We start from the raw sequence: 66,605 nt of genomic DNA, 5'->3' as shown, positions 1-66,605 counted from the left end.
GCATAGAGCCATTGACTGGCCTTCACGTTCCCATGACCTCAATCCATTGGAGAACCTCTGGGACGTTATGCATCTGTGCATCTGACGCAGCCAAGAGAGTAGTGCCACAGACGGTTCAGGAGCTCGTGATGCCCTGATCCAGGTCTGGGAGGAGACTCTGCATTGTCATGAGTGCATACATACACACTACTGAGTGAGTCACATTATGAGCTGTCGTGATGAAATTCAGGCCAATTTGATCAGCTGTGATTTAAATTTTTCCCTTTGATTTCAGGAAAATCTGAATTCTGACCATCGGCCTGGCATACTGGAACAACCCCGGTGTTCCATCGTTTGGGGTTCCCCTCGGGAGAATGTCACACATATCAGTGAACACGAAGGCGTCGCCCTCTAAATAGCATGGAATATGCCACTCTCAAGTTGTGGGTGGAAAATGGGCAAATGCTCCATCCCTCCACATACTGGAGTGTCTGGAGCTGGCCACTGTATGGAAAGTTTGTGTATGCCACTTTGTTTGAACTTGTAGTTGAAAGTCTCATCTTACCTTGATACAGTCACTGATTCCCAGTTGAACGCATCGAGCAGAAACTAGATAATGAGCAGATCAAGACAGCCTGTGTCAGAAGACCTGTACTCCTCTATGTATGATTGATCTGAGGAGTGGACCTCTCTATGTATGATTGATCTGAGGAGTGGACCTCTCTATGTATGATTCCTCTGAGGAGTGGACCTCTCTATGTATGATTGATCTGAGGAGTGGACCTCTCTATGTATGATTCCTCTGAGGAGTGGACCTCTCTATGTATGATTCCTCTGAGGAGTGGACCTCTCTATGTATGATTGATCTGAGGAGTGGACCTCTCTATGTATGATTGATCTGAGGAGTGGACCTCTCTATGTATGATTCCTCTGAGGAGTGGACCTCTCTTTGTATGATTGATCTGAGGAGTGGACCTCTCTATGTATGATTCCTCTGAGGAGTGGACCTCTCTATGTATGATTGATCTGAGGAGTGGACCTCTCTATGTATGATTCCTCTGAGGAGTGGACCTCTCTATGTATGATTGATCTGAGGAGTGGACCTCTCTATGTATGATTCCTCTGAGGAGTGGACCTCTCTATGTATGATTCCTCTGAGGAGTGGACCTCTCTATGTATGATTCCTCTGAGGAGTGGACCTCTCTATGTATGATTCCTCTGAGGAGTGGACCTCTCTTTGTATGATTGATCTGAGGAGTGGACCTCTCTTTGTATGATTCCTCTGAGGAGTGGACCTCTCTTTGTATGATTGATCTGAGGAGTGGACCTCTCTATGTATGATTCCTCTGAGGAGTGGACCTCTCTTTGTATGATTGATCTGAGGAGTGGACCTCTCTATGTATGATTCCTCTGAGGAGTGGACCTCTCTTTGTATGATTGATCTGAGGAGTGGACCTCTCTATGTATGATTCCTCTGAGGAGTGGACCTCTCTTTGTATGATTGATCTGAGGAGTGGACCTCTCTATGTATGATTCCTCTGAGGAGTGGACCTCTCTTTGTATGATTGATCTGAGGAGTGGACCTCTCTATGTATGATTCCTCTGAGGAGTGGACCTCTCTTTGTATGATTGATCTGAGGAGTGGACCTCTCTATGTATGATTCCTCTGAGGAGTGGACCTCTCTATGTATGATTGATCTGAGGAGTGGACCTCTCTATGTATGATTCCTCTGAGGAGTGGACCTCTCTATGTATGATTGATCTGAGGAGTGGACCTCTCTATGTATGATTCCTCTGAGGAGTGGACCTCTCTATGTATGATTCCTCTGAGGAGTGGACCTCTCTATGTATGATTCCTCTGAGGAGTGGACCTCTCTATGTATGATTCCTCTGAGGAGTGGACCTCTATGTATGACATGACGTTGAATCTTGTACTTAGTCGAAGCTTTGCCACAGTCTACTGAGTACGTAGCTGTGGTATTCTCTTCCCTCTTGCAAGCGAACAAACAGACAAAGACAACTTTGAATCTTCTGAAGACTTTATTATTGATTTGTGAACAAAACTCTCTTCCCCCGATTAACATAGAAATCTTCCATCACACCATTCTGTTGCTAACTCTGGTACAAGATGCCTCATGTATGTGTGACGCATGTGATTAGGGGAGGTACTAGAATCAGAGGAACATAAAAGAAGCAGGAAAACTGTGAGATTGGGCTTTTCCCCCATCTCTAGAGACTGGGATAGACTTCTTTAATAGACCCTTGGGGGTCTTACCCCCTCAGAGGTGGGGAGTAGAAGACCCTTTGTGCGTTATCAGAAGATCAGCGAGAGAGAGAGAGAGAGAGAGAGGAGAGTTCCAGGGTAGAAGCTGGATTATACTTCTTTAGCAAATCAGCGAAAGCTGAATAGAAATAAACCTACGTATTACAGTGAGAGTGCTAGAATTAGTTATTGTAGTACTGTGACTGTTTCATTGAATTTTAATTGTTGTATGTGACTGTTGTGTGAAAACCTTTAATAAAACAACGGCCTTACTATTTGTAAGTGTCTGAAACCAAACACTCTGGTTCTTTAGCACAGTTAACCGTGTGACCCAGACACCAGAAGCTACCAGAGGAGCTGAAGGTAAGTTCTCTGGGTGAAGACTTGGCAGTGTTAGTCATAAATGGTGAGATGTTCACAATAGGCAACAGTAAAGTATAGACGGTGTACATAACTATTCATACAGGGTGTTAGGGTTACATCCTACTGAGAGCGCTATAGGGCGTAGCCGTAAAAGACTTTCACAAAGACAATATTTCCGAAATCCTAACGACTCAGCTATGGGGTTAGCTAAAAGGCCGAAGGTATAGTTCTGACACCTCCAAGAGGAACCTAACCCTCGCAGGTGGGACAGCGGACGGAGTGCTAGGTGTAAGCTTGTGCTGCTTTCCCCGGGTCGGGATCCCTTCACGCTACAAAACCCGAGAAAAAGAAACCCATCTCCATCAAGATTTTTATATGTTTATATAATATATAATAGTCATTAGGAATCTGTAACAAAATTATGTCATTTATACCACATCAACTATCAAACAAACTACCCAATTAAATGAATCATTTCCTATTTTCTTTGGTATTTTTGTTATATACACTGTATATAACAAAAATACCCAATCAAATACCCAGCAACCATCATTGCACATCTGTATATGCAATGATGATTGCTGGGTATTTGATCATGTGACGAGTCAATATGAGAAACGGTAGCTAGTTTAGTCGCAAGACTGACAAGCTGAGCACAAACTGAGCAAGCAGTGATGCGGTTCAAACATAAAGGTGGCAGTAACAGGGTCCTTTAGAGCAGGTAACACCTAAACAGTGATGAGTAACTGACAAATACATCTTTCAATCTCTGACAAAAGTCAGCCACAACTGCAGTCACTCAAGTTTAGCCCTCCAACACATTCATATATTGCAAAATCCTGTCAAGGGTTATGATGAATAAAAATGAGGTGAACTTACAGACTTGTATTCTCGAAGGAGAAGGTCCTCTGGCTCCCACTGAAGAACATGTATTCTAAGTGCAGTTGTAAATGTAATTTATTGACAAGAAAAACTAGCATCATTATCACCAGTCTGTGCATCTTCTGTGTCTTCATTTTACAACATCGATATCATGCTGTGCTACACCCAGGTTTAAACCAACAGCATACAATGATAACTCCGATACAAACATACATACATAGAGTTTCTATACAGGATATATCGATATTGATGAGTCATGTACAGCAGATCCCCATGGTGTTAGAATCAGAAGAGTGGAATACAAAGAAGACACTTTCTGGTGGATCACAACAACTTCCTGTGGTGCACCTTGAATGGCTGCATGGAAATGAACGTGGTGGAAAGTACACTCAATGAGACTGAAACAGTTTGTCTTTCTTCCAGCTCGCCATTCATTTTCATTCACTTCAGTATGAAACTCAAACAACTGAGACTTGGAAGTGTGACATCTGTCATCCATCTTTGTAAAGTTCTTGTCCGCTTAGATTTGGGCAAATTTCTGATGCATTATTGAATTATTTGATCCCGTTCTGAAATGAATGATAGTTTGGGTGTTTTGAGGTGGGGTTGTATGTACTTATTCACAGTCAGCGTGTTACCGACAGAAGACAGGAGAAGCAGGGAGGACCACCAGCTCTGGAGCAAAGTAAAGTGTTGCAGTGGACGAGTGCAGCACCAGAAGCTTTTTAGCCAATCCACCTTTTAAGAGAGCGTAGGTAAGTTTCACTTTCAGGCTGTCTGCCGGCAAGATGAAGCAGTGAAAACCCTCCAAATATGGCGAACACTTCAATTGATATTGATTTGTGTAGGTGGGTCTTTCTTTTAGATGTCGACAGCAACTTATTGCTTTGCTCTTGTGTCGGTGTTCCTGCCTGTTTCTCCAAACTGGGGATGTGTTGACCGCCAACTACAGTCGGTAATACACTGACTTTGGATGAGGACCTCATACAACCCGGCTTCAAACACCCAAACCATTTCTTTAAGGCAATGGCAGGTAATGGCATATGTGAAATCAATGTTTGTCCTGTATGAAGGCTTCATTTGATACAGGTTTTGCAGACCAAATATAGATGTCAAGATGTTAGTTTCGCCTGCATTGTTTGTATTCTTCCTAGACTACAAAAGTAACAAGACCATGGGAGAAATACTTAGCTACTATTAATACTGCAAGTACTAACGCAAACTATAACAATACATTTGTGCAAACTCTCAGCAAAATGTTTCATTACATCATCTTAGATTAATGGCCTCCTGTAGAAAAGGTAATCAGTTCTACAGTAAATATGAAGTCAATCAAAGAGCATTGAACCACAATGACTGACTGAGGAACGACACCAGCCCGTGTTCAGATGCACCTTGGCCGAATATCTCTCTCGAGTCCCAGTAACATCATTTAACACGACTACTCATCTGGATGAGATTGACTGTATGGATCTAAATCGTATGATCAGAGACATCAGCAGTCAGCAGCTCAGCAGTCACCACTACACCAGAGCACACAGCACTATCCTCTGAAGACGAAACATTTCAGCCTTCATTTCCATTGACTTTACATTCTCTAATCTGTTTACCAACTTGTTCAACTGCTTGTACAGATGCATTCCGACTGGCTGGACATTCCAGTCCAAATTGTCACAACCTGGATCTTAAAGCTGCATTAATTGATTTTCAGGCTACTTGAGGCAGCAGGACAAGCTGAAAACACAACTTTGCCGTATAAAAGCTGTAATGTCTAGCTTGTTAGCAAATCTTTGTCTCTTTACATATCTGGCAGACACTGAGTAATATTATCGTTATTTTGAGTCAATGCTCAGATGGCCTGAGAAAAATAAATCCAATATTCACTTTCGTTTGGCTCTATTTTGGGCTCCATCAGCCCATGAGAAACGCTCTGTCTCTTTAGCTGCTGTGTGCTCCACTGTGTTCACCAGCTAGCTGCCAACTGTCAGTGCACAGTGGGTCCATCAGAGCCTTCAGCTCAAACAGCTTCCTGCTGCTCTCAGATGACAGGTTGGTCGGGGTGGAGCTGAAAGAGGCTCTTCATAAGAAGAAGAAGAAGAAATGATTCATAGAGCTGAGCGCCACTGCGTTGTTGGATAAAAAGTCTCTGGTTCATCACTGTGTGTGTCTCCTTTTACATTGCATATCGTCATTTGATCCAACATGTGACTGGTGCAGCTTTGAGCCTGGAGCTAGTCTGAGAAACAAGGAGGAGCTGCATGGACATCAACTCCCCTTGCTTAGATAACAAGTATTTCCTTTTAAATACATCCCATTCAAAATAAAACAGGAAACTAATTCTATGTCTGATGACAAATAAGTGTTTCCAAGCTGACTTGACCACAACTTGGTCCTAGATTTGAGCAGACAATGCAAAAGAAGTCTGAGCTGAAAGTAACACGGACAGACATGGACAGGAGTGCACAGTGATCCACTTCCTCACCAGCCACTTCTTTTGCACATGTAGTAAATTGCACAGCGTCATTTGGGCCTTGTTATTCCAAAGAGAGGACATTCGATTGCTCAAGCAGAGAAATGCTGCAGGTGTTTGTAGTCGAAACCACATTTGGTAAAAAAGAAACATCAAGCAGCAAAAAGAGAAATGAGGCACCTTAACATCTCCAAAGGTCTCCAGCAGTAGATTGTCTAGTCGGGGTTATAAGATACAGAATAAGTCTTATATAGTTCTGAAAACATTAGTTTGTCCTCATTGGTGCAGAGAAGCAAGCAGCTCCATTCGTTTTTGTATGTTCCTTCAAATTGTTGTATGAAGGAATGCAGTACTCTGACAAAGACATACGAGTGGTCCAGTCTGCTGTGTAAGACCAAGCTTACATGCACATAGTGAGTATTCAATACATGATGTGGATGGGGAGAGGTGTTACTCAATGAAGATGTCTTCAGTGGGACAGGAGTAGCCAACGTTCTCCTTGAAATACTGCTGGAACGCCCTCCTGTGGGACACCAAAGGAGAGAACACAAGGAAAGACAGAAGAGATGAGCACACATCTGTTGTGTTGTATCATCCAACACTCTCTGGGTACAGAGGAAGATAGAACTACTGGCCTGACTGACATTATAGATATCATTATAATGTATAATATCATTATAGATATTGTCAAAAAGAGTTGAGTTCCCAGGATCAGCCTTAAATGAGGAATACATGGTAGGCCTGTAAATTAGGTTAAAGGGACACAAAGCGTAAAATTAAGAGAGAAAAGATGAAATAGAATAATTATTTTAAAGCAAGCATGTATTACATAACAAATGTAAAGTGATTTTAACAAATGTCAACCTGATAATAATAATAATATGTGTATCTGAGAAAGAGTGCAGTTTGTGTGAGTGTTTAAATTCAGGAAGTAAGCAGAGTGAGGGGAATGTGAAATCCTGAAGGGATGTGGAAATATCGGCCGAAGAGAAGAAAAGAAAGAATAAGGAAAAAAAGCATAATAATGAGGAAGGATGAAATCAATGATTATTTTATAAGCAAGCGTGTGCTAAATAAAGCGATTAACAACTGTAACAGATGATAACAACTGTAACCGTGATGATGATAACCAATCTGAGTTAGAAATGAGTGTGTGTGAGAATAGAGGAAGTGAGCTGAGAGCAGGCCTGGATGTGGAAATAACTGCTGCAGAGAGAGAAGGAGAGGAAATCGAATAAGTATTTTAAAAGCAAGCGTGTGCTGAATAAAGCGATTAACAACTGTAACTGATTATAACAATTGTAACTGATTATAACAATTGTAACTGTGATTAAGATAACCAGCCTGAGTTAGAAATGTGGGTGTGTAGAAATGCAGAGACGTTGGGATTGCAAAATCAGGCCTAACGGAAGGCAAGGTGATTTCCACACGTCCACAGGTCAAGCGCACACATATTATGATGAGGAATGGATCAGGTGCCGAGTAAGAAAGGAGGGGGGTCAAGATAACCCAAAGGTGTTATAAAATAAGTGACACACTGACAGACGCGAGGATAACGTCGTAAGAGCCATTCGAGTGCTCCACCTGAGAGGACCCTGGACTTCGCTCTACAGACGCAGCGGTGGACTTCGTCTCTGCTCAAGAATGAAGAAAAGAAAGAAGAAAAGAAGGAAGAACAAAGACGACAGAAGCAAGACCGAAAACCAACCGAGAAGGACGATCCAACCAAAAAGGAAGAATCCAAGTGAGAAGGAAGAATCAATCCAAGTGAGAAGGAAGAATCAATCCAAGTGAGAAGGAAGAATCAATCCAAGTGAGAAGGAAGAAAGATGAGAAAAGAAGAAAGAAGAAAGACGACAGAAGCAAGACCGAAAACCAACCGAGAAGGACAATCCCACTGAGAAGGAAGAATCCAAAGTGAGAAGGACGATCCAATCAAGAATGACAAATCCAAGTGAGAAGGAAGAAAGACGAGAAAAGACGAAAGCAGAAGACGGCCCTTCTATGAGCAGAGATTGAAAGACGAAGAACCACCTATCCTCCCTGCTCAACTTTAACAAGATCAAAGATCGCTGAACAGACGTCGTTTGCCGAGCAGGCAGGAGTGAGGAGGGTCTGGCCAGACCTTCACCCCTGACAACTCCAAAAAATAACTTTTCACCGCACCCAAAGCCAGCTCCAACCTCTAACCATGAGTATAACCAAAGAATTGAAAGTAAGAAATCATGTGTAGTATTATTATTTTATGTGAGCTGAAGCTTTGCCCTTGCTAAATATATTTTGCAATAAATATCTAACCTGCATTTCAAGTAAAATTCTCAATTGCATTAATTTGCTTACGTAGTAAATGTTCCTCATGATAGTAAAAAGTTAAATCTATGTATGTCTAACAACTGAGTTCTGAATGGTTATCCTAATGACCAATCCACTTAGCAAACCCTTACGGCTTTATAAGTAATACAAGCCGTTAAAACCAAACCTGGCAATTTACCAAGAGCACGGATCCAAAAGGGGAAGCTACCATAACTGACGTGACAGGTAGGTGCGCCCGGGGTAGGGTGGACCCTCAGCCGAGTGCGTGGTTACCAGAGGAAGCAGGGGAGACGTCAGGAGTAACGGTAGTAAGCAGAGCCAGGCGAGTTCCTCGAAAAAACACCAGCTTGCCAATCTTTTAATCGAGAGCTGAGTCAATAAGTAGCCACGTATCGGGCCAAGGAAAACCCCCGGATCTAACAATATGATTAGAATGTATAATGTCATTATAGATATGATTGTATCGATAATGAATGTAACTATTTTTGTCATTAAAAGTATTTAGATCCTTCACTTAAAGTTACAACAAGGAACTTTCATTGAGTCACGATTTGGTCGGTCCCTGTGGGAGGAAGTGGTGGTGTTCCCGAGCACCAGATTCCCTTCAGAAAACCTCTTATCTAACTGCAGCAGCCTGCTCGGGCCTGGTTCTCCAGCAGCGTGCTCGGGCCTGGTTCTCCAGCAGCCTGCTCGGGCCTGGTTCTCCAGCAGCCTGCTCGGGCCTGGTTCTCCAGCAGCCTGCTCGGGCCTGGTTCTCCAGCAGCGTGCTCGGGCCTGGTTCTCCAGCAGCCTGCTCGGGCCTGGTTCTCCAGCAGCTGTTGAAGAAAATCAGCATTATAACTGAACTGAACTGGACTTGAACTAAAAACAAGTTACGTAACGTGTTATTGTGAATTCGAAGGAGATATCGCGAAATGGTTCTGTCTCTGTTAGTTATCAGGAAATGCTTCCCTCTGACAGACAAAGTGTGATTAATCTCTCAAAAGGACCAAAACAACCCCTTACATAGAGTTGTTTTCTGCGAGAACGAAATAGAACCCACCCAGATTAGAAGTCCAGATGTGTCCTGTCTGGATTGAACAGACAGGTTTGACTGATGAACCACAGCTGAAAGAAGGCGTGTATTTGGTCTATAAAAGTGTTCCTCGGACAGTTAGATGTGGAATCTGTTTCCATATGCCATGTCGCATGTTCGAATGTGCATTAAACAATTCCCGCTGGATTGCAAACTCCGATTCGTCCTGTCTCCATCCTCATTTACGCTTCAACACAGCGTGCTCGGGCCTGGTTCTCCAGCAGCGTGCTCGGGCCTGGTTCTCCAGCAGCGTGCTCGGGCCTGGTTCTCCAGCAGCGTGCTCGGGCCTGGTTCTCCAGCAGCCTGGTGTCGGACCGTCAGTCAGCCCAGTATCATGGCAGGTGAAATAGTCGCGAACACAGGACTGTCATCTTGGAGTCCGGTGTTCGACGCCGCGTTGTGGAGTTATGGTTGTGGAGTTATGGTTGTGGAGTTATGGTTGTGGAGTTATGGTTGTGGAGTTATGGTTGTGGAGTCATGGTTTTGGTTTTGTTGCCTCAACCTAACCTCTGTTTTTAACGTAATTTTGTTCAGAAAAACAAGTCGTTCCAAAGAGTCTCCAGCAGCGTGGTGGCATTGTTGTTTGCTACCAGTAGGAACCAACTGTTGCATAACCGGTTGTCACAGTTCAGCTCCACCCTCCTCTCCCTCCTCACCCTCCTCATCAGTCCAACTCCCTTCACCTTCAAGCCGCTCTATAGACTCCTGCCTCCCAGACACACATTTGCCAGATTGTTCTTCGGTTTCCGATGCCAGACTCTGCAGCACACTCTCAGGACTGATCTCCTGTTACTGACCCTGCCTGCCCCTGTTCTACCCGCCTTGCCTGACTCCCGGTAAACCCACCAGCCTTCTGATCCTGACCCTGTTTAGAGTCTGCCTGCTGTTTCTGGAAGTTTGTAATAAAAGGCCAAAGATCCCTGGAATCTTGTGTTGCATTTGGGTCCATATACAACCGGTTACACCAGTAAAAAGTTCCTCACAATAACTTTAAGTAAAAGAAGCAAAAGCCCAATGTAACAATATCCCTTTATATACCTGCATTTTACTTTTTAGTAGCAAAGTAGTACTTATTATGCAGAGTTGTACGTTGTTAAACCATTATATTATCTGCTCATTGTTATAATATCTTAATAAGCGAAGTAACTAGTAACTGTTGCTTTTCAATAAATATAACCTAGCGGAGTCAAGTATGATGGAGCCAGTACAACATTTCCCTGTGTAATGAAGTAGAAGTATAAAGTAGCATAAACTAGAGGTACTCAAATGAAGGACCAGTACTTTATGTACCTTTCGGAGTACTTTCCAATGCTGGCCCTGAGCAGATATGTATATCCAACAGTCAAAGTCAGAAACTATGTATCCAACAGGATAAAAGCGAATAGAGTACACAACAGGTCTTACCCTACAGACTCGGCCAGAGGGTGTGATGTTGTCTCTGACATCATCACGTGACAGGCAAAGCGCTGTTGGTCAGGGTGTTTGGTGATGATGCCAAAATACCTGCAGTGGAATGATCAGCATTACTGTTCACAGGTTGACTTCCACATATTTGTTGAGGCAAATCTGCTCATGCAAGTGTAGGAATCGATACGATCGAGTGGTCCGACTCACTTGCTGTGTTTTGGATGACAGCCACAGAATGAGATGTTTTTCAACTGGAAGAAGTGGAAGCACTGGTCCCCCTGAGAGCCGGACACACACACTGAGATGTCAACCTTTCAATGTTTTCAGTTCCAAGCGTTCTATCTGAGATATTTATCCAAATTGTCAGAGTAGAAATCAATATTACCTTTTTTGTAGCAGTTGTAGTTACTGCTGATTGCCACAATAGAGTGCTACAGCTAACTACAGCAAAGTAACTTATTGCCAACATCATAACTACCTGCAGCAGGTGACTGGATATAAAAAGGTATTAAGCTGAAGAAGGTAGGTAGGTAGTGCACGTACCCTGTGTGCAGAGTGACACTGGTCATGGACACTGATCTTCACACCCTTCACACTGACCTCCAGCACACAGGCCGAGGGACGCTGACCTGCTGACCGCCTGTTACACGCCACCTGTAAACACAAATAATCAATCAATCCGTCAATAAAGATACCCGAGGAGCGTTGACTCTCAGCAGCACGGTCTGGTGTATTCTAGATGGATCAGTAGTGTTGGGCCAGTCTTTGGGTCATTATCATGTGACCATGATGTTTGTGTTTGTGGTTGTGGCGGCCGCACTCAAAGGCAGATTGAGATGCTGGCTCATAGGGAGAGATAAGACTGAAATACGCAGGGAGGTCAACATTCTCAGACACTTTCTCCAGAAAGACATTCAAAGGGTTCACAGGAAGCGTCAGAAATATATTTGTGACCTCCGCACAGCTGAACAATCACGGCGTGACTAACCCTGACCCACATAAACTCCCCTGAGCCCACCAGCAGCAGCACTGAGCCCACCAGCAGTACTGAGTCCAGCAGCAATACTGAGTCCAGCACCAGCAGCACTGAGTCCAGCAGCAGTACTGAGTCCAGCACCAGCAGTACTGAGTCCAGCAGCAGTACTGAGTCCAGCAGCAGTACTGAGTCCAGCAGCAGCACTGAGTCCAGCACCAGCAGTACTGAGTCCAGCAGCAATACTGAGTCCAGCACCAGCAGCACTGAGTCCAGCAGCAGTACTGAGTCCAGCACCAGCAGTACTGAGTCCAGCAGCAGTACTGAGTCCAGCAGCAGTACTGAGTCCAGCAGCAGCACTGAGCCCACCAGCAGTACTGAGTCCAGCAGCAATACTGAGTCCAGCACCAGCAGCACTGAGTCCAGCAGCAGTACTGAGTCCAGCACCAGCAGTACTGAGTCCAGCAGCAGCACTGAGTCCAGCAGCAGTACTGAGTCCAGCAGCAGCACTGAGTCCAGCAGCAGCAGCACTGAGTCCAGCAGCAGTACTGAGTCCAGCAGCAGCACTGAGCCCAGCAGCAACACTGAGTCCAGCACCAGCAGCACTGAGCCCACCAGCAGTACTGAGCCCAGCAGCAGCACTGAGTCCAGCAGCAGCACTGAGTCCAGCACCAGCAGTACTGAGTCCAGCAGCAGTACTGAGTCCAGCAGCAGCACTGAGTCCAGCAGCAGCACTGAGTCCAGCATCAGCAGTACTGAGTCCAGCAGCAGCACTGAGTCCAGCAGCAGCACTGAGTCCAGCAGCAGCACTGAGTCCAGCAGCAGTACTGAGTCCAGCAGCAGCACTGAGTCCAGCAGCAGCACTGAGTCCAGCACCAGCAGTACTGAGTCCAGCAGCAGCACTGAGTCCAGCAGCAGCAGTACTGAGTCCAGCAGCAGTACTGAGTCCAGCAGCAGCACTGAGTCCAGCACCAGCAGCACTGAGTCCAGCAGCAGTACTGAGTCCAGCAGCAGCAGTACTGAGTCCAGCAGCAGTACTGAGTCCAGCAGCAGCAGTACTGAGTCCAGCAGCAGTACTGAGTCCAGCAGCAGCAGTACTGAGTCCAGCAGCAGCACTGAGTCCAGCACCAGCAGTACTGAGTCCAGCAGCAGTACTGAGTCCAGCAGCAGTACTGAGTCCAGCACCAGCAGCACTGAGTCCAGCAGCAGCACTGAGTCCAGCAGCAGTACTGAGTCCAGCACCAGCAGCACTGAGTCCAGCAGCAGCACTGAGTCCAGCACCAGCAGCACTGAGTGCAGCAGCAGTACTGAGTCCAGCAGCAGTACTGAGTCCAGCACCAGCAGCACTGAGTCCAGCAGCAGCACTGAGTCCAGCAGCAGTACTGAGTCCAGCAGCACCACTGAGTCCAGCAGCAGCAGCACTGAGCCCAGCAGCAGCACTGAGTCCAGCACCAGCAGCACTGAGTCCAGCAGCAGTACTGAGTCCAGCACCAGCAGTACTGAGTCCAGCAGCAGCACTGAGTCCAGCAGCAGTACTGAGTCCAGCAGCAGCACTGAGTCCAGCAGCAGCAGCACTGAGTCCAGCAGCAGTACTGAGTCCAGCAGCAGCACTGAGCCCAGCTGCAACACTGAGTCCAGCACCAGCAGCACTGAGTCCAGCAGCAGTACTGAGTCCACCAGCAGCACTGAGTCCAGCACCACCAGTACTGAGTCCAGCAGCAGCACTGAGTCCAGCAGCAGTACTGAGTCCAGCAGCAGTACTGAGTCCAGCAGCAGCACTGAGCCCACCAGCAGTACTGAGTCCAGCAGCAATACTGAGTCCAGCACCAGCAGCACTGAGCCCACCAGCAGTACTGAGTCCAGCACCAGCAGCACTGAGCCCACCAGCAGTACTGAGTCCAGCACCAGCAGTACTGAGTCCAGCAGCAGTACTGAGTCCAGCACCAGCAGCACTGAGTCCAGCACCAGCACTGAGTCCAGCACCAGCAGTACTGAGTCCAGCAGCAGCACTGAGTCCAGCAGCAGCACTGAGTCCAGCAGCAGTACTGAGTCCAGCAGCAGCACTGAGTCCAGCACCAGCAGCACTGAGCCCAGCAGCAACACTGAGTCCAGCAGCAACACTGAGTCCAGCACCAGCAGCACTGAGTCCAGCAGCAGTACTGAGTCCAGCAGCAGCACTGAGTCCAGCACCAGCAGCACTGAGTCCAGCACCAGCAGCACTGAGCCCAGCAGCAGCACTGAGTCCAGCACCAGCAGCACTGAGTCCAGCAGCAGCACTGAGTCCAGCAGCAGTACTGAGTCCAGCAGCAGCACTGAGTCCAGCACCAGCAGCACTGAGTCCAGCACCAGCAGCACTGAGCCCAGCAGCAACACTGAGTCCAGCAGCAGCACTGAGTCCAGCACCAGCAGCACTGAGTCCAGCACCACCAGTACTGAGTCCAGCAGCAGCACTGAGTCCAGCAGCAGTACTGAGTCCAGCAGCAGCAGTACTGAGTCCAGCAGCAGTACTGAGTCCAGCAGCAGCACTGAGTCCAGCAGCAGCACTGAGTCCAGCAGCAGTACTGAGTCCAGCACCAGCAGCACTGAGTCCAGCACCAGCAGCACTGAGCCCAGCAGCAGTACTGAGTCCAGCAGCAGCAGTACTGAGTCCAGCAGCAGTACTGAGTCCAGCAGCAGCACTGAGTCCAGCAGCAGCAGTACTGAGTCCAGCAGCAGCACTGAGTCCAGCACCAGCAGTACTGAGTCCAGCAGCAGTACTGAGTCCAGCAGCAGCACTGAGTCCAGCAGCAGCAGTACTGAGTCCAGCAGCAGTACTGAGTCCAGCACCAGCAGTACTGAGTCCAGCAGCAGTACTGAGTCCAGCAGCAGCACTGAGTCCAGCAGCAGTACTGAGTCCAGCAGCAGCACTGAGTCCAGCAGCAGCACTGAGTCCAGCACCAGCAGCACTGAGTCCAGCAGCAGTACTGAGTCCAGCAGCAGCACTGAGTCCAGCAGCAGTACTGAGTCCAGCAGCAGCACTGAGTCCAGCAGCAGCACTGAGTCCAGCACCAGCAGCACTGAGTCCAGCAGCAGCACTGAGTCCAGCAGCAGTACTGAGTCCAGCAGCAGCACTGAGTCCAGCAGCAGCACTGAGTCCAGCACCAGCAGCACTGAGTCCAGCAGCAGTACTGAGTCCAGCAGCAGCACTGAGTCCAGCAGCAGCACTGAGTCCAGCACCAGCAGTACTGAGTCCAGCAGCAGTACTGAGTCCAGCAGCAGCACTGAGTCCAGCAGCAGTACTGAGTCCAGCAGCAGCACTGAGTCCAGCAGCAGCACTGAGTCCAGCACCAGCAGTACTGAGTCCAGCAGCAGTACTGAGTCCAGCAGCAGCACTGAGTCCAGCACCAGCAGCACTGAGTCCAGCAGCAGCACTGAGTCCAGCACCAGCAGTACTGAGTCCAGCAGCAGTACTGAGTCCAGCAGCAGCACTGAGTCCAGCAGCAGTACTGAGTCCAGCAGCAGCACTGAGTCCAGCAGCAGTACTGAGTCCAGCAGCAGCACTGAGTCCAGCAGCAGCACTGAGTCCAGCAGCAGTACTGAGTCCAGCAGCAGCACTGAGTCCAGCAGCAGCACTGAGTCCAGCACCAGCAGTACTGAGTCCAGCAGCAGCACTGAGTCCAGCAGCAGCAGCACTGAGTCCAGCAGCAGCACTGAGTCCAGCACCAGCAGTACTGAGTCCAGCAGCAGCACTGAGTCCAGCAGCAGCAGTACTGAGTCCAGCAGCAGTACTGAGTCCAGCAGCAGCACTGAGTCCAGCACCAGCAGCACTGAGTCCAGCAGCAGTACTGAGTCCAGCAGCAGTACTGAGTCCAGCAGCAGCACTGAGTCCACCAGCAGTACTGAGTCCAGCAGCAGTACTGAGTCCAGCAGCAGCACTGAGTCCAGCAGCAGTACTGAGTCCAGCAGCAGCACTGAGTCCAGCAGCAGCACTGAGTCCAGCACCAGCAGTACTGAGTCCAGCAGCAGCACTGAGTCCAGCAGCAGCAGTACTGAGTCCAGCAGCAGTACTGAGTCCAGCAGCAGCACTGAGTCCAGCACCAGCAGCACTGAGTCCAGCAGCAGTACTGAGTCCAGCAGCAGTACTGAGTCCAGCAGCAGCACTGAGTCCAGCAGCAGTACTGAGTCCAGCAGCAGCACTGAGTCCAGCAGCAGCAGTACTGAGTCCAGCAGCAGTACTGAGTCCAGCAGCAGCACTGAGTCCAGCACCAGCAGCACTGAGTCCAGCAGCAGTACTGAGTCCAGCAGCAGCACTGAGTCCAGCACCAGCAGCACTGAGTCCAGCAGCAGTACTGAGTCCAGCAGCAGCACTGAGTCCAGCACCAGCAGCACTGAGTCCAGCAGCAGCACTGAGTCCAGCAGCAGCACTGAGTCCAGCAGCAGTACTGAGTCCAGCAGCAGCACTGAGTCCAGCAGCAGTACTGAGTCCAGCAGCAGCACTGAGTCCAGCAGCAGCACTGAGTCCAGCAGCAGTACTGAGTCCAGCAGCAGCACTGAGTCCAGCAGCAGCAGCACTGAGTCCAGCAGCAGCACTGAGTCCAGCAGCAGCACTGAGTCCAGCAGCAGTACTGAGACCAGCAGCAGCACTGAGTCCAGCAGCAGCAGCACTGAGTCCAGCAGCAGCACTGAGTCCAGCAGCAGCAGCACTTAGTCCAGCAGCAGTACTGAGTCCAGCAGCAGCACTGAGTCCAGCAGCAGTACTGAGTCCAGCAGCAGCACTGAGTCCAGCAGCAGCACTGAGTCCAGCAGCAGCAGCACTGAGTCCAGCAGCAGCACTGAGTCCAGCAGCAGCAGTACTGAGTCCAGCACCAGCAGTACTGAGTCCAGCAGCAGCACTGAGTCCAGCAGCAGTACTGAGTCCAGCAGCAGCACTGAGTCCAGCAGCAGCAGCACTGAGTCCAGCAGCAGCACTGAGTCCAGCAGCAGTACTGAGTCCAGCAGCAGCACTGAGTCCAGCAGCAGCAGCACTGAGTCCAGCAGCAGCACTAAGTCCAGCAGCAGCACTGAGTCCAGCAGCAGTACTGAGTCCAGCAGCAGCACTGAGTCCAGCAGCAGCAGCACTGAGTCCAGCAGCAGCACTGAGTCCAGCAGCAGTACTGAGTCCAGCAGCAGCACTGAGTCCAGCAGCAGCAGCACTGAGTCCAGCAGCAGCACTGAGTCCAGCAGCAGCACTGAGTCCAGCAGCAGTACTGAGTCCAGCAGCAGCACTGAGTCCAGCAGCAGCAGCACTGAGTCCAGCAGCAGCACTGAGTCCAGCAGCAGTACTGAGTCCAGCAGCAGTACTGAGTCCAGCAGCAGCACTGAGTCCAGCAGCAGTACTGAGTCAAGCACCAGCAGCACTGAGCCCAGCAGCAACACTGAGTCCAGCACCAGCAGCACTGAGTCCAGCAGCAGTACTGAGTCCAGCAGCAGCACTGAGTCCAGCACCAGCAGCACTGAGTCCAGCACCAGCAGCACTGAGCCCAGCAGCAGCACTGAGTCCAGCACCAGCAGCACTGAGTCCAGCAGCAGCACTGAGTCCAGCAGCAGTACTGAGTCCAGCAGCAGCACTGAGTCCAGCACCAGCAGCACTGAGCCCAGCAGCAACACTGAGTCCAGCACCAGCAGCACTGAGTCCAGCACCAGCAGCACTGAGTCCAGCACCACCAGTACTGAGTCCAGCAGCAGCACTGAGTCCAGCAGCAGTACTGAGTCCAGCACCAGCAGTACTGAGTCCAGCAGCAGTACTGAGTCCAGCAGCAGCACTGAGTCCAGCAGCAGCAGTACTGAGTCCAGCAGCAGCACTGAGTCCAGCAGCAGCACTGAGACCAGCAGCAGCACTGAGTCCAGCAGCAGCAGTACTGAGTCCAGCAGCAGCACTGAGTCCAGCAGCAGTACTGAGTCCAGCAGCAGCACTGAGTCCAGCAGCAGCACTGAGTCCAGCACCAGCAGCACTGAGACCAGCAGCAGCACTGAGTCCAGCAGCAGCACTGAGTCCAGCACCAGCAGCACTGAGTCCAGCACCAGCAGCACTGAGCCCAGCAGCAGTACTGAGTCCAGCAGCAGCACTGAGTCCAGCACCAGCAGCACTGAGCCCAGCAGCAGTACTGAGTCCAGCAGCAGCACTGAGTCCAGCACCAGCAGCACTGAGTCCAGCACCACCAGTACTGAGTCCAGCAGCAGCACTGAGTCCAGCAGCAGTACTGAGTCCAGCAGCAGCACTGAGTCCAGCACCACCAGTACTGAGTCCAGCAGCAGCACTGAGCCCAGCAGCAGTACTGAGTCCAGCAGCAGCACTGAGTCCAGCACCAGCAGCACTGAGTCCAGCACCACCAGTACTGAGTCCAGCAGCAGTACTGAGTCCAGCAGCAGCACTGAGTCCAGCACCAGCAGCACTGAGTCCAGCAGCAGTACTGAGTCCAGCAGCAGCACTGAGTCCAGCAGCAGCACTGAGTCCAGCAGCAGCAGCACTGAGTCCAGCAGCAGCACTGAGTCCAGCAGCAGCAGTACTGAGTCCAGCAGCAGCACTGAGTCCAGCAGCAGTACTGAGTCCAGCAGCAGCACTGAGTCCAGCAGCAGCAGCACTGAGTCCAGCAGCAGCACTGAGTCCAGCAGCAGTACTGAGTCCAGCAGCAGCACTGAGTCCAGCAGCAGCAGCACTGAGTCCAGCAGCAGCACTGAGTCCAGCAGCAGCACTGAGTCCAGCAGCAGTACTGAGTCCAGCAGCAGCACTGAGTCCAGCAGCAGCAGCACTGAGTCCAGCAGCAGTACTGAGTCCAGCAGCAGTACTGAGTCCAGCAGCAGCACTGAGTCCAGCAGCAGTACTGAGTCAAGCACCAGCAGCACTGAGCCCAGCAGCAACACTGAGTCCAGCACCAGCAGCACTGAGCCCAGCAGCAGCACTGAGTCCAGCACCAGCAGCACTGAGTCCAGCAGCAGCACTGAGTCCAGCAGCAGTACTGAGTCCAGCAGCAGCACTGAGTCCAGCACCAGCAGCACTGAGCCCAGCAGCAACACTGAGTCCAGCACCAGCAGCACTGAGTCCAGCACCAGCAGCACTGAGCACAGCACCAGTACTGAGTCCAGCAGCAGCAGCACTGAGTCCAGCAGCAGCACTGAGTCCAGCAGCAGCACTGAGTCCAGCAGCAGCACTGAGTCCAGCAGCAGCAGCACTGAGTCCAGCAGCAGCACTGAGTCCAGCAGCAGTACTGAGTCCAGCAGCAGTACTGAGTCCAGCAGCAGCACTGAGTCCAGCAGCAGTACTGAGTCAAGCACCAGCAGCACTGAGTCCAGCAGCAGCACTGAGTCCAGCAGCAGCACTGAGTCCAGCAGCAGCAGCACTGAGTCCAGCAGCAGCACTGAGCCCAGCAGCAACACTGAGTCCAGCAGCAGCAGCACTGAGTCCAGCAGCAGCACTGAGTCCAGCAGCAGTACTGAGTCAAGCACCAGCAGTACTGAGTCCAGCAGCAGCACTGAGTCCAGCAGCAGCACTGAGCCCAGCAGCAACACTGAGTCCAGCAGCAGCAGCACTGAGTCCAGCAGCAGCACTGAGTCCAGCAGCAGTACTGAGTCAAGCACCAGCAGCACTGAGTCCAGCAGCAGCACTGAGTCCAGCAGCAGCACTGAGTCCAGCAGCAGCAGCACTGAGTCCAGCAGCAGCACTGAGTCCAGCAGCAGCACTGAGTCCAGCAGCAGCAGCACTGAGTCCAGCAGCAGCACTGAGTCCAGCAGCAGTACTGAGTCAAGCACCAGCAGTACTGAGTCCAGCAGCAGCACTGAGTCCAGCAGCAGCACTGAGTCCAGCAGCAGCAGCACTGAGTCCAGCAGCAGCACTGAGCCCAGCAGCAACACTGAGTCCAGCACCAGCAGCACTGAGTCCAGCAGCAGTACTGAGTCCAGCAGCAGCACTGAGTCCAGCACCAGCAGCACTGAGTTCAGCACCAGCAGCACTGAGCCCAGCAGCAGCACTGAGTCCAGCACCAGCAGCACTGAGTCCAGCAGCAGCACTGAGTCCAGCAGCAGTACTGAGTCCAGCAGCAGCACTGAGTCCAGCACCAGCAGCACTGAGCCCAGCAGCAACACTGAGTCCAGCACCAGCAGCACTGAGTCCAGCACCAGCAGCACTGAGTCCAGCACCAGCAGCACTGAGCCCAGCACCAGTACTGAGTCCAGCAGCAGCACTGAGTCCAGCACCAGCAGCACTGAGTCCAGCACCACCAGTACTGAGTCCAGCAGCAGCACTGAGTCCAGCAGCAGTACTGAGTCCAGCACCAGCAGTACTGAGTCCAGCAGCAGTACTGAGTCCAGCAGCAGCACTGAGTCCAGCAGCAGCAGTACTGAGTCCAGCAGCAGCACTGAGTCCAGCAGCAGCACTGAGACCAGCAGCAGCACTGAGTCCAGCAGCAGCAGTACTGAGTCCAGCAGCAGCACTGAGTCCAGCAGCAGTACTGAGTCCAGCAGCAGCACTGAGTCCAGCAGCAGCACTGAGTCCAGCACCAGCAGCACTGAGACCAGCAGCAGCACTGAGTCCAGCAGCAGCACTGAGTCCAGCACCAGCAGCACTGAGTCCAGCACCAGCAGCACTGAGCCCAGCAGCAGTACTGAGTCCAGCAGCAGCACTGAGTCCAGCACCAGCAGCACTGAGCCCAGCAGCAGTACTGAGTCCAGCAGCAGCACTGAGTCCAGCACCAGCAGCACTGAGTCCAGCACCACCAGTACTGAGTCCAGCAGCAGCACTGAGCCCAGCAGCAGTACTGAGTCCAGCAGCAGCACTGAGTCCAGCACCAGCAGCACTGAGTCCAGCACCACCAGTACTGAGTCCAGCAGCAGTACTGAGTCCAGCAGCAGCACTGAGTCCAGCACCAGCAGTACTGAGTCCAGCAGCAGTACTGAGTCCAGCAGCAGCACTGAGTCCAGCAGCAGCACTGAGTCCAGCAGCAGCAGCACTGAGTCCAGCAGCAGCACTGAGTCCAGCAGCAGTACTGAGTCCAGCAGCAGCACTGAGTCCAGCAGCAGCAGCACTGAGTCCAGCAGCAGCACTGAGTCCAGCAGCAGTACTGAGTCCAGCAGCAGTACTGAGTCCAGCAGCAGCACTGAGTCCAGCAGCAGTACTGAGTCCAGCAGCAGCACTGAGTCCAGCAGCAGCAGCACTGAGTCCAGCAGCAGCACTGAGTCCAGCAGCAGTACTGAGTCCAGCAGCAGTACTGAGTCCAGCAGCAGCACTGAGTCCAGCAGCAGTACTGAGTCAAGCACCAGCAGCACTGAGCCCAGCAGCAACACTGAGTCCAGCACCAGCAGCACTGAGTCCAGCAGCAGTACTGAGTCCAGCAGCAGCACTGAGTCCAGCACCAGCAGCACTGAGTCCAGCACCAGCAGCACTGAGCCCAGCAGCAGCACTGAGTCCAGCACCAGCAGCACTGAGTCCAGCAGCAGCACTGAGTCCAGCAGCAGTACTGAGTCCAGCAGCAGCACTGAGTCCAGCACCAGCAGCACTGAGCCCAGCAGCAACACTGAGTCCAGCACCAGCAGCACTGAGTCCAGCACCAGCAGCACTGAGTCCAGCACCACCAGTACTGAGTCCAGCAGCAGCACTGAGTCCAGCAGCAGTACTGAGTCCAGCACCAGCAGTACTGAGTCCAGCAGCAGTACTGAGTCCAGCAGCAGCACTGAGTCCAGCAGCAGCAGTACTGAGTCCAGCAGCAGCACTGAGTCCAGCAGCAGCACTGAGACCAGCAGCAGCACTGAGTCCAGCAGCAGCAGTACTGAGTCCAGCAGCAGCACTGAGTCCAGCAGCAGTACTGAGTCCAGCAGCAGCACTGAGTCCAGCACCAGCAGCACTGAGACCAGCAGCAGCACTGAGTCCAGCAGCAGCACTGAGTCCAGCACCAGCAGCACTGAGTCCAGCACCAGCAGCACTGAGCCCAGCAGCAGTACTGAGTCCAGCAGCAGCACTGAGTCCAGCACCAGCAGCACTGAGCCCAGCAGCAGTACTGAGTCCAGCAGCAGCACTGAGTCCAGCACCAGCAGCACTGAGTCCAGCACCACCAGTACTGAGTCCAGCAGCAGCACTGAGTCCAGCAGCAGTACTGAGTCCAGCAGCAGCACTGAGTCCAGCACCACCAGTACTGAGTCCAGCAGCAGCACTGAGCCCAGCAGCAGTACTGAGTCCAGCAGCAGCACTGAGTCCAGCACCAGCAGCACTGAGTCCAGCACCACCAGTACTGAGTCCAGCAGCAGTACTGAGTCCAGCAGCAGCACTGAGTCCAGCACCAGCAGCACTGAGTCCAGCAGCAGTACTGAGTCCAGCAGCAGCACTGAGTCCAGCAGCAGCACTGAGTCCAGCAGCAGCAGCACTGAGTCCAGCAGCAGCACTGAGTCCAGCAGCAGCAGTACTGAGTCCAGCAGCAGCACTGAGTCCAGCAGCAGTACTGAGTCCAGCAGCAGCACTGAGTCCAGCAGCAGCAGCACTGAGTCCAGCAGCAGCACTGAGTCCAGCAGCAGTACTGAGTCCAGCAGCAGCACTGAGTCCAGCAGCAGCAGCACTGAGTCCAGCAGCAGCACTGAGTCCAGCAGCAGCACTGAGTCCAGCAGCAGTACTGAGTCCAGCAGCAGTACTGAGTCCAGCAGCAGCACTGAGTCCAGCAGCAGCAGCACTGAGTCCAGCAGCAGTACTGAGTCCAGCAGCAGTACTGAGTCCAGCAGCAGCACTGAGTCCAGCAGCAGTACTGAGTCAAGCACCAGCAGCACTGAGCCCAGCAGCAACACTGAGTCCAGCACCAGCAGCACTGAGCCCAGCAGCAGCACTGAGTCCAGCACCAGCAGCACTGAGTCCAGCAGCAGCACTGAGTCCAGCAGCAGTACTGAGTCCAGCAGCAGCACTGAGTCCAGCACCAGCAGCACTGAGCCCAGCAGCAACACTGAGTCCAGCACCAGCAGCACTGAGTCCAGCACCAGCAGCACTGAGCACAGCACCAGTACTGAGTCCAGCAGCAGCAGCACTGAGTCCAGCAGCAGCACTGAGTCCAGCAGCAGCACTGAGTCCAGCAGCAGCACTGAGTCCAGCAGCAGCAGCACTGAGTCCAGCAGCAGCACTGAGTCCAGCAGCAGTACTGAGTCCAGCAGCAGTACTGAGTCCAGCAGCAGCACTGAGTCCAGCAGCAGTACTGAGTCAAGCACCAGCAGCACTGAGTCCAGCAGCAGCACTGAGTCCAGCAGCAGCACTGAGTCCAGCAGCAGCAGCACTGAGTCCAGCAGCAGCACTGAGCCCAGCAGCAACACTGAGTCCAGCAGCAGCAGCACTGAGTCCAGCAGCAGCACTGAGTCCAGCAGCAGTACTGAGTCAAGCACCAGCAGTACTGAGTCCAGCAGCAGCACTGAGTCCAGCAGCAGCACTGAGCCCAGCAGCAACACTGAGTCCAGCAGCAGCAGCACTGAGTCCAGCAGCAGCACTGAGTCCAGCAGCAGTACTGAGTCAAGCACCAGCAGCACTGAGTCCAGCAGCAGCACTGAGTCCAGCAGCAGCACTGAGTCCAGCAGCAGCAGCACTGAGTCCAGCAGCAGCACTGAGTCCAGCAGCAGCACTGAGTCCAGCAGCAGCAGCACTGAGTCCAGCAGCAGCACTGAGTCCAGCAGCAGTACTGAGTCAAGCACCAGCAGTACTGAGTCCAGCAGCAGCACTGAGTCCAGCAGCAGCACTGAGCCCAGCAGCAACACTGAGTCCAGCAGCAGCAGCACTGAGTCCAGCAGCAGCACTGAGTCCAGCAGCAGTACTGAGTCAAGCACCAGCAGCACTGAGTCCAGCAGCAGCACTGAGTCCAGCAGCAGCACTGAGTCCAGCAGCAGCAGCACTGAGTCCAGCAGCAGCACTGAGTCCAGCAGCAGCACTGAGTCCAGCAGCAGCAGCACTGAGTCCAGCAGCAGCACTGAGTCCAGCAGCAGTACTGAGTCAAGCACCAGCAGTACTGAGTCCAGCAGCAGCACTGAGTCCAGCAGCAGCACTGAGTCCAGCAGCAGCAGCACTGAGTCCAGCAGCAGCACTGAGCCCAGCAGCAACACTGAGTCCAGCACCAGCAGCACTGAGTCCAGCAGCAGTACTGAGTCCAGCAGCAGCACTGAGTCCAGCACCAGCAGCACTGAGTTCAGCACCAGCAGCACTGAGCCCAGCAGCAGCACTGAGTCCAGCACCAGCAGCACTGAGTCCAGCAGCAGCACTGAGTCCAGCAGCAGTACTGAGTCCAGCAGCAGCACTGAGTCCAGCACCAGCAGCACTGAGCCCAGCAGCAACACTGAGTCCAGCACCAGCAGCACTGAGTCCAGCACCAGCAGCACTGAGCCCAGCACCAGTACTGAGTCCAGCAGCAGCACTGAGTCCAGCACCAGCAGCACTGAGTCCAGCACCACCAGTACTGAGTCCAGCAGCAGCACTGAGTACAGCAGCAGTACTGAGTCCAGCACCAGCAGTACTGAGTCCAGCAGCAGTACTGAGTCCAGCAGCAGCACTGAGTCCAGCAGCAGCAGTACTGAGTCCAGCAGCAGCACTGAGTCCAGCAGCAGCACTGAGACCAGCAGCAGCACTGAGTCCAGCAGCAGCAGTACTGAGTCCAGCAGCAGCACTGAGTCCAGCAGCAGTACTGAGTCCAGCAGCAGCACTGAGTCCAGCAGCAGCACTGAGTCCAGCACCAGCAGCACTGAGACCAGCAGCAGCACTGAGTCCAGCAGCAGCACTGAGTCCAGCACCAGCAGCACTGAGTCCAGCACCAGCAGCACTGAGCCCAGCAGCAGTACTGAGTCCAGCAGCAGCACTGAGTCCAGCACCAGCAGCACTGAGCCCAGCAGCAGTACTGAGTCCAGCAGCAGCACTGAGTCCAGCACCAGCAGCACTGAGTCCAGCACCACCAGTACTGAGTCCAGCAGCAGCACTGAGTCCAGCAGCAGTACTGAGTCCAGCAGCAGCACTGAGTCCAGCACCACCAGTACTGAGTCCAGCAGCAGCACTGAGCCCAGCAGCAGTACTGAGTCCAGCAGCAGCACTGAGTCCAGCACCAGCAGCACTGAGTCCAGCACCACCAGTACTGAGTCCAGCAGCAGTACTGAGTCCAGCAGCAGTACTGAGTCCAGCAGCAGCACTGAGTCCAGCACCAGCAGCACTGAGTCCAGCACCACCAGTACTGAGTCCAGCAGCAGTACTGAGTCCAGCAGCAGCACTGAGTCCAGCAGCAGCACTGAGTCCAGCAGCAGCAGCACTGAGTCCAGCAGCAGCACTGAGTCCAGCAGCAGCACTGAGTCCAGCAGCAGCAGTACTGAGTCCAGCACCAGCAGTACTGAGTCCAGCAGCAGCACTGAGTCCAGCAGCAGTACTGAGTCCAGCAGCAGCACTGAGTCCAGCAGCAGCAGCACTGAGTCCAGCAGCAGCACTGAGTCCAGCAGCAGCACTGAGTCCAGCAGCAGTACTGAGTCCAGCAGCAGCACTGAGTCCAGCAGCAGCAGCACTGAGTCCAGCATCAGCACTGAGTCCAGCAGCAGTACTGAGTCCAGCAGCAGTACTGAGTCCAGCAGCAGCACTGAGTCCAGCAGCAGTACTGAGTCAAGCACCAGCAGCACTGAGCCCAGCAGCAACACTGAGTCCAGCACCAGCAGCACTGAGTCCAGCAGCAGTACTGAGTCCAGCAGCAGCACTGAGTCCAGCACCAGCAGCACTGAGTCCAGCACCAGCAGCACTGAGCCCAGCAGCAGCACTGAGTCCAGCACCAGCAGCACTGAGTCCAGCAGCAGCACTGAGTCCAGCAGCAGTACTGAGTCCAGCAGCAGCACTGAGTCCAGCACCAGCAGCACTGAGCCCAGCAGCAACACTGAGTCCAGCACCAGCAGCACTGAGTCCAGCACCAGCAGCACTGAGCCCAGCACCAGTACTGAGTCCAGCAGCAGCACTGAGTCCAGCACCAGCAGCACTGAGTCCAGCAGCAGCACTGAGTCCAGCAGCAGTACTGAGTCCAGCAGCAGCACTGAGTCCAGCAGCAGCAGCACTGAGTCCAGCATCAGCACTGAGTCCAGCAGCAGTACTGAGTCCAGCAGCAGTACTGAGTCCAGCAGCAGCACTGAGTCCAGCAGCAGTACTGAGTCAAGCACCAGCAGCACTGAGCCCAGCAGCAACACTGAGTCCAGCACCAGCAGCACTGAGTCCAGCAGCAGTACTGAGTCCAGCAGCAGCACTGAGTCCAGCACCAGCAGCACTGAGTCCAGCACCAGCAGCACTGAGCCCAGCAGCAGCACTGAGTCCAGCACCAGCAGCACTGAGTCCAGCAGCAGCACTGAGTCCAGCAGCAGTACTGAGTCCAGCAGCAGCACTGAGTCCAGCACCAGCAGCACTGAGCCCAGCAGCAACACTGAGTCCAGCACCAGCAGCACTGAGTCCAGCACCAGCAGCACTGAGCCCAGCACCAGTACTGAGTCCAGCAGCAGCACTGAGTCCAGCACCAGCAGCACTGAGTCCAGCACCACCAGTACTGAGTCCAGCAGCAGCACTGAGTCCAGCAGCAGTACTGAGTCCAGCACCAGCAGTACTGAGTCCAGCAGCAGTACTGAGTCCAGCAGCAGCACTGAGTCCAGCAGCAGCAGTACTGAGTCCAGCAGCAGCACTGAGTCCAGCAGCAGCACTGAGACCAGCAGCAGCACTGAGTCCAGCAGCAGCAGTACTGAGTCCAGCAGCAGCACTGAGTCCAGCAGCAGTACTGAGTCCAGCAGCAGCACTGAGTCCAGCAGCAGCACTGAGTCCAGCACCAGCAGCACTGAGACCAGCAGCAGCACTGAGTCCAGCAGCAGCACTGAGTCCAGCACCAGCAGCACTGAGTCCAGCACCAGCAGCACTGAGCCCAGCAGCAGTACTGAGTCCAGCAGCAGCACTGAGTCCAGCACCAGCAGCACTGAGCCCAGCAGCAGTACTGAGTCCAGCAGCAGCACTGAGTCCAGCACCAGCAGCACTGAGTCCAGCACCACCAGTACTGAGTCCAGCAGCAGCACTGAGTCCAGCAGCAGTACTGAGTCCAGCAGCAGCACTGAGTCCAGCACCACCAGTACTGAGTCCAGCAGCAGCACTGAGCCCAGCAGCAGTACTGAGTCCAGCAGCAGCACTGAGTCCAGCACCAGCAGCACTGAGTCCAGCACCACCAGTACTGAGTCCAGCAGCAGTACTGAGTCCAGCAGCAGTACTGAGTCCAGCAGCAGCACTGAGTCCAGCACCACCAGCACTGAGTCCAGCAGCAGCACTGAGTCCAGCAGCAGCACTGAGTCCAGCAGCAGCAGTACTGAGTCCAGCAGCAGTACTGAGTCCAGCAGCAGCACTGAGTCCAGCAGCAGCAGCACTGAGTCCAGCAGCAGTACTGAGTCCAGCAGCAGCACTGAGTCCAGCAGCAGCACTGAGTCCAGCAGCAGCAGCATTGAGTCCAGCAGCAGTACTGAGTCCAGCAGCAGTACTGAGTCCAGCACCAGCAGCACTGAGTCCAGCAGCAGCACTGAGTCCAGCAGCAGCACTGAGTCCAGCAGCAGCACTGAGTCCAGCAGCAGCAGCACTGAGTCCAGCAGCAGTACTGAGTCCAGCAGCAGCACTGAGTCCAGCACCAGCAGCACTGAGCCCAGCAGCAACACTGAGTCCAGCACCAGCAGCACTGAGTCCAGCACCAGCAGCACTGAGCCCAGCACCAGTACTGAGTCCAGCAGCAGCACTGAGTCCAGCACCAGCAGCACTGAGTCCAGCACCACCAGTCCTGAGTCCAGCAGCAGCACTGAGTCCAGCAGCAGTACTGAGTCCAGCACCAGCAGTACTGAGTCCAGCAGCAGTACTGAGTCCAGCAGCAGCACTGAGTCCAGCAGCAGCAGTACTGAGTCCAGCAGCAGCACTGAGTCCAGCAGCAGCACTGAGACCAGCAGCAGCACTGAGTCCAGCAGCAGCAGTACTGAGTCCAGCAGCAGCACTGAGTCCAGCAGCAGTACTGAGTCCAGCAGCAGCACTGAGTCCAGCAGCAGCACTGAGTCCAGCACCAGCAGCACTGAGACCAGCAGCAGCACTGAGTCCAGCAGCAGCACTGAGTCCAGCACCAGCAGCACTGAGTCCAGCACCAGCAGCACTGAGCCCAGCAGCAGTACTGAGTCCAGCAGCAGCACTGAGTCCAGCACCAGCAGCACTGAGCCCAGCAGCAGTACTGAGTCCAGCAGCAGCACTGAGTCCAGCACCAGCAGCACTGAGTCCAGCACCACCAGTACTGAGTCCAGCAGCAGCACTGAGTCCAGCAGCAGTACTGAGTCCAGCAGCAGCACTGAGTCCAGCACCACCAGTACTGAGTCCAGCAGCAGCACTGAGCCCAGCAGCAGTACTGAGTCCAGCAGCAGCACTGAGTCCAGCACCAGCAGCACTGAGTCCAGCACCACCAGTACTGAGTCCAGCAGCAGTACTGAGTCCAGCAGCAGTACTGAGTCCAGCAGCAGCACTGAGTCCAGCACCACCAGCACTGAGTCCAGCAGCAGCACTGAGTCCAGCAGCAGCACTGAGTCCAGCAGCAGCAGTACTGAGTCCAGCAGCAGTACTGAGTCCAGCAGCAGCACTGAGTCCAGCAGCAGCAGCACTGAGTCCAGCAGCAGTACTGAGTCCAGCAGCAGCACTGAGTCCAGCAGCAGCACTGAGTCCAGCAGCAGCAGCATTGAGTCCAGCAGCAGTACTGAGTCCAGCAGCAGTACTGAGTCCAGCACCAGCAGCACTGAGTCCAGCAGCAGCACTGAGTCCAGCAGCAGCACTGAGTCCAGCAGCAGCACTGAGTCCAGCAGCAGCAGCACTGAGTCCAGCAGCAGTACTGAGTCCAGCAGCAGCACTGAGTCCAGCAGCAGCACTGAGTCCAGCACCAGCAGCACTGAGTCCAGCACCAGCAGCACTGAGCCCAGCAGCAGCACTGAGTCCAGCACCAGCAGCACTGAGTCCAGCAGCAGCACTGAGTCCAGCAGCAGTACTGAGTCCAGCAGCAGCACTGAGTCCAGCACCAGCAGCACTGAGCCCAGCAGCAACACTGAGTCCAGCACCAGCAGCACTGAGTCCAGCACCAGCAGCACTGAGTCCAGCAGCAGCACTGAGTCCAGCACCAGCAGCACTGAGCCCAGCAGCAACACTGAGTCCAGCACCAGCAGCACTGAGTCCAGCACCACCAGTACTGAGTCCAGCAGCAGCACTGAGTCCAGCACCAGCAGCACTGAGTCCAGCACCACCAGTACTGAGTCCAGCAGCAGCACTGAGTCCAGCAGCAGTACTGAGTCCAGCACCAGCAGTACTGAGTCCAGCAGCAGTACTGAGTCCAGCAGCAGCACTGAGTCCAGCAGCAGCAGTACTGAGTCCAGCAGCAGCACTGAGTCCAGCAGCAGCACTGAGACCAGCAGCAGCACTGAGTCCAGCAGCAGCACTGAGTCCAGCAGCAGCAGTACTGAGTCCAGCAGCAGCACTGAGTCCAGCAGCAGTACTGAGTCCAGCAGCAGCACTGAGTCCAGCAGCAGTACTGAGTCCAGCAGCAGCACTGAGTCCAGCAGCAGCACTGAGTCCAGCACCAGCAGCACTGAGACCAGCAGCAGCACTGAGTCCAGCAGCAGCACTGAGTCCAGCACCAGCAGCACTGAGTCCAGCACCAGCAGCACTGAGCCCAGCAGCAGTACTGAGTCCAGCAGCAGCACTGAGTCCAGCACCAGCAGCACTGAGTCCAGCACCACCAGTACTGAGTCCAGCAGCAGCACTGAGTCCAGCAGCAGTACTGAGTCCAGCAGCAGCACTGAGTCCAGCACCACCAGTACTGAGTCCAGCAGCAGCACTGAGCCCAGCAGCAGTACTGAGTCCAGCAGCAGCACTGAGTCCAGCACCAGCAGCACTGAGTCCAGCACCACCAGTACTGAGTCCAGCAGCAGTACTGAGTCCAGCAGCAGTACTGAGTCCAGCACCAGCAGCACTGAGTCCAGCAGCAGCACTGAGTCCAGCAGCAGCACTGAGTTCAGCAGCAGCAGCACTGAGTCCAGCAGCAGCAGCACTGAGTCCAGCAGCAGCACTGAGTCCAGCAGCAGCACTGAGTCCAGCAGCAGCAGCACTGAGTCCAGCAGCAGCACTGAGTCCAGCAGCAGTACTGAGTCCAGCAGCAGTACTGAGTCCAGCAGCAGCACTGAGTCCAGCAGCAGCACTGAGTTCAGCACCAGCAGCACTGAGTCCAGCAGCAGCACTGAGTCCAGCAGCAGCACTGAGTTCAGCAGCAGCAGCACTGAGTCCAGCAGCAGCAGCACTGAGTCCAGCACCACCAGTACTGAGTCCAGCAGCAGCACTGAGTCCAGCAGCAGCACTGAGTCCAGCAGCAGTACTGAGTCCAGCAGCAGCACTGAGTCCAGCAGCAGCACTGAGTCCAGCAGCAGCACTGAGTTCAGCAGCAGCAGCACTGAGTCCAGCAGCAGTACTGAGTCCAGCAGCAGTACTGAGTCCAGCAGCAGTACTGAGTCCAGCAGCAGCACTGAGTCCAGCAGCAGCACTGAGTTCAGCAGCAGCAGCACTGAGTCCAGCAGCAGCACTGAGTCCAGCAGCAGTACTGAGTCCAGCAGCAGTACTGAGTCCAGCAGCAGCACTGAGTCCAGCAGCAGCAGCACTGAGTCCAGCAGCAGTACTGAGTCCAGCAGCAGCACTGAGTCCAGCAGCAGCACTGAGTCCAGCAGCAGCAGCACTGAGTCCAGCAGCAGCACTGAGACCAGCAGCAGCACTGAGTCCAGCAGCAGCACTGAGTCCAGCAGCAGCAGTACTGAGTCCAGCAGCAGCACTGAGTCCAGCAGCAGTACTGAGTCCAGCAGCAGCACTGAGTCCAGCAGCAGCAGTACTGAGTCCAGCAGCAGTACTGAGTCCAGCACCAGCACTGAGTCCAGCAGCAGTACTGAGTCCAGCAGCAGCAGTACTGAGTCCAGCAGCAGCACTGAGTCCAGCAGCAGTACTGAGTCCAGCAGCACCAGCACTGAGTCCAGCAGCAGTACTGAGTCCAGCAGCAGCAGTACTGAGTCCAGCAGCAGTACTGAGTCCAGCAGCAGCACTGAGTCCAGCAGCAGCAGCACTGAGTCCAGCAGCAGTACTGAGTCCAGCAGCAGCACTGAGTCCAGCAGCAGCAGCACTGAGTCCAGCAGCAGCACTGAGTCCAGCAGCAGCAGCACTGAGTCCAGCAGCAGTACTGAGTCCAGCAGCAGTACTGAGTCCAGCAGCAGCACTGAGTCCAGCAGCAGCAGCACTGAGTCCAGCAGCAGTACTGAGTCCAGCAGCAGTACTGAGTCCAGCAGCAGCACTGAGTCCAGCAGCAGCACTGAGTCCAGCAGCAGCACTGAGTCCAGCAGCAGCACTGAGTCCAGCAGCAGCAGCACTGAGTCCAGCAGCAGTACTGAGTCCAGCAGCAGTACTGAGTCCAGCAGCAGCACTGAGTCCAGCAGCAGCAGCACTGAGTCCAGCAGCAGTACTGAGTCCAGCAGCAGCACTGAGTCCAGCAGCAGTACTGAGTCCAGCAGCAGCACTGAGTCCAGCAGCAGCACTGAGTCCAGCAGCAGTACTGAGTCCAGCAGCAGTACTGAGTCCAGCAGCAGCACTGAGTCCACCAGCAGCACTGAGTCCAGCAGCAGCACTGAGTCCAGCAGCAGCACTGAGTCCAGCAGCAGCACTGAGTCCAGCAGCAGCAGTGAGTCCAGCAGCAGCACTGAGTCCAGCAGCAGCACTGAGTCCAGCAGCAGCACTGAGTCCACCAGCAGCACTGAGTCCAGCAGCAGCACTGAGTCCAGCAGCAGCAGCACTGAGTCCAGCAGCAGCACTGAGTCCAGCAGCAGCACTGAGTTCAGCAGCAGCACTGAGTCCAGCAGCAGCACTGAGTCCAGCAGCAGCAGCACTGAGTCCAGCAGCAGCACTGAGTCCAGCAGCAGCACTGAGTCCAGCAGCAGCACTGAGTCCAGCAGCAGCAGTGAGTCCAGCAGCAGCACTGAGTCCAGCAGCAGCACTGAGTTCAGCAGCAGTACTGAGTCCAGCAGCAGCACTGAGTCCAGCAGCAGCACTGAGTCCAGCAGCAGCAGCACTGAGTCCAGCAGCAGCAGCACTGAGTCCAGCAGCAGCACTGAGTCCAGCAGCAGCACTGAGTCCAGCAGCAGCACTGAGTCCAGCAGCAGCACTGAGTCCACCAGCAGCACTGAGTCCAGCAGCAGCACTGAGTCCAGCAGCAGCAGTGAGTCCAGCAGCAGCACTGAGTCCAGCAGCAGCACTGAGTCCAGCAGCAGCACTGAGTCCAGCAGCAGCACTGAGTCCAGCAGCAGCAGTGAGTCCAGCAGCAGCACTGAGTCCAGCAGCAGCACTGAGTCCAGCAGCAGCAGTGAGTCCAGCAGCAGCACTGAGTCCAGCAGCAGCACTGAGTCCAGCAGCAGTACTGAGTCCAGCAGCAGCACTGAGTCCAGCAGCAGCAGTGAGTCCAGCAGCAGCAGTGAGTCCAGCAGCAGCACTGAGTCCAGCAGCAGCAGCACTGAGTCCAGCAGCAGCACTGAGTCCAGCAGCAGCACTGAGTTCAGCAGCAGCACTGAGTCCAGCAGCAGTACTGAGTCCAGCAGCAGCACTGAGTCCAGCAGCAGCACTGAGTCCAGCAGCAGCACTGAGTCCAGCAGCAGCACTGAGTCCAGCAGCAGCAGTGAGTCCAGCAGCAGCACTGAGTCCAGCAGCAGCAGCACTGAGTCCAGCAGCAGCACTGAGTCCAGCAGCAGCACTGAGTTCAGCAGCAGCACTGAGTCCAGCAGCAGTACTGAGTCCAGCAGCAGCACTGAGTCCAGCAGCAGCACTGAGTCCAGCAGCAGCACTGAGTCCAGCAGCAGCACTGAGTCCAGCAGCAGTACTGAGTCCAGCAGCAGCACTGAGTCCAGCAGCAGCACTGAGTCCAGCAGCAGTACTGAGTCCAGCAGCAGCACTGAGTCCAGCAGCAGCACTGAGTCCAGCAGCACCTCAGCCGTCAGCTCAACAGCCACTGGAAGTTTGTATTGTTCCACTCTGTGCTGAATATAGCAAGAGATGAATTATTCCCCTACTCATTATTCAGAACTCCTACTTGTGTTGCAACAATGAGAAATCAATACAATTATTTGACTCTTTTTTCACAAAGAGGGCAAAGCTGCTGCACAGTAAAAGACATGAGGTGAGAGGAAAGAGCGTGTCTCTGGAGCTTTCAGTGTGCTCTCATGTTCTTGATAAAGATTTGGAGCCAGTGAAGGAAACACAATGATTCCAGCTGCAACAGGCACAGCGTTCCACATTTATAACACACTGAATTTAAATCAGTTAAAGGGTCAATTCACCCAAATCTCACATAGTTTTGGTTTTATTTGTCTTGGCTTTGAGATTTCTCCCTACACCCTCTGCAATAGGTTGAGACAGAGATGAATGAAATTTCACACTTTAAAGTTTTCATTTGGTTGATTGGTCAGCCTCGGCCCACCTGTGGCTGCACATGTAGAATCAGGCTGCAGAAGGCAGATGTAGGTGGAGGGTTGGGCAGAGTTCCCCGTAGCTCTCGGCTAACGCAGTCAGCTTCATGCTCGTCGTCTTGTCAGTTCGGTAGTTTTCGGTTGTCCTGTTCAACGTGTCCTCATACAATGGTTCGTATTGTAAATCCCCCACTGTGGCACTAATAAAGGATTATCGTATCTGATCTTATATCTTACAAAGAGTCGTTCCTCAGTTTTCATGCATTTTCCAAGAATGTCCAGGAACTCATGTAAGATGAAGCTGGTTACTGCTGACAATACAAACCTCCGTCTTCACAGGATACAACTTCGTTAGGTTTAGGCAACATTGTGGTTTGTGTTAAAATAACTGTACGGAAGTTACATGACTAATAACTCGGCGTTTGGATTAAAATAACTACGTGACAAATAAATCAATATTGTGACTTCTGGTTACAGGGACAAGAACCGCAGTCTGCCATACAAACTGCTGTTTCACCCATCTGTCCACCCTGACCTCCTCCCCACACAGTGTTTGTCACTCCTAATACCGGTACATCCCTTTTTGTGATTACATGGAATAAATACAGATTGATTTCATGAGATATACCAATTACATTTATTTTCGTAGGTATAGCTACAAATGGTAAATGAGAACATGTCCAGGCAGGATTGAGCATTTACTTTATAAAAGACATTTGTACCAAGCGATACTTACTTGGAAAATGGTTCAAATTTGTGGGGAAAGTTGAGCCATCTTCAGACGCTACGTCTCTGAAGCCCGCTCGCTAAATACTCAACCTGGAAGTGAACTAGTCGATCACTCCAACGCTGCTGATCAGATTGAATGGTTAGCGTCTGTTGCTCAGTGTCGGTATGTACCTTCTGCATGGCAGCACAGAGCATATCGTTGCCTTTGTGGATTGGGACCTGAACTGAACCCAGGAATTGCACCAGGAACTGGTCTATCCAGCCATCTTTCTGGACTGCGACAACAAAGGAGAAAAAATAAACGATAATTATGAGATGTTGTTGATGGTAGTGCTGTTCTATTTTTTCATTACAGTTGTTTGCAGTGTACCTTGGTTCATATCTTTAGCCAGCCTGACAGCGTAGAAAGCAGGGAAGATGCCGGTAACTCCAGTCCTCATGTTGTAACCCTGACACCACAGGTCCTCCGACTGGTTCAGCATTAACACCGGATCATCTGACTCTAGGTACAGCTCGTCTGCATGACGGGGCACAAACCTAAAACATGTACAGATTATTATCTCATGGGTTTATTTGGAAATGTCACAATTAGTTTGTGTGTGTTGATATGTTTAGACCTGTAGACAGCTCTGTGGCTCTGTTGTCGCTCCACTCCGTCCAAAACACAGGAGAACACACCAAATGACCCAGCACCTGAACGATACAGCATTTATGTTACACTCAAAATCGTATCATCACTGACACAACAGCAAGTGATCCAATGTTGACACTTACTGAGGAATGGAGAGTTCAAATGGCCACCACCATGAAAGCGCTGAGAGCTGCTATGAGTTGGAATTGGAAGTTATAGACCTTGACTACTCCTGGTAGCAGCGTGAAAAGAGATACCGAGGTACGCCACTACTCCCGCCCCTTCACCTCGTAGACCCTCAACGTCAATAACACATGTATGTACCGTAAAAGCACATTTACGTTTGAGAAGTGCACAGACCAGAACAGGTAGATTAACATCACAAGTCACAAAATACCGACATAATGACATAACGACATAATGACCGACAATGCACACAACTCAAAGGCACAAATAAAAAACACAGGTCAAAAACCAGCCCCATCAGCAGGAATCACACGCTGGTGACTGAAAGTATCTTTTGAGACTGGACATGAATTCATCAGGATACATCCCCAAATTACTTTTATGTTTAAATTGATTTATTTTTCCATTTGAGTCTGGACGGGCAGAAACGGAGACCTTTGAAAACAAAGGTGCAGACTCCCACGGTCACTACTTGATTGGGTCTTAGCAGTCTGTCCCCTTGATTACGCAGCAGCTAGTGGAAAGTCAACGTGGATAAGGAATTACAGGTATTGCTGACTGTATTGTTTATTATACTAGCAGCTGTTTTCCAGTTATATTATGCATTTTAAAATACTACTACTGCGTACATGTGCAAGAGTCAAGCTTTTATTTGAACGCTTTGTCCAGGGGCGTGGTCAGCCTCACGGAGCGGACGTTTGAAGGCACCGTTCCCTACTTTGAGGAGGGCTTGTGCTTAATTTTATACAACTATTGTGAAGCTCACAAAGAAACTGTAAACGACCAAAAGCATCAATTAAAACTGTTTTAAAATGAAAAGGTAGGAGTGTGGTTGTCGCCTCAATGGAAGGGGCAGATCTAATGCTGTCTCACAGCATAGGGACTGAAACAGCAGCGCAGCGGTCACCCGTGTGCTGAAGTTTGACTTGCGGGAGAGCCAGTAGCCCCAAGTCAGCTGACCTGAGGGACCTCAAAGGAGAATGAGAGCTTAGGTATTGTGTAATACAAGAGAGGGCCAGCCCATAAAGATAAACAGGAGAACCTTCAAATTAATTCTGAACCATACTGGCAGCCAGTAGAGAGAGGCCAGAATATGGGTGATATGGTCCCTCCTCCGGGTACCTGTGAGGAGCCAGGCTGCAGCGTTCTGGACCAGTTTCAGGCAGGACAGGAACTACTGACGAATCCCAGTATAAAGGGAGTTGCAGTAGTGCCACTGGGCGGATGTAAAGGCTTGAGAATGTCATCCAAGCAATGATTCCCGAGACTTTTTGTGGAACTTTACTGAATTAAGCAGCACTAACATGGCAATGCGGTGGACATTTCCACAGTAGTTACTTCCTACAGTGATGCTCATAAGGACTGGTGTATTGTTACTTTTGTTTCTCGGTTCTTCTGTAAAATATTTAATCGTATTTGGAATATTTCATTTTATAGTATTCTATTCTATTTCTTTAGCAATTTTGTTATTGGTTTCTGGGACAAACTCATTTAATTTCAGGTTCTGTGCATGATTGTGTGTGTGACCAATAAATGTAATTTGATATGATATGAATTTGTGAAAAACTGCGACATACAAATGACAAAGACTTTGTCGGCTGGAAGCAAAACAAAATCTCATTTCATTGTGACGATCAGGCTTCAGCTGAACCTCACTGCCTCCAGCTGATCAACTGCCAACGTGTCTCAAGTCAGTTTTTTGACAGTAACAATGTAAGCTTCAACACACTCAATCAGCAGAAATGTGCATTGATGTGATGAATAAAGTGAACTTCCAACCATTATATAAACCCGATCAAGACTATATCACATATAGTATCAGTGAATATACTTATCACCCTAATGAACTTATTCCTCTCTTTGCACAATGTCTAATCACAGAGAAGAGAGCTGTGATGCAGACAATATAAAAACCTTCGTCACATTTCTTTGTCTGATTATTTATTTCTAAAATATTTTTGCTTCAAACTAAATATTGAGATAACATACAAACCTGTGGTGCTGTAATGACTGCTGTTGTTGGAAAACAGGTTGAGGAGACTCTTCTTCCTCTGAAGTTGTGGTTGTCCATGGGCACTGATCCCGACCCCCATGCAACATTGAAGAGGCGTGTCAGCCAAGACAGCCCAACCATGTCCAGCGCTTTCAGCATCTCAGGGCGGATCTCATCCACCCCCGGCGCCTTGCCACCAGTTGCCACCAGTTGCCACCAGTTGCCACCAGTTGCCACCAGTTGCCACCAGTTGCCACCAGTTGCCACCAGTTGCCACCAGTTGCCACCAGTTGCCACCAGTTGCCACCAGTTTTTAACTACCTTAGCGGCCTCTGCCAGGGATATGGGTGAGCCCCCCTAGATCTTCGGAATAATTACGTGAGTCAGAGAAGTTATTTCACATGACAGTGGAAAGTGGACAGAGAGACCAGAGAGACCAGAGACCAGAGCCTTTAACCAAAAAGGAACAGGATATGTTCATTCTTCCCACTGACAGTTTAAAACCAGTGTGTCTCATGTGTTCAGAGGCCGTGCTGATTTATAAAAGCCGTAATATGAAGCGTCACTACGAGACAAAGAAGAACTCTTTTGAGAAAACGTACCCTCTCACATCTGAATCAAGATACAGATAATAAAGCTCAGAGCCCAATATGATCAGAATCCTAACACATGAATTAACTGACCAATGATGTTAACAGAGAGAATAGAACTGAAATAAGTGGTTTAATAACCACAGATAAAGTCCATGCTCACTGATTTATCTTGTTACAAGATGAGAAAAATATAATATCGTGGCTTTTTTTATTGACATCACTTCACATCAGAATGAACTGAATTTAAAGCTGCAGGACAACTCGGTGAAATTCATTTTTCAAACATGAATTACTTTATTTTAAGATGCACATTTTTCAAAAGCTAAATCCAGCATGTCTCATATGTTCAGAAACCGTAACTATTGAAAAAAGCGTCAAATGAAGCGCACTACGAGACAAAGCACAACTCTTTTGAACAAACGTACCCACTCACATCTAAATGAAGACACAGAAAATAAACCTAAGATCCCAAAATGATCAGAATCCTAACGCATGAATTCACTGCCCAACAATGTTACCAGAGAGAATAGAGCTGAAACAAGTGGTTTAATAACCACAGATAACGTCCATGCTCACTGATTTATCTATTTAGAAGACAAAAATATTATATTGTGACTTTTTTATTGACATCACTTCACACCTGAATGAACTGAATTTAAAGCTGCAGGACAATTCAGTGAAATTAATGTTTCTAAAATGAATTTATTTTAAGATGCACATTTTTCAAAAGCTTTCTGTTATGTCAGTTATTCTTTAATCCAGCCCTTATTGTACTTGAAATAAGAACATTTATTTATGTATTTCTATGTATTATTTATAATCCATCCAGTTCAGTTTGAAGTTCAGTTTGATATATATATATATATATATATATTAGGGGTGTAACGGTTCCCAAAATTCACGGTTGGGTTCGGTACGATACAGTGGAGCCACGGTTCGGTACGTTTCGGTACAGTAGAAAACTATAAATTCCAGAGAAATGTACTTGATTTTAAAATATATTTATTCATTACAACTAACATCATGAAGTTATTCTTTGACTTTGAACAATGATGGAACTATACCTGAGTGACCCATCTTCTGGGGTGTCTTCTTAGCAACACATAAGTGTCAGAAATAAAATACAGTAGTAAAATGCAGAAATGCAGTTGGATTCAACAATGACGGATAAGAGGCACAGCAAGGCAAGGCAAGGCAAGGCAAGTTTATTTTATAGCACATTTCAACAACAAGGTAATTCAAAGTGCTTCACATAAAACCGTTAAAAGCATCAAAACACAAGGTAAAAGAAAAGGAGATTTCAAAAACAATTAAAAAACAGTGTAAGAAATAAAATGCAGTAGTAAAATGCAGAAATGCAGGAAATTGATTAATATATTAATTGAACGTGGTTCAATTAAAGGCAGCAGCAAACAGAAAGGTCTTCAATCTTGATTTAAATGAGCTGAGGGTCTCAGCAGACCTGCAGCTTTCTGGGACTTTGTTCCAGATATGTGGAGCAGAACAACTGAACGCTGCTTCTCCATGTTTAGTTCTGACTCTGGGAACAGAAAGTAGACCAGTCCCAGACGACCTAAGGGGTTGGGATGGTTCATAAGGTAGCAGCAGATCAGAGATGTATTTTGGCCCTAAACTATTCAGTGCTTTGTAAACCAACAGCAGGATTTTAAAGTCAAGTCTTTGTTGGACAGGAAGCCAGTGCAAAGACCTCAGAACTGGGGTGATATGATCCACCCTCCTGGTCTTCGTGAGGACTCGAGCTGCAGCGTTCTGAATCAGCTGCAGCTTTCTGACAGACTTTTTACAGAGACCTGTAAACACACCATTACAGTAGTCCAGTCTGCTGAAGATAAATGCATGGACAAGTTTTTCCAAATCCTGTTGAGACATAAGTCCTCTAATCCTTGATATATTCTTCAGGTGATAGTAGGCTGATTTTGTAATTGTCTTTATATGGCTGTTCAGGTTGAGGTCTGAATCCATAACTACACCTAGATTTCTGGCTTGGTTTGTGGGTTTTAACATCAGTGATTGAAGCTGAGCGGTGATTTTCAATTGTTCGTCATTGGTACCAAAAACAATTACTTCTGTTTTATCTTTGTTTAATTGAAGAAAATTCTGGCACATCCAGTTGTTGATTTGTTCAATGCAGTTACCCAGCCCTTGTATGGGATTATAGTCCCCTGGTGACATAGTTATGTAGATTTGTATGTCGTCTGCATAATTATGATAACACACTTTGTTGTTTTCCATAATCTGAGCTAGTGGAAGCGTGTAGATGTTGAACAGAAGAGGCCCCAGTATTGAACCTTGGGGAACACCACATGTCATTTTAGACATGTCAGAGAAGAATGACTGCCTTGCATTTCTAAATTCCAAATTATAATTGCGAAGTCTCTCTTTATAGATGTCACAGTGAACCTGGAGATTAGTTTTTCGCCACCTGCGCTCAGCTTTCCAACACTCTCGTTTCTCTATTTTGACCAGCATAGCATTTCTCCAAGGAGATCTTTGCTTACCCGAGACAACCTTCACTTTAGTGGGTGCAATGGCATCAATAATATTTTTTACTTTAAAATTGAAGCCATCTACAAGCTCATTGACTGAGAGGCAATACACATAGCACTACACAGTCAGACTGTGAACATCATGCTGTATTGAAGAAGACTTGAAACTAGAGATTGAGACCATAAACTCATGTTTACAATGTTTACTGAGGTAATAAATCAAGAGAGAAGTAGAGTCATCTTCTCATAGACTTCTATACAACCAGAGGAGTCGCCCCCTGGTGGACACGAGAGAGAATGCAGCTTTAAGACTCTTAAACATGGCTTCACTTGTCAGACCTGGAGGTTGCTGTCTGCATTAATAGAAACATGGTGTCTAACAAACGTTTAAAAAGCCACGCTGCTGATTTTGTTGCTGTCGCAGTCGCTTCCATCACATTTCATAAGGATACGGTCAAGGAGAGTCAAAAGAGGAGCGGTCATGTGTTGTATCATTTGGGCTCAGCAGGATGAAAGGCTCTCTTGTTGATGCACAAGCGTAGAAGTTCTGTCAGGTCGACAACATCCGACTCAGCCATGAAGCACCGGCGGACAACATCCCTTTATTTCTCGCAACGTCTGCTGGAACCCTCAAACATGGCAACTCAAATTGCACTGCGCTTGTGTCCCATAGCTCAGGACCGCTTCCTAGCCGTCATCAGCCTTGGACACAGTAAACGCCGATGGAACCTGAACACAGCATCCCAACACACTAGACCTCTCAGTGTCACTGTAATGAGGTCATAGACACACGTCACTTCCTGCATCTGCTTCACTCTCAGCTTTTACACTTTGTGTTCAGGTTTGGTTTCTACAGTCATTTTTGCGATATCACTCATTGAGTATTAGCTGGGATATGACTATGCACAGTTTGTTGTTTACATCACAGTCACTCTGGATTATTTAAAGTTCAAAGTAAAACCAAAACGATGGTTTGAAAGAAACTAAGACCCGGACGGGAGCTGCAGAGACGGTGATGCTTCTCTGCAGTGTGACAAGTCCTCATCTCATTCTTTGTTCAGATAACAATGAGCAGCTAAACGTAGAATTCACTTCCAGTCAGTTCACCTCGTGGACCAACAAACATGTATTCCATTCGGCTACATTCTTTTCTTATTATATCATTATGTTATTATAATCATCTGTTTAAAATCCGTGATATTTATACACATATCATAGACATATGATAAAATATAATAAATATTCTCATGCAGCTTCTTCTTCCCAATGCTTTGAAAGCTGATATTCACAGTTTGATGATGTCACTGACAACCATAACAGAACTACAGTGAGTCTGAATGGAACAACTCTCAGTGTGTCATTCAGTATTGTTCTGCATTGTCTTTTCCACTGCAAAACAGTACATTGAGGGAACAGGTGCATTGAGGGTGACACACACGCACACGCACGCACACACACACACTCTCTCTCTCTCTCTCTTTCTCTCTCTGAGGGGCTTTATCCCAGGCCTTGTGTCTTTCTCTCCCTCCACAGAGCGAGGTGATGTTTAATGGAAAGTTAATATGGCTTTAATGCTTGTCGTCGCACTTCGACACTGAAGGCCCCACTAATCCACTCTGTTCCACACTGCCTGGCCCAGGGACACGCAGAGGGACAGAGAGAGTGAGAGAGTGGGAGAGTGGGCTCCAGGAGGAGTGAGAGAGAGTGGAGAGAGACGATACTATTGGCAGTTGTATTGAAACAGTATACAATATTTCCACGATGACATTTCACCTTTTTACGAGCTCATGTCACTCTAATATTCTCGCTCTCTCGCATTCTGAACTTGTGACTTTTCTATTTCTGAAGCGAGGCACCAACCTGCATGGTTATGCATCCCTCTGTCACTGTAAACCCTGGTACTGATGTGCCTACAGTGCTTAATGTTGTTAACACAATGAACTTTTTGTCCTCGCTACACCTTTCTAGTCTACAGTTGCTTCATGGAAGTTTTTAGCAACACTGCGCAACTTTGGTTGCTATCAATTAGCATATCAATTAATATATGTGGAACAAAACTATGCAACACAACAGCAAGTTGAAGTTGTCAGAGGCGATACTGTGATTTCAGATCATTCTGGTGAGATGTTTGAGTAGATGGAGACGGCAGTGTGGCTGCACAAGACAGAGAGCGACCTCCTTCTTGGTGTTTGTGTTTGGTGGCTGGTACGAGTGCACCACGTTATATCCAGCAAACACGGAACGCTCACAGGGACGTCTCCGTCACATACATGTGAGAAAGTATGTCACATGTTGCATTGTCAGGAAACGGAGGATGTTCATGCACGTGAAGAACCGCCCATTTACATTATTACATTATTACATTACATTATTACATTATTACATTACATTATTACATTATTACATTACATTACATTACATTATTACATTACATTACATTACATTATTACATTATTACATTATTGCATTACATTATTACATTATTACATTGCATTATTACATTACATTATTACATTATTACATTACATTATTACATTATTACATTACATTATTACATTACATTATTACATTATTACATTACAGTACCACATTATTACATTATTACATTACATTATTACATTACATTATTACATTACATTATTACATTATTACATTGCATTATTACATTATTACATTATTACATTATTACATTATTACATTGCATTATTACATTACATTATTACATTATTACATTACATTATTACATTAAAGTACCACATTATTACAGTATTACATTACATTATTACATTACATTATTACATTGTTACATTATTACATTTCATTATTACATTACATTATTACATTACATTACATTATTACATTATTACATTACAGTACCACATTATTACATTATTACATTATTACATTACATTACGTTACATTACATTATTACATTATTACATTACATTACATTATTACATTATTACATGACATTATTACATTACAGTAAGGCAAGGCAAGTTTATTTGTATAGCACATTTCAACAAGGTAATTCAAAGTGCTTCACATAAAACCATTAAAAACATCAAAACATAAGGCAAAAGAAAATGAGATTTAAAAACAATTAAGAACATTCATTGCATTAAAACATTTTTTTTTTTAAACAGTGTAAGAAATAAAATACAGTTATATCCAGCAAACACGGAACGCTCACAGGGACGTCTCCGTCACATACATGTGAGAAAGTATGTCACATGTTGCATTGTCAGGAAACGGAGGATGTTCATGCACGTGAAGAACCGCCCATTTACATTATTACATTATTACATTACATTATTACATTATTACATTACATTATTACATTATTACATTATTACATTTCATTATTACATTACATTATTACATTCCATTATTCCATTATTCCATTATTACATTACATTACATTATTACATTATTACATTCCATTATTCCATTATTCCATTATTCCATTATTACATTATTACATTACATTATTACATTATTACATTACAGTACCACATTATTACATTATTACATTATTACATTGCATTATTACATTATTACATTACATTATTACATTATTACATTATTACATTATTACATTATTACATTACATTATTACATTACAGTACCACATTATTACATTATTACATTACATTACGTTACATTACATTATTACATTATTACATTATTACATTACATTACATTACATTACATTACATTATTACATTATTACATTACATTATTACATTATTACATTATTACATTATTACATTATTACATTACATTATTACATTATTACATTATTACATTACATTATTACATTATTACATTACATTATTACATTCCAGTAAGGCAAGGCAAGGCAAGTTTATTTGTATAGCACATTTCAACAACAAGGTAATTCAAAGTGCTTCACATAAAACCATTAAAAACATCAAAACATAAGGCAAAAGAAAATGAGATTTAAAAACAATTAAGAACATTCTTTGCATGAAAACATTTTTTCTTTTTTTTTAAACAGTGTAAGAAATAAAATACAGTAGTAAAATGCAGGAAAATTATGAATATATTAATTGAATGTGGAACCTTTTTGCCACTATTCATTTCTTTCAGTTTACCTTCTAAATCCCCTCATAACATTTTAAGTTTAGCGGCACTTAATGAGCCATTTTCTGGAAACCCAAACTCTTCTGACCAGTATGGAAGACATTCCAAACATGACTCTCCGTGTTTTTGTCGCATTAATTCAACAATCGGACCTTCCGGTTCTGCTGATTTTGAACATTTTCCATCCATGTTACCTTCTGGTGTGGACGTTGACGTTATCTAAGTACAATGCAATTGTCACTGCAAAGTTGAGTTTCCTTATACATCGGAAAAACTTCACAAAAACCTAGTCTGAAATTCACGCATTACGTTATTACCGACGAATCTTATTCGAGCAAGTACATTAGTAGAATTCACGTATCAAGGTAAATAATCGTTACATTACATTATTACATTACATTATTACATTACATTACATTATTACATTACATTATTACATTATTACATCATTATATTACATTACATTATTACATTATTACATCATTACATTATATTATTATATCATTACATCATTACATTACATTACATTATTACATTACATTACATTGCATTATTACATTACATTACATTATTACATTACATTGTTACATTATTACGTGACATTACATTATTACATTACATTACATTATTACATTATTACATTACATTATTACATCATTACATTACATTACATTACATTATTACATCATTACATTACATTGTATTATTACATCATTACATTACATTATTACATCATTACATTACATAATATTATTACATTATTACATTACATTATTACATTATTATATTATTACATCATTACATTACATTATTACATTACATTATTACATTACATTGTTACATTATTACGTGACATTACATTATTACATTACATTACATTGCATTATTACATTACATTATTACATTGTTACATTATTACGTGACATTACATTATTACATTACATTATTACATTACATTATTACATCATTACATTACATTATTACATTACATTATTACATCATTACATTACATTGTATTAGTACATCATTACATTACATTATTACATCATTACATTACATTACATTATTACATTACATTATTACATTACAGTCATTTAGCAGACTTTTTATCCAAAGCGACTTACAATTCAGATTCTCTCACATTCACACGTAGGCACAGGAAGGGAGCATGTTTGGGGTTAAGTGTGTTTCTCAATGACACATCGACATGCGACTAGCGGAGCCGGGAATCGAACCGCCGACCCTCTGATTGAAGGACGGCCACATCATCTGTCTCTGCACACGAGATTGTGTTCTAAAAGTTGACGACTATTTTCTGTATTTACCCACAAAAAGTGCTTTGAGTGGTCGGAAGACGAGAAAATATCTATAAAAGTTGAAGTCCATAACATTCATCATATTTTAAAAGTATACGCTTATTCTACATGAACTGTAAAAAGTATTAATAAACAAAAAAAGATATTAAACTCAATGAATCGTCTCTTCTGTTCTTTGGTATTTTTGTCATATACAGATAATGATGCCTGCTGGGTAATATGTTTGCTCACGTCTCCATCTGGTCACGTGACTCTGGTACGATGGACAGCAGCTGGTTCAGCTGAGCGAGCATCGTGTCCTTCAGTCAGAGAAGCTTCAGGAAGAAGCCGGGTTCATTGTAGACCGAACCACCGAACCACCGTTCACCAGCGCACATGATGTGATGTTCTGTACATGACACCTGCCACACTCCGTGATGAACATCGTCGCCCAGAAACTCTTCTGCCTCTGATGAGTAAAGCATATCGATGTATGTAGTTTCACGTCGCATGCAAGCTGAGCTCTGTGCCTTTAAGACAAACAGAGGGAAACGACTTAACAAGCTTCTTGTGAAACATTCATCCCATCATTCTGACAACACGTTCCAGTCAGCATTGTCTCTTTGCTTTGTTTGCTGCATTTTTGTTGAAACTTGGAGGCTTAGAGCTTAACTAGTTACTTCACCACAGACACAGCCGTAGTTGTTTTCCCTCTTTGCATGTGTAACCAATCGGGCCAGTAAGGTGGGAGGCTTCCTGTTGTCAGACTTCAAGAGGCTAATAGCTTAGAAATGAGTCTTAACTGTGTTTAAGTCACCGACAGCTGTTGTGCTGGTTAAGAATCGAGCAGCAGGCCGGCCTGTCTGTCGGACCAGCAGCAGACATTAGTTCTGCTGATGCCCATGTTCCCTCCCAGGGAACCATCTGCTCCACTTCAGTACAATAGAGGGATTTTCTGAAGGAATAAAATGCTTTGAACGCAACTATTTCTCTCTCTCCCTCCCTCTCTCTCTCTCTCTCTCTCTCTCTCTCTCTCTCTCTGGTTCTGGTTAAGGTGCGATATTTCACGGCAGGACGGCCACTCAGAAATCTTCTGCATATTTAATGAGTGGTTGTTTTTATTGAAGAGTGGATCATTTCATCTTGATGACTTCAAAATGATCTGATCTAAGTGGGTATAGATTTGGGCCTGAGATGTCTGAAGAATGAGAAGGCTGCTATGTTGAGTGGGGTGAAGCCTCCTGGTTAAAGCTGCTGGAGCATGTGGCCACTAGGAGGTAAAGGCACAGGTGCCTCAGTTGGTTCGGTATCTTATGTTCGGCGTATATCAGACCACACACGACCGTCCAGCAGCAGCTCCTCTGGTTCTAACCTCCTCAGCAGTAAAGATGCAGAATGGACTTGTGACCCGAAAAGTTGGTCCGAAAACATTTGAGGAGTCAGCGTCAGCTGTCAATGGATGTGGAGCAGAGTGCTGCAGGACAAGACGCCACGCCTTGTAATCAGTTAATTCATTCAGTCCTTCCTGAGCGTCATGCTCACCAGGACGTCATGCTGGTGAGCCGGTGGAAGAGAAGGAGGAACGATGGTGGCTTCAGAGCTCACGGAGGATGAACGGAGAGGAGAGCAGCACACGCTCAAATGCCATCAGTCACAGGTCTTATCAAGAGAGTCAAGAGAGACCAGATCTTCTCTGAAAGTCTTTGATCCTCTCTCACCTCGATCTTTGTGAAGTCCAAACACCACCACCGCCTTCTCTCACAATCACAAACTCAATCTATAAGAAGACATCAATGCCAAAGGTCACAAACATTTTGCCTACTGCCGAGATCTGAACGACGATTTCCTCCGTTCAGCCTAAAGCAGCATGCCAGGGGGCATTCAGGGGCAGTGGGTGCTCTGTGCCTCATTTTACACTCATTCAAGTCAACGGGGACATTCAGACGATCACATGATCAAAGGAGGCAGAACAAAGCTGACTTTAAGTCTCGCTCCCTTTCAGTCCTTTTAAGTGCAGGACACCAAGGACACCAAGGACACCTGTTTTCAACTTGACTGGATGACTAATCGATGATGATGATGACGATGATGATGATGATGATGAAACAACCTGGATTTAAGTAGAAAAATAAGTGCTGTTCTTTTTTGGGGGAAATCCCACAGAAAACGTCCAGATCCTGAAATGATTTAATTGACTTTAAGTGACTTGAATAAATATGAGCATTGTTAATTATCATAATCATTATTCTCACAGGCCTGTGATGATGCACAAGAGACTGGGGTTGTTGTTATTATGATTATTCAATTCAATTCAATTTATTTTTGTACAGCCCAAAATCACAAATTACAAATTTGCCTCAGAGGGCTTTACAATCTGTCCCTATTGTTGTTATTATTATTCATATTATTAATATATTTAGTTGAACTGTGCTAGTGGTGGGGTGTCCTTGTCTGAACACAGCCTGTGTAAAGACACTAGTTCTGTGTATTCCTCTGTCGGCTGCATTCATGTGAGTGATTAGTCAACGGGGTCGAGTTCTTCAGAGGTTCTTCAATAAGAACACATATTATATTACAGCTGTCACAAATAATCCAATGGGTCAGACGTAAAACACCTTGATGTGTGCATCTCATCAGTATCATGCGTGCATGAATGACATTTATTACACACATGAATTACAATGAATACAGCAGATCAAACATGAGGGTTTGACTAAAGCATCAGAGGACGTTGACCAATCCCGTCAGCCTGGCCTACTGTTCAAAGAGACTCAGGCGGAGGCTGAGGGCAGAACTTGTGCGCGTGCACATGTGCACGTGTCTGAGTGTGAGTGTGTGTGTGTGTGTGTGCGTAGAAGTGACTGCCTTGTATAAAACCTCTCCAAGAGGGCGCAGAGGCGCACAGCGCGCAGAGTGACCGTGTCTGTGCGTCCCTCTTTATTTTCTCCTTCGAGGCTTCTCTGCAAACTAAACAAGAAAAAGTTGTAAACTGTTCCAGACTGGACGACCATGATGTTCCCCTGCAGCGCTCTGCCGCCTCCTCTGTACCCGAGCTCACTGCGTCCCGCTGCGGCTCTCTCCTCGCCCCTGAACCGCTCATTCCACTCAGGCTTCCTGGTGGAAGACCTCCTCCGGTTGAGCCAGCCGGTCAGCTACATACATAGGACCTTCTCTTCCACAACTCCCGGGGACATTCTCCCGCTCAGCGTGGGAGCGTGCGGCCCACCCCGGGCGTTAGGACCCAGCACAGAGCGCTCTGCGCACACTGCCCGCCCGGACTCCGGCTACCTGAAGTTCGGTGTTAGTGCGATACAGGCACCGCCGACACGGAGCGGTGAGTGTGAGGCCGGTGTACTGAACGACGATGATGATGATGATGATGATGATGATGATAGTTATGATGATAGTTATGATTCTTATGAAGGTAGAAGCTGCTGTTAGTATTCTAATGATCAGTAGAATATGACAAAATATGTATTTCTATTATTATTGCGATGTTATTTATTATTATAATTATGATTATTATAATTAGTAGTGATAGTAGTATCTCACAATAGACTTTGCAATATCAACTCTCCGGCTCTGCAAACTGCTGCTCCTCTCTCTTGACAAAATAATGATAATAATAACAATAATAATCATAATAATACATTTCACGCATGAAGCGCCTCTCTTACACAGACAGAGGTCAGGCTCAGTAAATTAGCATATGGCCAATAAAAACACTGCCGAGCTGCATCAATCAGAAACAATTAAAAAATGTTATGTTATCTGTTTTTTCAATCAATTATTTGTCTCTAGGCCCAGTTATTAAAGTATTGCATATTTAAATGTTCCTTATATTTATCATTGTGATATATTTCCTGCTGACGTTGTGAAATATCAGCTCAGTCGATGTGTTCTTGTTCCGCTTGCTCCTCAGTCCAGAGTCTTCAGACCAAGTCCTTCCCTCTGCCTTTCTTTGATGGAGGCCTTCATCCTTTCATCAGAGCTTCCTATTTCACAGGTTGGTGGACTGAGAGTCATTTTCATCTCTTTAAAGATGAACATCTCTTTTACAAGAGGGATCTGAGAACACGCAACATTAACAAGAACACAAACGACACAAACGACACAATATACAGCAATTAAAAGAGTTACAAGAACCACAAACATCAGACTGAAGCTTAACATCTCCAAACATCACATATTCACACATTGATCCCTTTTACATAGGTCTCACTTCAGGTTGAGGATATGGACCTCACTTTCACTTTTCTATTTACAATATATTGCATAAATAAACAAGATCAGCGTCATAGTGCACTACGTGCACTACGTGCACTATGAAGTTGCTCCTGTAGCTGTGCCTACGGTGTGATAGGATCTGAATTGTAAGTCGCTTTGGATCAAAGCGTCTGCTATGACTGCTATGACTGATGACTGTGATGACTGTGATGACTGTTATGACTGCTATGACTGTGATGACTGCGATGACTGCTATGACTGTGATGACTGCTATGACTGCTATGACTGCTATGACTGTGACGACTGCTATAACTGTGATGACTGTGATGACTGCTATGACTGCGATGACTGCTATGACTGCGATGACTGCTATGACTGCTATGACTGCGATGACTGCGATGACTGCTATGACTGTGATGACTGCTATGACTGATGACTGTGATGACTGCTATGACTGTGATGACTGCTATGACTGCGATGACTGCTATGACTGCGATGACTGCGATGACTGCTATGACTGCTATGACTGCGATCACTGCTATGACTGCGATGACTGTTATGACTGCGATGACTGTGATGACTGCTATGACTGCGATGACTGCTATGACTGCTATGACTGCGATGACTGCTATGACTGCGATGACTGCTATGACTGCTATGACTGCGATGACTGCGATGACTGCTATGACTGCGATGACTGCTATGACTGCGATGACTGCGATGACTGCTATGACTGCGATGACTGCGATGACTGCGATGACTGCTATGACTGCGATGACTGCGATGACTGCTATGACTGCTATGACTGCTATGACTGCGATGACTGCTATGACTGCGATCACTGCTATGACTGCGATGACTGCTATGACTGCGATGACTGCGATGACTGCTATGACTGCTATGACTGCGATGACTGCGATGACTGCTATGACTGCTATGACTGCTATGACTGTGACGACTGCTATAACTGTGATGACTGTGATGACTGCTATGACTGCGATGACTGCTATGACTGCTATGACTGCGATCACTGCTATGACTGCGATGACTGCTATGACTGCGATGACTGCGATGACTGCTATGACTGCGATGACTGCTATGACTGCTATGACTGCGATGACTGCGATGACTGCTATGACTGCGATGACTGCGATGACTGCTATGACTGCGATGACTGCTATGACTGCGATGACTGCTATGACTGCTATGACTGCTATGACTGCTATGACTGCGATGACTGCGATGACTGCTATGACTGCGATGACTGCTATGACTGCGATGACTGCGATGACTGCTATGACTGTGATGACTGCGATGACTGCTATGACTGCGATGACTGCTATGACTGCTATGACTGCGATGACTGCGATGACTGCTATGACTGCGATGACTGCTATGACTGCTATGACTGTGATGACTGTGATGACTGCTATGACTGCGATGACTGCTATGACTGCTATGACTGCGATGACTGTGATGACTGCTATGACTGCGATGACTGCTATGACTGCTATGACTGCGATGACTGTGATGACTGCTATGACTGCGATGACTGCTATGACTGCTATGACTGCGATGACTGCGATGACTGCTATGACTGCGATGACTGCTATGACTGCGATGACTGCGATGACTGCTATGACTGCGATGACTGCTATGACTGCGATGACTGCTATGACTGCTATGACTGCGATGACTGCTATGACTGCGATGACTGCGACGACTGCGACGACTGCGACGACTGCGATGACCGCGATGACCGCTATGACCGCGATGACCGCTATGACCGCGATGACCGCGATGACCGCGATGACCGCTATGACTGCGATGACTGCGATGACTGCGATGACTGCGATGACTGTGATGTAATGTAATGAATGTAATGAATGAAGTGGGGTTACAGTACAGATGTGTGTCAGACCTCCAGCTGTCTGTAAAATATGATGCCTCCATATCTAACATTTGGCGCTGAACATTTCAAACTGATATTGATTAATATATGAATGAATTATTTCATGGATACGTTATCTGTGACTACAGCTGTTGATCAGATCTCACTGATGATGTGACAGCTTGTGATTATGAGCTGCACATGTTACCAGCTGATGCTAATAATGATGCTGATGATGCTGATGTGGTCTCAGCCGTTTAGCATGGGAATTCCCTGGACAGCTTGGAATCAGCTCCGCCAATTTGAAGGTCTGTTAAGCGGCGCACTGACTGCTGACATTAGCACCAGTTGTCCCAATCTACAAATTAGTCCAGTTTGTCACGCTCTCAACAGATCAGTGCGGTTTGTCACGCTCTAATGTGAGGCGGGTTTCTTCCCAGCTCAGGAACTCAGCGCCTCTTCATGCGCCGTCGTTTTCCCACCAAGCCCCTCTGCAACCACAAAGATCCCTCACCGTGACCAATACAGCCAAAACCACACACACACACACACACACACTAGCTCTCACACACACTCACACACACATTGATTTGATTTATTGATTTGATTGTACACATATGAACATGTAGAAGGAAGAGCTTTGATAAGTAGCTCATGAAGAGCGCTAAGCTGTGTCATTATACTGACCTGTCTTTAATGGGCCTGTAATATACTGGCCTGTCTTTAATGGGCCTGTAATATACTGGCCTGTCTTTAATGGGCCTGTAATATACTGGCCTCTCTTTAATGGGCCTGTAATATACTGGCCTGTCGACGGCCTTTTCCACTCTGTTCATTACAACACAATCACTTTTCTCTGTGCATTTGCAGCCCATACACGCCTCCTTCATGCCTGATTAGAGGCAGTGTGGGCTGAGCTGTGGAGAGCCCGTCTCATTAGCATACACTCTGTTTCCACTGCTGGACAAATTGGGGCTTTTTAATGCCAGATTTCAGGCAGAACAAGTATATTATCGGCAGCATGTGTGCTGATGATGGAATCAGAAGGGACGACTCGTTGCTGAGATCCCGAGGAACGTAGAAGTTCAGCAGAAATCCTGCTAAAGCAGCTTCAAAGCTTCTCGTCATGAATCACATTCAAACGTATCCGTTCAGAAACTGCAGTTTTACTAAATAAACAAGGACATCAAGAAAGTATGATAGATCGATAGGCTGATTGATTTCTAACATTTTCGACACATTAAAGGCACAAACAATGAAAAAGAAGCAGAAACACCAGAAGGCTCAGTTGGTAGATGTTCTCTTCTGGTCCTCTGACTTCACTTCAGAGCGCTTTAACACGACACCTCATCATTCACCCGTTCACACACTGGTGACTGCTCAGAATGGTACGAGTCAACCTTCAAGATGCTCAGAAACTCTTCATCAGAGGACACAATTATAATTAAAGTTATTAATGCAAAGAATTGTTAATTCATCAAATTGTACAATGAATTGTGGAATGAAACTGTTTCATCTTTAGCAGTGGATACAGAAACAACTGCACGGAAATGTAAAGCCCAACATTATGACTCATGCACTCATCATCATCATCCTCATCCATCAAAGCTGCTGTAAACCATCTGTGTGTCTCAATGTTAGAAATCAACCAATGAATCCATCTATTGTTGCAGTAAGCATCAAACTAAATCATATGTAATGTTAGTACCACAGTATAGTTGAAGGTCATGATTGAGGTATGAATGGCTCACCTACCTGTGCATCTGTTCAGAGGAGCTTCTCTCCTCAGGCTCTTTACCTCCGTACTTTATCCTCATCCTCAACATACTTTCTTCTTTGTGTGTATTTACTTATGTAGCAAAATGACTTTAAACTTCATTTTGTTGTGAGATGACAATGAAGGAACCTTGTAACCTCGTTTTGATGGCTTGCTGTTCGATAATGAGCTCAACTAGTTCTCCATCTTTTATAAACCTAATGACGTCGATCGTTTCTTCTTTGTCCGCGTCGGCTGTTTCTGGGAATTTGGGAGTTAAAGCCACCAGCAGCTGTTCAGTGGTCCTGTCACAGCTCCGGGATATGTTTTTGTAGACTCAATCTCCTCAGAGTTGGCTACAGGGGTCCCAAGGGTCTTACAGAATTTGATTCATTGTTATTTCATTTATTTTTCATCATTAGCCAGATGCAGAATGCACGATGACAACTACAATGCAGTGTTTCCATGAGATGATACAGGGATGGCTTATGAATCTCTTTCGTCCCTCCAGCCTCGTCCTCTGTGGTTCCTGTCCCGGGAACGTTTTCATGGCCCCTGGCCCCCAGAGGGAAGCCCAGGAGGGGCATGCTGAGGCAGGCTGTGTTCTCAGACCTCCAGAGGAAGGCCCTGGAGAGAACCTTCCAGAGGCAGAAATACATCAGCAAACCAGACAGGAAGAAACTCGCCAGTAAACTGGGACTCAAAGACTCCCAGGTACAGTACCCCTCAAGGACCATTTCATCTTGTCCAATGCATTGAACACGTTCACGTTACATAATGAGCCAGCGCCCCATGGCTCTCATATTGTGTATTTAAAAACGTGAACGAGGTTATTCGTCGATGAGGTCAGTGACATTCACACACTGGCTTTCTTGTCCTTTGAAGGTGAAGATCTGGTTCCAGAATCGCAGGATGAAATGGAGGAACTCCAAAGAGCGGGAGCTGCTGTCGACAGGTGGCTGTCGCCAGCAGACCCTCCCCACCAAAACCAATCCCCACCCAGACCTCACTGATGTAGGCAGCACCCACTGCCACGAGTCCCGTCTTCACCACCATCATCATCACCACCATCTTTCCTCTCCGTCAGAGTCCGGCAAACAGTCGGAGCTCTCAGTCAGACAGTGAAGAAATCACCGTGTCATAAGAGGCAGACATCTGCCCACAACATCTGGTTAGACTCTCAAACAGCAGCCTCCTCTGAAGACCCCGTCAGCTGTGAAGGACTCCACAAACTGGTGAATGGAGGTGAAAACCACAAGTGCTTGAATCTTCTCTGTACATAGCTACAGCTACTCCGCCATGTCTGTACAGCGCTGTTTATATGACTTATATGTAGTCCAGTAAATAGAGTATACGGAGTTATTTTTGATATTTGTAGATTGAACTGTCCAAAACTCTTAAATATACAAAGTGGTCTTTTGATGCATATCTGTATTCTTTACATTTTCTCAAATAAATCTTCAAGTGCCATTTCGTGTCCTGCTTCATGAACTCTGTTCCTAGCACGTCTGATATTAAACTAGACAGTACAGGCTGTTTGCCGTTAGCTTAGCTCTGGTTAAGGTTGAAGACAGACAGTGGAACCAGCACAGCCCACAACCTGCAGCTCAGCGAGTCGCCAGTGAAGAGCGGTGACCTAAGGTCATCATAGAGGAGCTGCCACTACATGACCTCTGACCTTCTACAGTGTGACAGTCAGGAATCAACCATTTATTGCCATTGTATGTTGAACATACAAGGAATTTGACATGACGGGAGGTGCGTAACATTTAACAAGCTGCGAGATCACGTGACTGTATGGAGACATTATCTGACATTGGCAGCCATGGAGAAGAGGAGGGGGGGGGGCTGTGTGAGTGATACATTAATCCGGAGGTCTGTCAGTGTGTGAATGACGTGTAGTGGCAAATAGACTCCTCCTCCGACCACTCAACGCATTCCCCACTCCACGTCCTCCGCAGCCCGCAGGAGGGTGAGGGGTCCGGCCCACGGACAGGAGCACCGCTTCAGTAACACACAGCTGAATAAAGAAAAACCGCAAAATCACAGCTGGATTGTTAAAAAAAAAAAAAACTTTATTTCCATTTTCCACTATGGATTATACAAGGAAAGCAACAACGTAGGACCAGCACACACAATTAAAAACAATGTTAGTGTTTTTTTTCCTTCTTTCAGATAACAGACAAGACCATCATCACCACCACCATAAAAACAATGATTTAATAAACACAGCCGGTTCGTTAATGGAAACTTTATTTACATGAGAAAATAAAAACAATCATTGATCGCAATCGCACGGCTTCATGTTGCTGTGGAAATGCAGCTCAAAGTACTTTGTGGCAGGAAAAATATCTAAAATTGATAGAAATCAGACATCCGTATTTGCACGGCGCTATTAGCCACCAAACAATGCTAATTTGACAATTCTCCTTTGCTGTTACAGACAGAAAATGTTAACTTTCTGCAAGTAATCCAAATCATCAGATGCTCCCAGTGCGGAGAATTACAAACTGATACTATGACAGTGTTCAGCCACAAGGGGGCGGTCACACGCTGCATTTACACAGCGACACTTTGCGCTCTTCACCAGCATCTCCTTCTGAACCAGCAGCAGCGCCGCTGTACATCATGTGAAACAACTTTTAAATATGTACAAACATATTGTGCAGGGATATTGAAACAGAGCGGAAGATTACCATTTAATTATCAGAATAAAACGTGTACATGAGTAGAGGGTGGGAGGCAGCCTGAAAGAAAGCTGGGACGGGACGGCAAGATGGATCTGTACAGACTGAGAATTAATAACATCAAAGCTTACTGCTAGACTGAAGTTTGAGTCTCGATCTGAAAGTTCTCGTCTACGTCATACATATCAGATTAAGGTGCGTTTGATGTCTGATCACTTACAGGCACAGTGGGTGGAGTCAGGTGTGTTTTGTCTGCTGCTACCTGGTTTGTTGAACTGCTTCCTGTTTCCGTCCACCAGAACATGAAGATAAACACAGACCGGGTTTTCTACCACCAGCTGAACTCCACAGGCTCTGAGATGGAATGAGGTGCTCCTTACTGCCGGTTGCTCTTGATCCTCTCCAGACGTTTCTTCAGGTTGTCCAGGTTGGCCGCCGGTGAAGCTGAGCGGGCGTGCGTCGGGGAATGGGATTGTGCGTTGTGTTCCTGCTGGTACAGCTCTCTGGACTCTTTCAGCTGAGACAGCTTACTGTGGAGCATGTCGGTGGACGAGGCCACCGGCGGCTTGGAGGACAGCAGGGAGGACATGGGAGGTCGCTGCTGAGGCTCGTCCTCGCTGCCACCGACACCCTGCTGCAGTAGAAAGGGGAAGACTTGGGTCAGCTGCTATCAGGAGCACACAGTCAATGGTAAACTACAAAGTGTAACGTGCTGCAGCAGAACACCAATTCAAATAATATTCCAAATGTCATCGGAAGCAACATGTTCAGCAGGTGTTTTGTACAAAGCACAAGTTGAACTGCTTTGTAGAGCAGCAGGAGGGAAAGGAAGACCAACCCAGCTCACATCAACTCAGATATTACTCAGTGATGTATCGAGATTAATCATGACATTCCAGAGTACTGGTACACTGCATCTATTGATTAACTGCACATTTGATGGATTTACCAGCAAGTTAACAGTCAGGGATTTAGTTGCGATGGTCTAGATCAGGGGGGGGCAAACTTTCTGGCTCGGGGGCCACATTGAGTTCTAAAATGTGACAGACGGGCCGGGAGCAGATGAATGGAGTGTTTGTGTGAACTTATATAAATTACAAGTAAAATGTAATTCCAGTGGGAACAGTGCTGTTGGTCACCCTTTTTAACCAGTGCGTCAACGTTTGGTGTCAGTTTGGTTGTGGCAATTCTCAGAACAGATCTGAGGTGTTCATCAGTTAGCTGGGCTCTTACACCGTATTTTTTTATTGCATAAATGCCTATTTTATCATGCACTTCATTATTAAGCAGTCATTTTTGACACAGAGTTTTTAGTGTAAAGGTCAATGACTGTGGTCTTTTTAGCAGTTTGATTCTTTGAAGGGATCATACAGATATTTAACTGTCACATGTAACATGATCAGAGCTCTGCTCTGTAAAGTCTTTCCTCGTCTCTCCCCCGTGCCACGGTGTGGGTACATCTCACTGGAGTCAGGGAACGTATCAGAATACCCTTATTTTATTGGTTAAACTGCATCACGTGACGTGATTTACAACGCATTGGTCGGTGTTTTTCCTGCACAGCTGAACAAAGTGCCGTAAATGCTGGAAAGGAGCGTGAATAACTCCGCTGCATAAAGCAAAGTCCACTGAAAACGGGTCCGCGACGAACCACCAGTTGAGAATCACTGGTCTGCAGGATGCTGACGAGCGGTGAACAGCTGTTTGTGTGGCGTGTCTTCCGTCTCTTCCAGTTTCCTTCGCCTACATTCCCCTGGGTCCTAAGCCCCTCCCTGTACAGTGTCAAGAAGAGTTGAGCCCAACAGAGCTGCCTCGAAAACATGCATACACGATCAGGGGAAGGTCAGGATATAAAAAGCATATACTCAGAAATCAATAGTTAAAGTGTAATCGAAAGATAAAGTGTATGATCGTTACATAACAAATGTTTAATACATAGAGTGATTTAACAAATGTAAACCTGATAATAATAATAAGTGTATCTGAGTATAGTGCAGTCTGAGTGTAGAAAGTACGGCGAAAGAGGAAGTAAGCAGGGTGTTTGCTTCAAGGGATGGGGAAATAATGATGGTTGAGAAGAAAAGACACAAAGCACAATAATGATGAAGGATGAGATCAATAATCATTTTATAAGCAAATGTGTACTAAGTAGAGTGATTTAACAATTGTAATAAGTGTTTAACAAATGTCCTGTGTAACCGGAGCTGCGATAAAAGTGTTTTGTCAGGATGACTTCGCAGAAAATAGGAAAAGACTGTCGCAAGAGATGAGTCATAGAGGCATGATACAGGATGAAGCCTGGACATGTCCGGACATGTTCGAACCCAACACCCTTTCCAGAGGGTGGGGGGATGAGATCATGTATTGAACAGGAGGGGGCTGACAGCCCAAATGATGGATAAAAGAAGTGACTTGCAAACAGCAAACTGGGATTTCAACACGGGTGCCGTCCAAGAGCACCGATGAGGAGATACGGACGATTGCAACTGATGTATTGAGGACTTCGTCTCTGTTCACGGAAAGAAGACCGCTGTTCGTGGACAATAAGATTTAAAGACGGAGGTTTTCCTCTCCCCACTGCTCGACTCTTAACATCTGGACAACGGAGAAGACGCAGCAGCCCTAGAAAGACTTTGTACTGAGTTTTGAGGACTGTTGAACGGACTTCGCTGCGAGAGCAGGAGGACTGAGGGTCCGGCCGGACCTTCGCTCCTAACAACTCCAAAAGAACCTTTTCATCGCACCATTGAACATCCAGCTCCAACCGAGCCGTCTCGGCATCTAAAACTAATGAGTATAATCTGAAGAAGAATCAAGTGTAGTAACGTTTAATGAGAGCTGTAGCTTAACCCTTGCAAACTAACTAAATATAACCTGCAATAAATATCTAATCTGTATTTAAAGTAAATTTCTCAAGTGCATTCATTTGCTCAAGTAGTAAAAAGTTCCTCGTGGCAGTAAAAAGTTAAAGCCATTGTATGTCTAACAACTGAGTTCTGTAAGGTTATCCTAGAGACCGAATCCACTTAACAATCCCTTACGGTTTTAGAAAGAAGAGATCCTAGCCGTTAAAACCTAACCTGGCATTTACCAAGAGCACGGATCCATAAGAGGGAAGCTGCCATAACCGACACGACTGGTAGGAGCGCCCGGGGTCAGGGTGGCCCCTCGACCGAGTGCACTCAGACCGGAGGAAGCAGGGTAGATGTCGGGAGTGACGGCAGTTAGAAGAGCCAGGCGAGTTCCCTCGCAAGAACACCAGCTCGACAATCTTTTAATAGAGAGCTGAGTCAGTAAGTAGCCCCGTATCGGGCCAGAAGTACCCCAGGATCTAACAACAGCTTGTTATCACCTCTTTGCACCAACGTACATTTATAACAAATACCACGCATATTACGGTAATCAGCGTTATTATGTGTCAAACTCTATCGGTGCATCTCCGGTCTGTCTTTGTTCATCCTGAATCGCTCTGTTCTGTTCTTTAATGGAACATTACTGGAGTACGGAGCCTCTCCCAGCTGTTAGCAGACTGTTGTGCTAGCAAGCAGGCTCGCGAGCGAGCTGTACCCAGCATGCAGTTCAGCGGTGAAATTTTATAAATGTACAATTATTAGTGTTACAAATTGTTTATGTGTCAGACTGTTGTGTGCTGTGGTGTGTTTCTCTGTTACAGAGCGTTAGTTGTGGGTTGTTCATTGTTGTGTTATAAAGTTATGACCATGACTAGAGTTCCCTCAATACATATAAGACAACTAGCGCTGACCACTGTGCGATAGCAGCAAAGAATACATTTAGCTGCCTGTTGAAAGCAGACAGCAGTTTCGGCTACGATGTGTGTGAAGAATTCATATCACACGGGAAAAACCCGGGTATACTGCCCAGCCCTAGTCTTTATTATAGTATTGACAATTTATACCAATATTTGACGGGCCGGATTAAAACGCCCAACGGGCCGTAGTTTGCCCATGCCTGGTCTAGGGTCAGGGATTTAGTTGCGATGGTCTAGGTTAGGATCAGGGATTTAGTTGCGATGGTCTAGGTTAGGATCAGGGATTTAGTTGCGATGGTCTAGGTTAGGATCAGGGATTTAGTTGTGATGGTCTAGGATCAGGGATTTAGTTGTGATGGTCTAGGATCAGGGATTTAGTTGTGATGGTCTAGGATCAGGGATTTAGTTGTGATGGTCTAGGATCAGGGATTTAGTTGTGATGGTCTAGGATCAGGGATTTAGTTGTGATGGTCTAGGATCAGGGATTTAGTTGTGATGGTCTAGGTTAGGATCAGGGATTTAGTTGTGATGGTCTAGGTTAGGATCAGGGATTTAGTTGTGATGGTCTAGGATCAGGGATTTAGTTGTGATGGTCTAGGATCAGGGATTTAGTTGTGATGGTCTAGGATCAGGGATTTAGTTGTGATGGTCTAGGATCAGGGATTTAGTTGTGATGGTGTAGAGCAGGGATTCCCAAAGTGTGGTGCGTACGGTTCTCTAGGGGGTGTGCGAGAGGAAGAATGTAATGGTGGTCTCATGGTGCAGTCCTGTCTCCTAAAAATGACGTTCCCCAAAACTAAAATGCATTCTCAATTACGTTTGACCACAAACGTATTTTCTCCCCGATTACGTTTGTGTTTGACGTACAAATACGTTTCTCATCAACATATCTTTGCCATACTCAAGTCTTTATTATTTTTCTGTGATCTGCCTCGCCTCTAACCCGCTATGAAGGTAGATTTGTGTCTTTATTTTTCAAAAGCAAAAAAAAGTTTCAAAAGCAAAAGAAAGTTTCAAAAGCAAAAATAAAAGTTTTAAAAGCAAAAAAAAAAGTTTCAAAAGCAAAAAAAAAAGTTTTAAAAGCAAATATATAAACTGAGAATAATTTATTTGTTAAAAAAATAAAAGCTTTGGTTTTGAATCCAAAAGTTTTGAATCCAAAAGTTTTGAAACTAAAAGTTTTGAAACTCAAAGTTTTGAAACTCAAAGTTTTGAAGCCAAAAGCTTTGGAACCAAAAGTTTTGAAGTCAAAAGTTTTGAAGCCAAAAGCTGAGTTGGGTGTAGTGGGCGGGGCATACGCTGCTGAATGTATCAGGAGTTTCTATTGGTCCGTTTGACTTGCGTCTCGTATCTGCATCATCTACACAAACGGGAGGTTACGTGACATGGAGGTAAGTTGACTGCTCTGTTTTGTCAAAATTATTGTAAATATAGCAGCACTTCACTTTCTTCTCATGTTGTTCGTGTCGTGGAGTCTCTTTTTAAGAACGACATGGAGGGCTGCTGTGTTGACATGTAGCCCCACACTGACCGAGGTAGGTACAGATGACGACACTGTATCTAAAAACGACATGCGTCTTATGACTACACTGGTCAGACACCGAAGAAAACCTTTACTACTTCTGCCACCTCTGCTTGAAACGTCCCTTATTTGTTCAAACGCACCACCTTGTCGCGGAAGCTGTGCAGTACACACACATACATGATAGTAGATAAATTGGCAATTATGAACGCAGGCTCTGGGAAAATACTTTAAATCAGTGTATTTTAGATCACATATATGCCTCGCATGGAAACCAGAGATGTCTTTAGCTAACTAGTTAAGATTTTTAAGGATTTAATGGCTCATTTCAACATTAGCTTATCTTCATCAAGTTTAATACAAGACAGTAACATGGTTGTAACCTCGTCATCTGTACCTACCTCGGTCAGAGAGAACCAAGCTCATAGGATTTGTTTTAAATTGTGTCATACATGTGTAGCTAACCTTAGCTAACATAGATGCCTCAGGTGCATGTAACGTTCGCCCACAGTGGGGCTACATGTCAACACAGCAGCCCTCCATGTCGTTCTTAAAAAGAGACTCCACGACACGAACAACATGAGAAGAAAGTGAAGTGCTGCTATATTTACAATAATTTTGACAAAACAGAGCAGTCAACTTACCTCCATGTCACGTAACCTCCCGTTTGTGTAGATGATGCAGATACGAGACGCAAGTCAAACGGACCAATAGAAACTCCTGATACATTCAGCAGCGTATGCCCCGCCCACTACACCCAACTCAGCTTTTGGCTTCAAAACTTTTGACTTCAAAACTTTTGGTTCCAAAGCTTTTGGCTTCAAAACTTTGAGTTTCAAAACTTTGAGTTTCAAAACTTTTAGTTTCAAAACTTTTAGTTTCAAAACTTTTGGATTCAAAACTTTTGGATTCAAAACCAAAGCTTTTATTTTTTTAACAAATAAATTATTCTCAGTTTATATATTTGCTTTTAAAACTTTTTTTTTTGCTTTTGAAACTTTTTTTTTGCTTTTAAAACTTTTATTTTTGCTTTTGAAACTTTCTTTTGCTTTTGAAACTTTTTTTTGCTTTTGAAAAATAAAGACACAAATCTACCTTCATAACCCGCCACCCACGAGTTGTTGACCCGCGGCCTGTTCCGAGGGCTGAAGACCTGACGATCGGGTGCCTCGCGGCGGGGGCGGCTGGAGACCTCGCGTCCCAGCGCCAACGGGTGAGCGCCCCGCCACTCGGAACCATAAAACCAAGTCCCGGATTTCACCCGGGGGACATTCTGGAGGTATTGTGACCGGGTGATGTGCCTCGTTGCTGGGGAGGTATGAGCCGAGAGTGGCGGGTGTTATGGAGGTATATATTACAACTCTGTGTTGTTCCCGTGTGTGTATGAGCGCATTTCTGCCGGAGACAGGCGGCGTGTTGTGGTAGTATTCTGACCGCGTAATAGGGAGAAGGAGAGGCGGTGGTGGAGAGGGGAAACATGTTAAAGAGATGGTGGAATGTATGATTGGAGAGAGAGAGAAGCAAAACAGTTGGACGTGATCCGGCGTCCAACAACACTGTGTCGCCGCATCGAAGCTTTGGCCGAAGACATCCTGGCTACATTAGTCGGTCGCGTGAAGAAGAGTGAGTTTTACTCTCTGCAAGTAGACGAGCCTACAGATGTGGCCAATCTGGCCAATCTTCTGGTGTACATCCGTTACCTTTTCGAAGGCACGGTGCAGGAAGAGTTTTTGTGTTTTTATCTTGTGAACAAACGCCACGCGCGAGCAAACTGTTCCCTCATTAGTCCGATTTGTATGCGGCTATAAATAGGCTGTTCGGGATGTAGAAGGGGGTGCGTGGCCTAAAAAGGTTGAGTGGCGATGGCCTAGGTTAGGATCAGGGGTTGAGTTGTGAGGGTCTAGGTTAGGATCAGGGGTTGAGTTGTGAGGGTCTAGGTTAGGATCAGGGGTTGAGTTGTGAGGGTCTAGGTTAGGATCAGGGGTTGAGTTGTGAGGGTCTAGGTTAGGATCAGGGGTTGAGTTGTGAGGGTCTAGGTTAGGATCAGGGGTTGAGTTGTGAGGGTCTAGGTTAGGATCAGGGGTTTAGTTGTGATGGTCTAGGGCAGGGGTGCCCACACTTTTTCGGCTTGCGAGCTACTTTTAAAATGACCAAGTCAAAATGATCTACCTACATTAAAAATGCTGAATATCTATTTATATATATATATATATATACATATATTCTGTATATTTTTGGTCGTTCCCTTACTCTGATGACTTGCACTGAATGGGATTGGCCAGAGTTGCATAGTCCTGACAGTAGCTGCTGGTATCCGCCTCAAGCAGACTTCAAATGATCATCAGTCATGGTGGAACGGTGTATGGACTTAATGTTCTTCATGTATGAAAAGGCTGACTCACATAAATGAGTAGAGCCGAATAATTCAGTCAAAAAGGGATCACATTTCCTCATGTTTGGGTACTTTTCCTCTGTGAGAAAACTGTCCATGAGCCCTGGACTTCAGCTGCAGTGTCAAAATCTCATCCTCCACTCCAGACGAGTTCAGGTGAAACAATGTTGCAATTTTTGATGCGAGTGAATCAACCTCAATATCTTCCCGAAATGTGCAGCACATAAGTGTAGCAACTGGCTCGAGTAAAGCAAAGTCTGGAAAGCGTTTGTCAAACCCTGACAGACACTTGTCAATCTGCTCTGTGTAGCGCGCACTGTCAAGTTACGCACACGCCTTCCGTTGCGTCTCCAGTTCTGACGCAAGGTTTTGGACGTTTCCCAAATCATGGCGCTGCAGATGTAGCTTCTTTAGTGGAAATAAATTGGAAGGCTGACTAATTAGCTCGCCGGAGTTTTGCAGTAGCTCGCGCGGTTGACCGCGCATACGTGGTGACCCGTGTGTTCGAAAATCAAGTGGCAAATGCCATGAGGACGTCTAACTTTTTTTGAATGGCATGCGATCTACTCGCACTACCTCCGCGATCGACCGGTCGATCGCGATCGACGTATTGGGCACCCCTGGTCTAGGGTCAGGGACTAGGGAGTGAATAACGTCAGTGAGTGTCCTCCTGAAGATGAGATCCTGGGATGCGCTCCAGTCCACTAACCTTGGAGTTGTTCTCCAGGCCTTGTCTCTGTCGGAGGATCTTGAGTCTCTCATAGTAAACGGCTGGATTCAGCTCTTCATTGTTACTGCTCAGACTGAAGTCCACACCATGCTGAGGGATCACTGTGGAGATGCACACACACACGTTACTATACAGGACTGGCTTCACTGGGACCAAAGAGCCGGTGACGGCTCACAGGTTTACCTGCTGAGGTCTGGATGCGAGCCTTGCCCTCCCTCTCGGACTCGATCATACGAAGGCCTCGCTTTACGTCGCTCTGGAACAACCGGGACGTGTTTTTGAGGAAGGGCTCCAGGTCTGCGTCCGAGTACTTCTGTTTGTACTCGTACAACTCTGTCAAACCCTGGAAGAAGATCGGACACATAAACTATATACTAAATGTGCTCCAAGCCCTTCGTCAAAATACTCATCTGAAGGTTTAACAAGGCAACGGTAATAGAAACATTTCCTTTAAGTTTGAGACCGCAACAACCAGTACACTTCGAATGATTTGAAAAATGGAGTGGACCTCTTTGGTGTTCTCCTTGGAGCCGATCTTCTTGAAGATTTCCGACAGAATGTCGCTGACCTTGGCCTTCGACATCCGATCCTCCTTGAACAAAAGGACAGAGTCACATCACTTCAGAAACACCGCCACCCCAAAGACTACGACACCGTTTGTGTAAAGTCTTGACCAACACGACGGCGGCTCCAGTGTGTGTAGCTCACGGTTAGAGGAGATACTCTCGGCTCCGCACAGTTCGAGTCAGAGGAATGCAATGCGGTTATAAAACGGATCGATTCTTCGTGATGCATCAACATTTTTTTCTCACTGACTATCTGCTACTTTAGCAGCATCCTCGTAGTAAAAACAGAACTCAGCATGTTCAGTCATTTGACATAGTCTGGTCCATAAATATTTGGACATTGACACAAATTTCATTCATTTCATAATTTTGTCTCTGTACACAACCACAGTGGATTTGAAATGACACAATCAAGATGTGCTTTGCGTGCAGACTTTCAGCTTCAATCTGAGGGTATTTACATCCAGATCAGGTGAACGGTGTCGGAATTACCAGACCTTTTATAGGTGGTCCCTCCCTTTTGAATAATGGTTGAAGAGACAATCCGCCACCACGACTCACCGTACGCAGACCGGTCTTCTCGTTGCCACGGTCACTCTTGAGTCCCGAGAGGTTTCCAGACTGTTTGACCGCCCGCCTCAGATAGGCCTCCAACCCTGACTCATTACGATTCTCTATCATCGATAGGTGGTCCAGGATCTGTTGATCAATGCATCGATACAGAAGTTCAAAACTCAATAAGTCAAAATGAAATACAGTTATCACAGCAGGTTTATTTATATCGCATGTTTCACAACAAGGCAATTCAAAGTGCTTCACATAAAAGCATTAAAAGCAGAACAATAACTAATAACATGGTGGGGTAGGTTTAGTGGTGTTACCTTGGCCCCCTTGAGCCTGCAGAGTGTGTGTAACAGAGTCTTCAGGGTTCTGTGTGGGACGTCATTCTTGAGCTGCTTGAGTTTATCTTTGGGGAAGATCTTCATGAAGTTGTGGACATCCAGTAAGATCCGATCCAGGTTGATGTTGTCGATGGTCTCTGGGAGAAAGCGGATCACCCTCCACAGACACTGAACACACACAAACCGCGCAGAGTCAGGTACCGGACAGCAGGGTCAGTAAGAGGAGGCGGAGTCACTCCTTACCTTCAAGACCAGCTCACAGAACATGGGAGAGGCATTCGTGACCAAACTGTCCTGAAGCAAAACCAGCAGAGCACTGCAGACAGGAAGGGAAGGGTTAACAGCGATGTTCTACTTATTATTATTATTCCAATAATGTCAAACATATTGGTATCGATAGACTGAACACTAAAATAAAGCACAGAACTGGATTTAAGAACATCTCTTGCTTTAAAGAGGAAACTATTTCTGCACTGTACACAATCACGGATTGTTAGCGTATAGAGGCCACATCCCTGGGACCATATTTTAGTAAAAATATGTACGATAGTCAACAGCAAGAGAATATTTTTTGACCCCATTTGAATTGTGCCATGAATTACACATATGGTGTTTGTCAGACAGTTTTGCAATTCAAGAAAGTGGCAGTTTGTTGTAGAAACATTCTGTTTTGTGTGAATGCGATCAGTGAACTTCATCTCGTCACCAACATGGCCACTAGCTAGACTAGCTAGCTAACATAGCTAGACGTGCTAGCTAGCTAGCTAACATAGCTAGACGTGCTAGCTAGCTAGCTAACATAGCTATGTTCCTCGCACAAACGTCACATCTTTTCATCTCCCAGGAAGCAAAAGCAGGAGGAGACCAGCTGTTGGTGTGAGGCATCGTAGCTTCAGAGA

At 47.9% G+C, this 66,605-nt stretch overlaps 3 protein-coding genes across 11 annotated transcripts in view; 1 reads left to right on the top strand and 2 right to left on the bottom strand.

Moving 5' to 3' along the window:
• Nucleotides 1-6,407: 6,407 nt before the first annotated feature.
• Nucleotides 6,408-36,862, bottom strand: LOC306776033 (C-Jun-amino-terminal kinase-interacting protein 1-like; the record flags this gene model as incomplete). The annotated part of the gene is made up of 8 exons (XM_079266621.1): nucleotides 6,408-6,480; nucleotides 10,750-10,848; nucleotides 10,960-11,030; nucleotides 11,296-11,406; nucleotides 34,124-34,227; nucleotides 34,323-34,489; nucleotides 34,570-34,645; nucleotides 36,763-36,862. 8 exons carry the CDS (start codon nucleotides 36,860-36,862, stop codon nucleotides 6,408-6,410), a joined length of 801 nt encoding a protein of 266 aa, XP_079122747.1.
• An 11,327-nt stretch (nucleotides 36,863-48,189) lies between these two features.
• LOC306780832 (homeobox protein DBX1-B-like) lies at nucleotides 48,190-54,487 on the top strand. The gene is made up of 4 exons (XM_079273328.1): nucleotides 48,190-48,598; nucleotides 49,187-49,270; nucleotides 53,650-53,852; nucleotides 54,024-54,487. Exons 1-4 carry the CDS (start codon nucleotides 48,274-48,276, stop codon nucleotides 54,261-54,263), a joined length of 852 nt encoding a protein of 283 aa, XP_079129454.1. The 5' UTR covers nucleotides 48,190-48,273; the 3' UTR covers nucleotides 54,264-54,487.
• A 710-nt stretch (nucleotides 54,488-55,197) lies between these two features.
• The window catches only part of LOC306780753 (cytoskeleton-associated protein 5-like), an 82,517-nt gene continuing 71,109 nt past the window's right edge, over nucleotides 55,198-66,605 (bottom strand). For 7 of the 9 annotated variants that reach the window (XM_079273218.1, XM_079273225.1, XM_079273224.1 and 4 more), the window contains 7 exons: nucleotides 65,950-66,022; nucleotides 65,686-65,874; nucleotides 65,366-65,503; nucleotides 64,747-64,830; nucleotides 64,422-64,581; nucleotides 64,218-64,339; nucleotides 55,198-56,459 (listed from right to left, as the gene is read on the bottom strand). In XM_079273218.1, coding sequence (XP_079129344.1) covers nucleotides 56,202-56,459; nucleotides 64,218-64,339; nucleotides 64,422-64,581; nucleotides 64,747-64,830; nucleotides 65,366-65,503; nucleotides 65,686-65,874; nucleotides 65,950-66,022 — 1,024 coding nt within the window. In that variant the 3' untranslated portion in view covers nucleotides 55,198-56,201. The remainder of the gene's footprint in view (nucleotides 56,460-64,217; nucleotides 64,340-64,421; nucleotides 64,582-64,746; nucleotides 64,831-65,365; nucleotides 65,504-65,685; nucleotides 65,875-65,949; nucleotides 66,023-66,605) is intronic. The other 2 variants (XM_079273223.1, XM_079273228.1) reach the window with 2 other exon arrangements.

This window comes from Melanostigma gelatinosum (assembly GCF_949748355.1).
Source record: "Melanostigma gelatinosum genome assembly, chromosome: 1".
Lineage (NCBI taxonomy): Eukaryota > Metazoa > Chordata > Actinopteri > Perciformes > Zoarcidae > Melanostigma > Melanostigma gelatinosum.
The sequence above is the reverse complement of the archived record's forward strand: the minus strand, read 5'-3'. Positions and strand labels throughout refer to the sequence as shown.

Excerpts from the sequence above, each read along its gene's own strand:
- LOC306780832 (XM_079273328.1), top strand. The coding sequence starts at position 48,274 with ATGATGTTCCCCTGCAGCGCTCTGCCGCCTCCTCTGTACCCGAGCTCA. Across the intron at positions 49,271-53,649 it reads CAGAGCTTCCTATTTCACAG|CCTCGTCCTCTGTGGTTCCT; the intron begins GTTGGTGGACTG and ends TCGTCCCTCCAG. Across the intron at positions 53,853-54,023 it reads TGGGACTCAAAGACTCCCAG|GTGAAGATCTGGTTCCAGAA; the intron begins GTACAGTACCCC and ends TGTCCTTTGAAG.